Genomic DNA, 72,089 nt, shown 5'->3' with positions numbered 1-72,089 from the left:
CCGAGTGAAGCGCTCGGTATATTTTAAGGCGAAAGCCTTTATTTCCTCATTGTTGTCCTCAGCAAAAGTGTCACGCTTTTGCGGCGGCTCTGACTGGTCGAGGCGGGATGATGTCATAGAGGTCTCGACCAATAACAGAGCACCACCACATTATTCGCGAATTTGTGCCTTATATGGCCATATGCCAATCAATAATCAATTACTAATTATGACTAATTAATCCTTTACTAACTATTGATTGCTAATTACTAACTGATAAGTACTAAATGCTAATTGTTAATTACCAAAATATTTTTATTGACTAAATTGTCTACTAATTAGGGACCTCTGTGTGACCAAATATATAATTAATTAATTACTGCGTAATGTCGCGCACCCCGTAAAATCAACCACACAACAGTAAACGTAGAACAACTGCGAATATACAAAGAGCGCGATCTCGTCGCTGCCAAGCATAATTCACTGAATAAATGCACTCGCAGAATGTGAAAGAGTATTCGCTCGCTTCGTTGCAGCATTCATCGCTACATGCGCCACAGTCGCGTAGCAGAATGCAGCATTCAGGCTTTCGCCTTTCATCACTTTAGTCGCCAAAGTGTCCTCGAATTTTTTCTCTGGCCTGACAGGTGCAGGCAAAAATTCTTCTGGAGGCTCGACGAGACCTACATCTTACTGAGACACGAAAATGGCAGAATCAGCAGTGATGACCACAGTATTAGGCAATAATAAAAAAAACACTGCCAAAATTTGGGAGAAAAACACGAAAGAAGAGATACAACTTACACAATCTGTAATCACAATACGGAGCTACATTCCGAGCTAAGAGCGGCAGCTAAACAGCATTTACCATTTGTCATCTATAAATTGTTGAAGAGAGATAATACTCGGCAAACTTCGGTTCGTAACTCTAATCAGGCACAGTCTTTGATATATGCGTCACTTTTAGATATATCGCTGCGATAGCGCGAAATAAAAATGCAAGTGCGCAGATATTTTTTCATGGAAGGTTGTTTCTGTGTGACCGTCAAATTTAGCACAGGCGGCGATACGTATTACTTCTACTGCAACCCAAGACGAACGTTCATGCCAGTTTGCATGGTAGCACTCCAAATTAAAAAAGGAACATTAACTCAAGGTGAAAATGACTAACAAATTATAGTGTAGCATTTTAATGTTTTGAGACAAAAGAAGTCGTAGTCGAGACATCAAGACGATTGTGTATGCGAGTTCCTAACGAATGTTCCTGATTTCTGAGTTCCAGTGCGCATTTTCGTCGAAAATAGTACTCACGCGCCTTAGTTGTGATCTCTGTGGTAAAGGATCCAAAAAATAGATTGATATCGGTATATATGGTCTTGTTTTTAGGGCAAAATAATGCAACTTTTGTCTTAGACGTGTTCAAAATCAATAAATTTAAAATGCTCCAGTTATTTAACAAATCGAGTACCTATTTGTTTTCATATGCTATTCAGGTAAAGATGGGGCGATCTAGTCTCATCAGTGTAAATTATGATGTGGGTATGTGTGTGGATGTTATTTCTGCCATTAATGTATGTGTTAAATAATCAGCGTCCAAGAATTCTGCTTTTTGGAACACCGCACAGGACCATTTCCAGCTCAGATTTATTGTCATTAATTAGGACCATGCTGGCGGCGGGTGCGCACACAAGGAGCTCCATCAAATTACTAAGAAGCTATCGCGAAAATCATAATATTCTAGCTTTCCTGTAAGATGTATGTGGTTAATACGGTCAAATATCTTTGATAAGCCTATCAGTATGTAGGTAGACATGTGCCCTTCGCGCTCAAAAGCTTACGAAATTAATTCTTTCTGGAGGAGTATTGCACTTTCTATTAATAAACTTTTTTTATAAATTCGAATTTATAGGGTATGTCATTTCTGTTTCAAAAGATGCTCATCCTTTCATAAATTTGCTTTTCAATGCCCTTAGAGAAAGCACGAATAATCGATATTGGCCTTTAGTTGCACATGCAGCCTCCCTCTAAAAAAACAAAAAACAAACAAACAAACAAAACAAAACTTTAACGATCTTTAGTCTTTCGTGGAAATTACTTGTCAGGAATGCTAAATTGTTCAGATGTATTTAAATACTGCGTACATTATGAAGCACGTGATATATCGGAACTCTCAGCAATCTGTTGTTTGGTTAACGGTAGCAGCTTCTGTTGTTGTTTGGTTAACGGTGAGAAGAAAGCACTGCCGCATGTGCTGCATTTGATTAGGTTCATCGAATGCGGGTGTGGGGTGCTTGCGATAGAAATGGCCCTGATCGAATTGTACGTTTTGTTACGAGGACGCCGCGCAGTGTCAGCAGCGCGTTCGCGGAGCCGACAGATGCGCCGTAGGAGTGGCGTCCGCGCACTCATAAGCCCCCTCTACACCACCTGTAAGGATGTTTCGCTGCACACCTTCCCCGTCGGCGGAGAGGACGCGCACACGTGGATCGGCAGAATTCCACGACCACAAAGTTCGGAAACAACTGCATGTTTTTAAGCTTCTCAGAAGGTTGCGTGTTCTAATCGCGCTCTGGCCCCCACTGTCGGGAGTCGCAGGGGAGCGCGACATTAAAGGACCAGCGCAGCAGGTTTCTAGCACGGAATTGTTCATGCAATGCTTGCTTGTACAGCATGTGCTGTGTGATTTTATTCTCCTTCTTTGTCAGCCTAGACTCTATTTCAGCCGAATTTCAGCAAGCAGGAAGGCGCCGTATGTGAGCGCCGACCTTAACGATTCGTCGATGCGAAATATGTCGTCGCTGTGATAAGCTTGCTGGTTATTTTTAGCCAGAAACGCCATGAAGTCAAGCATTTAATCGGGCAGCAACGCGAAGATAACCGACAGCAACAGTTCAGTGGCTTCGTCTTATATAAAGGAAGCCTGGGTGAAACTGAGGCATACTAATAGCCCGCGGTACGATAGCACACGGGAACAGTGACTGCACACACCAGATAAACGATGCACAGTAACAAAGTGAGAATATACTTGATGAACGTTTCACCAAACAACAGTTATCACATCTAAATTGACTAAAAAATGACTTGTAAATGCACCAGATTTAAATGTAGTCAGGAAGCGAACCTAAAATTTTGGTCGCCAGGGAGAGTTGCAAAGTAGCCACCAACGGTAATCCTGGATTACGCGACAACGTTAATACCTCCCGTCTGCGGCGCTTCATGAAGATCCTCGTTCGCGAGCATGTACTTCGTTACTCGCTGCATCGCTAATCCCTTAATTGGCGCCCGCATTATACCTCATACATATTAACGCTAATCGTAAGCTACAATATCATCTGAAAGATCACCCGTCATAGGTAAAAACCCCCTTTAAGCAAGCCGTAGTTAAGTGCCTGCGTGGCTTAATAGTCGCGTGTCTTCTACGGGCGCCCAATGTTCTCGGTGGGTTCAATCACTATTCCACCCTGCATCTCAAAGGAGAAGCATCCCATGGAATCTCCTGTCACGTTGTGAGGTCTCGAGACGTCGTACAGTCCACCGACCAATCATTGTTCGGCCGTGTCACCTGCCAGCTATCACCTGCCGTAAGCATGCTGGTGACGTTTCTCTCACAACGCCAGGACGCCAAATTTTTCGTAGAAGAAGGCCTTTGACGCTATCGTACTTGAAGTCTCTCAGAAGCGGTGGAATCACTTCAACGTCTTAAGTCGTAAAAAAAAAAAAAGCACAGTTACAGACCTGTTTCACTGAATCGACTTCCGACTACCGCGGCCATTTAACGCGGAAAGCTGGGCGAGTTGGTGTTTAGATTCAACAAACATAGTTCTAGCGCATATCACAGTGAGGAAGGGAGAACACAGACACCACAAACACTAGACATCAACCGAGTTTATTGACAAGTAAGCACGTATTTATGTAAGCAAAATAAGCTCGTGTTTCAAAAGTCATCATCATCAGCCTGACTATACCCACTGCAGGGCGAAGGCCTCTCCCATATTTCTCCACTTAACCCGGTTCTGTGCTAGCTGCATGCACTTGACCCCTGCGAACTTCTTAACCTCATCCGCCCACCTAACTTTCTGCCACTCCCTGCTACGCTTTCCTTCCCTTGGAATCCAGTTTGTTGCCCTAAGCGACCATCGGTTATCCTCTCTTCGTCCTACACGTCCTGCTCATGCCCAGTTCTTCTTCTTAATTTCCACTAGAATGTCGGTAACTTGAGTTATTTCTCTGACCCACTCTGCACTCTTCCTATCCCTTAATGTTACCCTTACCATTTTTCGTTCCATAGCCCTCTGGGTTGTCCTCAACTTAACTAGAACTCTCTTGGTTAGCCTCCACGTTTCAGCCCCATAGGTGAGTACAGGTAAGATGCAACTGTTGAATACTTTCCTCTTGAGCGATACCAGTAAGCTGCTAGTCATAATCTGCGAGTGCTTGCCAAATGCGCTCCATCCCAATCTTATTCTTCTTGTTATTTCCTTTTCATGGTCCGGATCTGCGGTTACTACCTTTCCTAAGTAGACATATGCGCCAACTACTTCCAGTACTTCGCTGCCTAATGTAAACTGCTGTTCCTTCCCGAGGCTGTTGAACATTACCTTAGTCTTCTGCATATTGATTTTCAAGCCTACTTTTCTACTTTTCCTGTCTAGGTCATCAATCCTTATTTGCAGTTCATCCCCCGAGTTGCTTAGCAAGGCAATGTCATCAGCAAATCGCAGATTACTGACGTATTCTCCATCTACCCTTATCCCTAACTGCTCCCATTCTAAGTCTCTGAATACTTCCTCTAAGCAAGTTGTGGATAGTACTGGGGAGATTGTGTCTCCTTGCCTAACACCTTTCTTTATGGGAATTTTGTTACTTTCTTTATGCAGAACTATGGTTGCTGCGCAGCCACTATATATATCTTCCAGCACTTTCACACTTTCACGTACGGCTCGTCTACCCTCTGATTTTGCAATGCCTGCATCACCGCCGATGTTCCAACTGAGTCAAATACTTTTTCGCAATCAATGAATGCTATGTATAAGGGCTGGTTATATTCCGAGCATTTTTCTATCATCTGGTTGATGGTATGGATATGATCGATAGTAGAGTACCGTTTCCGAAAACCTGCTTGATCCTTTGCTTGATAGCAGTCTAAGGTTGTCCTGATTCTATTAGCGATTACCTTAGTAAATACCTTATACGTAACAGACAGTAAGCTGATTGGTCTGCAATTTTTAAAGTCCTTAGAGTCCCCTTTCTTATAAAGGAGGATAATGTTTTCATTCTTCCATGGTTCCGGTACCGTTGATGACACCAGGTACTGGGTATACAGGGTGGCCAGCTTTTCTAACACGATATTCCCCCGTCTTTCAGCAAATCTGTAGTTATCTGATCCTCTCCAGCTGATTTCCCCCTTTTTTTAGTTTCTAATGCTTTCTTGACCTTGTCCTTCGTCACTGGTGGAACGTCTGACTGTTTTTCCCTGCCGCTAATCTCGTTTAGGTTCTGACTACTTTGGCTACTGTAGAGATCTGTATAGAACTCCTCGGCTACTTTGACTATCTTGTCCATATTCGTGATGACGTTGCCCGCCTTGTCCCTTATCGCATACATCTGGTTTTTGCCTATGCCCAATTTCTTCTTTACCGCTTTTAGGCTTCCCTCGTTCTTTACAACATGCCTAATTTTCTCCATGTTATACTTTCTTATATCGGCCACCTTGCGCTTATTGATTAGCTTTGATATCTCGGCCAATTCAATCTGGTCTGTTGTATTGGAAGCTTTCATACTCTGGCGTTTCTTAATCAAATCTTTCATCTCCTTAGACAGCTTACCGGTATCCTCTCTAACTCTCGTACCGCCTACTTCTACCGCATATTCAGTAATGATATCTCTGAAATTATTATTCATTGCTTCTAGGGTAACGTCGCCATCCTCGATTAGAGCTGAATATCTATGCTGTAGCGAGATCCTGAATTCTTCTGCCCTCCCCTTCTAATCTGTTGCGTTCCGTCTTCAGATTTAGGCTAATTCGGGACCTCACCATCCTGTGGTCACTGCATCGCACTTTCCCGATTACCTCTACAACTTGCACAATGACGGGGGTTGAACACGTTTCAAAAGTGTCAAGGGTTAAACCGCATGAGCGACGGCCCCCACCCTCATCTCCAAACACTTCACTTCCTTATTCGTCAAAACAACGTTTGACTTGCTCTCGCACGACTGCCTCTCCACGTGCTGAAGGAATGCTTCAAGTATATCATGCTCTTTTTGATCCGTGTTTACAGATATAGCACGCGTCAGCATATGGGGGAGAACAATTGTTTTCCTTGTGTTTGCACCGTTTGAAATGCGCCGCCAAGGGTCCCAATCCTGATACTGCGTTTACAAACCCTTGTTAATGAACTGAGTTGATATCTAGCGTTTGTGATTTCTGTGTTCTCCCTTCGTCCCTGTGATATGAGCTAGAACTGTGTCTTTTGAATCCAAAGTACCATGGCCAATTCGCCGACCATGCTCATCCCCGTCAGCGCCACATTACAGGCATCGTACATCGCACAAGGAATATATGTGGTAAAGTATCCATTTGCTTCGTGTATTTCCCTAGCGGAACCCCTGAAGTTGAAATCAATGAACGTGGGAAGTCACACAAAAGATTTTTGCGTTGACTGCTATGAGAGCGCCGGCCCAAGGATCAAATTTAAGCAAGCTTCTGAAACCCATAGCTGGAAATATCGTTGCATGTGTACTAATGTCTGTTCTTTGAATGGCTGTGGCTAAGGTGGTTATTTTTATTTGCTGACATGCAGCAGCCCCGCAAACGGCGTGCCCTCGTCTGATCAGAAGGTTACATTTATACTAATTATTTTCAAACGTTTACCGCGCATTGTTCCTGTTCATTCTACTCGACTTCATTACGAACGCGATTCGGCAAGTGCGTTCGCATTACCGACCCGAAGTCACCCAGCGTAATACCTGGAGGGAAGCTGTCGCGGCGTGCGATATGCACCGGGAGACGGCAGGAAAGGGTGTGTCGCTCCGGTTATCGGGTCGATGCCGCATCCAGCGCCTTTCCTGCTTCTTTCCTGTGGCGACCTTGCGGTGATAAACGCTCACTTTTTCTTTTTTTTTTTTTTTGCGGCTGTGTATGTACGACTCCAATGCATAAGGTTTGTGAGCTACCAATGGAGTAAATGAGTGAATACGCGACATATGTCTGATTAGGTATTTAGAGCATGATAAGTGTAGCGTTTCATAGCGCATAATGTCCCTAGTCGCCAGTCGCGGTGTTCCTCATGCACTCGCTGAAACACTCTAATCATTGCTCGTAACAGTTTTCCTTTCCGCTACAAGACCACTGAATTTTGCAGCGAATGGTGCAAAAAGCAAGTGGTACCTGTGGGAAACAACCAGCACTCTGGCATGTTTGCTTGTATACGATCTCAAAAGACCAAGCATAGGTGCCATCGACGCGGAGCAAACCCTCGGAAGGTTTATAGACTTCTATGGACGTCTGTACAAAAAGGAACATTTAAAAAGTAAAACTTTCCCAGCACTGACAATCAGCAGCTGTCATCCTCGAAAACGCGTGTTCTTTCAGACGGAAATATGTTCGGCGCGTGCAGGAAAAAGGTGAAGCAGGCAAAGCGAAAACCAAAATTTTATTTAAGTAGTTTCATAGCTCATCATCAGTTTCCTGTGCTGTATGAAAGTGTAACTAGATAACCAGGACATTACAATAGTCGTAAGCGTGCAGTACTTACGACTATTGTTCCGAAATGCGAAACAATGCAGCTTCGACTGCGTGCGAAAAACTAATGTGCTCCAGTGCTTCTCACAACGCATCGCTTGTATGCAATCCAAAACAAAATTTTCTGGGTGTTTGCTATTTTTTTTTTTCATTTTCTCAATATTTTTAATGCGTTCTTGACGCAATTCATTAGCGGTTCATAAGATTTTCCGTTTCATACGCTCAAAATCCCGGGTAGTAAAACATCTCCTAAATAGTAATATTTTTGTCCTGGTTAATATACGTTCCTGGATAACCTGATTTCTAGATTACTACGTTCAAAATTTCGACAAATCGTGGTCGTATAATACGTTTTGCCATCTACCGGACAGGTGCCAACGAGCGCTCGCGACTTGAAAAACAATCAGCGGCGCCTGCCCACCACAGTTGCTTTTTTGCAGTGCCTGAATGCAAAGGGGCGAAGCATCAGAAAAAGTTGACGAGCCAACATACGAGGTGCCCTTTCCGAAGGAAATATGACTTGATGAGAAGAAACGCGGTGACTTTTTTGCGATGTTGTGGGGGAAAAGGCGCGAACCATTTGATGACTGCAACAATTTGGATGCATACGAGCGGGGCTGGGTTTGGGGGACGCAGCGTGAGAAAATAAACCGCAGAGACTGTAAGCCAGTGCAATGGCTTCGTCACATGTCCTTTGTGTGAAGGGGCGAAGCACTCGAAAGCACCCAAGGAAGTGATCTCAGCTTGTCACTGCCGTCTACGAACCGGATATGTTACTAAACTTCTTCCTCACTTAGGACAACTCAAATACAGACTGAATTTTGTGAGAGCTAAAGAAACGAGCTACTCATACTTGACATCACAAAATGCTAATCTGCAATTTTATGAAGTGAAAGTGCGAATTCGAAATGCCTTTGCACCTCATTTTGAAGTTAAAATTGTCAAAATCAGGTAGTTCTGATCACATGTTTTTCTGAATAACACGTTTTTACATGTTTTTTTTCTTCAAAAACGTATCAACGAGGATTTATACACGCTCACTAAGCAAACAAGCTTTATGTAATGGACTAGTACACCTTTTAAATGTTTCTTTTCTCAATGCATAGCTGACATGGACACTCTCCTGAGACAAGCGCTACAAGGTTTTTAAAGAGAAATTCTGGTGACCGTGCACTTAAGTCGAATAAAGTGTAATATATATGCACCGCATTCTTTGCCAGCACACGTCGATGTCTATTATAGCGCAATTTTTACATGGAAGCCTGCCTTCTAGTGTGGACTTTGAAGCAACGGCAGTACGAAGACCACTATGAAGCTGGTCGAAAAAGACTGATATCACGTACTGGATGGAGCAGGTGATTTTATGCAAATTGTAGCTGACAGGGCTTCTGCAAAAAGTTCGCTCGTGGGGCTATAGTGAGCTTATTACGCTTGATGACCTCATGACCTGAGTGAAATATCTGGGAAATGTGTTTCTAATTCATTTATATCACAGTTTTGGACGTCACAATAATGATTGTGGCTTAAAGTGCTGTTCGTTCATTAGACACTGCTGGCTGCTGAAAAAGAAGAAACGTCAAGTGCGTACTGCTTCCTGGTGTGAGTCATTTCATTTGACTGTCTGGTTTGCACAGTGATGGGTGAGGGCGTTGTAATAGATACGTACTGTACAGGAGCCTGGTGTATTATAGCGCGAAGAGTAGGAAAGGCGGCGAACTGTACGGAGGGCGAGATTTGCCTAAAGACTGCGCATTAATTATAGAAGCGCAGGAACATATGCCGGTCGAAACAAAGCTTAGAAAGATTAATAATGCCTAAACGGTCTATAACGACAAATGCGAGAGCTTCTTGGTTTTTAAAAACACGCCACAGGATTTAAGCCGGCATCCCAGATTTGAGCTATGTAATGACAACTGGTAAAATCTCGGTAGCATACACCCCTTTATACACGCGAGACTTCGTTACGCGCGTTATTTTTCGGCATGGCGTAGACGCCTACAGTACGTAAACACGTATAGGTGGCATCTGTCAATGTAACGCCTCTCAGAAGGCATATAAGAGAATGCATATGCAAAGCCTAACAGTCTTTCAGACTGCACACGTCATTCGGTTCTTTTTCGCAACTCGTAGACGAGAGCGCTAGACGCGCAGAGACTCGTGAATCGTGAAATCAGAGGATGAGAGTCGTGAAATCAGAGACCCTTCAAACCAAGGCGTCTACCAACTTGCATGGCGCCGCGGGTAATTCGAATAAGATCTTTTGAGCACTTTTTCGTCTTCTACACCTGTTCATTGTTAGGCTAGCAGGCCTAACGTAATTATGCATGACTTAAGGATAATCGATTGACCCCTGTGTAAAGTGCATACGATGAAATTCTGGACAGACGCACCTTCGAAGCCTGAAATAGTTTATGTGAACGCAGTTCTTTCGCATATCAAAAGGTTATACCATTACAATCAAACGCTGAAGATTCCCCCCCCTCCCCCCCCCCTCTCCCCCCAGGACCTTACTCCAGTGCGCTTTAGGGTTCTGCTACGAATTCTCAAAAACGTGCCTAATTTGTTTTATATGGCAGTTTTAACTACTCTGTGCGAACGTATAGCACGAGCTTTAAAAGCTATGCATTTGAAGATTACGTAGCCATCCGCATCAATACTTTCCTTATAAAGTTATAACCACGCTGCAGTGGTGCAGTAGTTGGGGCGCTTCACTGCTGTGCCCAAGGATGCGGGATCGAATCCCTGCCGCGGCGGCAGCTTTTCGATAGAGGCGGAAAGCAAGGCGCATGTGTGCGGTGCGATGTCAGTGCACGTGAAACAACCCAAGGTGGTCGAAATTTCCGGGGCCCTCCTCTACGGCGTCTCTCAAAACCTGAGTCGCTTTGGGACGTTGACCCCATAAGCCAAACCAAATCAAACCTTGCAATGTTTTACAACATTCTGCAGCTGCCTCACAATTATTATCAAAAACGCGCGCCATTGGTTTTTGTGTCATTCTTAAGTAATCATGGCAAGCGCGACACAAACTTTAAAAGCAGTATTTTGCTATGCACCAGACAGTCGGGTCATTCCTATCGATCTATTAAAAGCAGTACTTTAGAATATCCCAGAGCTGGCTCAAGGTAAAAGGGATGTCTAGAAAAGCTGGACATGCATAGAGCCCGCCAAGGCACAGATAGGCAACGTCGCACAGAATATTATAGCTAATGGTTGGTTGGTTTGTGGGGTTTAACGTCCCAAAGCAACTCAGGCTATGAGAGACACCGTAGTGGAGGACTTCGGAAATTTCGACCGCCTGGGGTTCTTTACCGTGCACTGACAGCGCACAGCACACGGGCACCTTACTTTTCGCCTCCATCGAAAAGCTGCCGCCGAGGCCGGGATTCGATCCCGCGTCCTTGGGAACAGTGGTCGATCGCCGTAACCACTGCGCCACCCCGGCAGGGTAATATTATAGCTGGGGAAGAGAATACGTTGCTGCTAGAACACCAAAAATTCGTGTCCATAAGGGTACAGCTGGGCGTCATTTATTTTACGGTACGGGGGTAAACCTTGTTTTTCGCACTGAGTCAGACATGAGTACTTTTCCTTTCTCCTTGATAATTTTATGTTTATATAGATGGTCCGAACTAGGCAGCGCACGGCTCTGGTTGTATACGAAGAGCCATAAACAACAGCTCTGTTTTCTTATGTGCAGAACATAAACTTAAAAAAGAAAAAGGCCTTTATGGCCGCAAGATATGCAGTAAGCGCGTTGGATATGCCTCCAAGAAGCCCAGAGTAAGGTGGCAGTGCTGCCAGGAGCCAGAGAATAAATTTTTATTTGAGCACCAAATCATGAACCTGTGTTGCTTCCTTCCTCTCTTATGACTGACCACGACAGTGGTTGTTATATAGGCGTAAAGCGGGAGGGGGAAGTTGGATATAAGCTTTAGGTGCGGAGTCTGAAGGAGATACTTATGGCAGGAGCTGGATTACATTGTGTTAGAGTTTGCTGCAAAACCTAAAAAGGCAAAAAAAAAAAAGAGACGTCAATTTAACATATTTCGCCCTACTTGGACATCAAATAAACCTATGAAGTAGCCGCCGACTATTTTAAATTCTACTATGTAAATATTAAAGGTCCAATCATCCACTGTTCATCAAAATATTTTCATGAAAGGTTGTTCTTCGCTCTGATCGAGTGACAAAAAAAGCAATGGGGAACGGTTTTGACAATAGCGAAAATGCTAAGAGCAAAAACTTACAAGCCGCTCCAGGAGATACCCGAGAGTATACTGATTATTGCAATAGAATTTTACAACATCTGAATAGAATTCCATTCATAAACAACTCCCATTGAAAAATGCTCTTATTGAGAATTTGTGGGCTTGCTTTTGGTTTGGTTCGGTTTACGAAGTGACTCAAGCTACGAGATGCAGCTCAATGGATGACCCCAGATATTTCGGCCAGATGGGCTTCTTTCACGGGCGCCTTGCTTTCCGCCTCCACCAAATTGTTACCACCACTATGGGATCGAACCCGCGCATTTGGGATCAGGAGTCGATCGCAGCAACCCCTGAACTACCTTGGTGTGGTATACTATTTTATAGTGAACTAGAAACGGGTTTAAGGCTTTGAACCGGTGTAATTTTTCTGATTAGGTTATCAGACCTCAGAATAAAATTTTAAAGCCGAATCTCGAAGACATTCCGCAGCCTTGCTACTAACAATGATCCTCATTCTGGCGTGGCTGACACAAGCTTTGTTTTCGTAAACTGAACCTTGGAATGTCAATAGTGCTCTTCGTGCACTTATGATGCCGCTTCTCATTTTCGACGGTGAACGATTTGGATTCTGCGTTTGGATAATAAGGGGTAGCGACTGCTGTACAGACAACTGTATTCTGCAGTGCGGAGTTACTAAGTGCTAAGTCACATACACACAACATAACTCACACACACACACACACACACACACACACACACACACACACACACACACACACACACACACACACACACACACACACACACACACACACACACACACACACACACACACACACACACACACACACACACACACACACACACACACACACACACACACACACACACACACACACACACACACACACACACACACACACACACACACACACACACGCGCGCGCGCACATACATACATACATACATACATACATACATACATACATACATACATACATACATACATACATACATACATACATACATACATACATACATACATACATACATACATACATACATACATACATACATACATACATACATACTACATACATACATACATACATACATACATACATACATACATACATACATACATACATACATACATACATACATACATACATACATACATACATACATACATACATACATACATACATACATACATACACATCCGTATTTTTATATAAAGGCTTAATAAAAGTTCCGTGGGTCCTCTTTCTTTCGGGAAAGCATCTTTTGTCTGGATACCCTTATAATAATTTTCCATGCAATCAATAGACATCAAAATTCCTATTTTGGGCCATTTTGCCTGAAGGGGCTTGAAGCTCCGGCAACTTGAAAAAAGCGAAACAGTTTCGGCTCGCAAAATTTCCTAAACTTGTGTAAAAATTAAACATTCTTCAAATTTGACTCTTCAAACTCGCTCAGGAGGGATAAATTCCGCGCATTATACAGCACTGCTTTAGTATTAACGTTGTAGGTGACACGGGGCGTGACACATTATTACTAGTAATGTGGCAAGTGGAAAATCTGACGGAATATGTTGTACTGGTGTGCTTTCGAACGCGTGACAGGCAATGAAGGCGTTGCACTAATTTCTGCTGAAGCCCCGGAGGAAGGCAGAATGCAAGGCATTGAAATTCTGTTGCCTTCTCAGAATTTCGTACCTGCTCTGAAGCTTGTCATTATGGACGAAGTCTGCACTCATGTTATTATAACTTGTGAGCCAACTTTCAGGCAGGCTAATCGTAGAAAGTGCTTTACTAGTGTTTTTCCACGATTACAGCGGGCGCCCCGCTTGCATGTTGAAAGTCGTTCACACAATTAATGACGCTTTTTTGCTGTTAGAGCGTACTAAAAAAGTGAATCTAAATTTTGGTCAAAGGCTGTTTCACCCTCATGCCTAGTGCTCGAACGTCTGTGTTTTCCAGGAACAAACGACGGCCAAAACCTAAACGCGTGCTGATCATAGCGAGTTTTTAGCGCAGAGTAGGAAAGGACACATGAAACGAACAGCAGGAGCGCTTGTGCTGTTCGTTTTTTCCTGTGTCCTGTCCTATACTCTGCGCTACGATCTCGCTATAATCATGCACCAACAAGCTTAAAAAGTCGCGATTTTGAGCTATATGTTGATGCCTTTCTCGTACTTAAACCACGCAACAGTTACCCTGATTTTGCTGTCCCACCAGAACATGCGTGATACCTTGCCCACTGTGCCAGCGGAGTGGTGGAGAAAGCCAAATAAGGAGGCTCTTGGTGGTATAAATGGATGACGAGAATTATCTTCGGCCGATATAGCACTGTACCCTTTTATGGTCTCAATAAATATGGTATATTTTCTTGGGTCGAATGTTTTTTTTTCTTTTTTTTTTTTTTCGCAAATGTGTTAGTGGTCTCGTAGGACGTATTTGGCTGGTAAAACCTCTGCCGATAGGTTGACAACTCGGGCTTTGCCATTGACATGGGAGGGTGAGATCGAAATCCGGCTGTCGAGAACCTTTGGACCCCTAGTTAGACACGCTGCCCCTAGGTCACGCGGGTACGTTTGTAAGGCTCGGATAAAATAAATATATAGCCTTTACATCTTTGTCGCTCCTGGCAACTTCGGCAGCATACATCACGCTCCTCATCCCAAGCGTGCCTCTGGCAGGAGGTTGCTGACAGATGACATGGCCCTGCCATCACCTGTTTTAAATTTTCTTGTTCATAAGCTTTTGTAGATTAAACGAATTTGTGACGTCAGCAGTGACGTATGCGACACATAGGTTAAACGTGTAACCCGTGTGATTACCAGGGGAATTCAGTCTGCTGGAAATGGATAGCGAGCCTGGCCCTTCGCGACAGTTGTCAGAAGATGAAATACGCTGCTTGGAGCCGCGTGAAAAACAGGGGGCAAGAAAACAGCGCCAATGTCATATACACACGCAAACTACAACTACTGTTTCGCACATATGCTAAGTTTAGCCGCGTTATACTCCCAAAGTTATTTCTGAAGCAGTGAATACTGCGATCAACAATCAGTCATTAATAGCCAAACAAAACGGAAAGCTGCTTTTTTTTTTTTTTTTTTTTTTGTATTGCAGTCATAATCTACTGGCAGGGACTTTTCAGTAAACACTAGAGGCCACCTTCGGCTTGAAGCTTTTTCTTTCCGTTTTCATGCAAAGTATGTATCAGTTTTCACTATATGCGAGGGTGTTTTTCCCAAATCAATGAAGGTAAATCGAAATTCTTTACCACGTGTCTGAGTTTTCTCAGTGGTAATGCAAGTGTCCGTAATAAATAAAAAAAGTAGTGAGGCCCTTTCAAGACGGCTCCCATCATTTAATCGTAAATCTTCATTTACAAGGTTCACTTGAAGTCGAAAGGGGGGAATTGGCAGGTTACTTCATGTTAGGGTGAGGACGGCGGACTCCGAAATGAAATTTAGCAGATCCACGGCCGTTCTCGAGGGAGAGCGCGCGCCCTTTAGAAGCGTGCTTCCCCTCGAGAGCGGCCGTGGCAGATCCTAGTAGATTGAGCTTGTAATAGTCAAACATAGATGGCAGCACCATTCCGTTGTGCACGTTTTGTAGGTCGGTAGAATCGTGGAGAGAATGACAGGAGGAGGAGAAGCGAAAGAAAATCTGAGGCCTGTTTTTTCGATCTGTTTCTAGATGGCGGGAGTGAAGGTGTTTCGCTAGGATGCCTCGATGCCTTTCGCCTTGTTTTGCAAGTTCACTAGGGTACATCGGTGCGCGGATAGGAATGGGAGCGTGCACATGGCGTGCACACCGAGGGACCTTTACGTTTCACTCAGGAAAGAAGTATGTTGCAAGATGCTGAGATGAATTTATTCATTGGCTTGATGTGAATCTCGAGGAAAAGGAATTATTGCCCCACAGAAAAAAACTTCGAAAGGAGCGACTCACAAATAATACTATATTTATGTGTTACACCAGCGGAAATTGTCGGTTCACATCTAAAGCTTTTTCACTGTGTGGCTCATTATGAACGCCTCAGCTATTTCGCTTTTTCATCTGCTACAGTTAAGGAGTGCAAATTTTAGGATCCGTATCATATCCCGAGCACAAATTAGAGCCGTTAAGTAACAAACGCTTTGCATGACATATGTTGCCTCTTAGACGGCAAAACTTTGTTTCGCTCAAATACAGTGAATTCTAATTAAGATGAATACACTAGACTTACCTGTGTACTGTGCCGCGTAAAACTTCAATAGCTATTGCATTGTGTGATTCACTGAGAAGCTCACAACTCTTGAATGTTTTCAAAAATATCAAATAAACTTATAGAAGGCGAATCACTGCAAACTGCATTTAGCGACCAGCATCTGTGCGCTAAAGAAAAGATTTACAATCAATTTACTGCGCTACGTTCTCAGCATGGAGAATTTTCCTTCAGCATACACCATTGCTAAATGAGTGTTTTCCGGCCTTCATTGTTTTCAAAAATTAGGTCACTTTCCAGCTTGATATCTTTTTTATCGTGTGCACTACCGATGCATATTTCACCTCAGAACAGCTGAAATGATTGCCAACGGCTGGAAGAGATCTTTAAAAGCCCTTGACACGAGCTCAATTCTTAATACATGCATCTATCCTGTATTACGACAGACTACTTTTCAGAGCTTTTAATTGGTGTTCTTTAGCCAACATTTTCCTCTTATGACAACGTTAGCGGACCCGCGGTAACTGCTAGAACGTCTTCCTGTTTTCTTTGCAGAGTTACATCGAGGGTTTGTCCATGTTCGATGGGAAGAAAAAAAAATAAACCTTATTATTACTTTATCTAAAAAGGATGTGGCTTTTAGTTCCCAAGCGAGAGTCAGTGCGCTTAACTTTATTTAGAGGCTTCGCGGGCGTTCCTCTGGGGGTTTCCTTTTCATATCTTGAGGTCGAAGCATTACGGTTGTTATGAATGAAGCCCACGGATTTTCTATGCGGGCCGTGCCCTTGAGTCTTGCGTTCTCCGTCCATGTCAATAAAGTGATTTCAATAATTACACGGATTTCCTCTGAGCACGTCATCCGCTGTTCGAGCAGCCATCGTAACCCTCAGCGGCATGCGAACGGATATTTCGGTCTGCCTGCATATTAATTAGGTAACAGTAATATCCGTGTCGGTATGATCGAATTTCGTCGAAGAATGCGAAATACAAAAAAAAAAAAATCTTTATTAAAAATTTGATGCACGGTAAGCCGCCTCAAAACTGGCCGGAATAATTGGAAGGCGCCTTCCGCCACGTTACAGCTCCCTTGAGTGAAGCGCCAGAATATCCACTTTTATAGGAACAGCCATAATAAACCTCGCATTCAGAGCGCTCATAATGTTGTCAGATCTTTGCCAAACCTTTTTACTATCACAGGAAAGTCATCATCTTCACCGCCTGTGGAACGTTGATCTAATAGTTTTGAATCAACAGCTGTACCAGGATCGTCAGTTATGAGCGTTCATAGATATATGATAATCATTATCATAAGCAGCCGCAACTTCACTACTTATACTGTAGGTCAAAGGCCTCCGACGTACCCCTTCAGTCAACCCTATCTTGAGCCAACTGCGCATGCGTTATCCACGCAAACTGCCTAATCTCACCTGTCCATCTATTTCTAAGACGCCCCTGCGGCGCTTGCTTTGTTTTCGAGGACACACCGTTTCGTTAAATTACCATCTTAAGTTGGTATCATATACCTTGCCAACTCTCATTTCCTGTTCTTGACTTATTTATATGATATCAGTCACTCGCGTTTGTTTCCTAGATCTTTTTAATAACTTCGTGTCTCATAACGTCAAATCTCTTCTTTTTCCCCTCCATAACCCGCTGCGTTTTTTTTTTGTTTTGTTTTTGTTTTGTTTTTCATTTTAAGTTCACCTCTTTTCATTGAGCTCCACATTTGTGCTCCCTGGATTCGACTAGTAAGATTAAGCATTTAAATAATTCCTGCTTGAGGGGCACTGGTAAGCCTCTATTTGTGCCTGCCAAATGCGCTTGGACTCATTATTATTCTGCTACCGATTTCATTCTCTTGATATGGACCAGCGGTTACTACCCTCCCTCGTAACGCTTCGTTGCCTATCGTAAACTGTTCTTCCCTTCGGAGACTAACATTCGTTTAGAAATATATTCATACTGAATTTCTGAACCATTGTTCTGGTTGCATCTGTTGGCCCTGGGTCATGCTTTGCACTCCAATTCGACCCCTGATCAAGGCAGTGTCAATAACAAAACGGAGATCGCTCAGGTACCCCGCATGAACGTTGAAACTCTATTCCTCACAGCAAATTTTTTTATCGGCCGAGAACACAAGGCCCTAGTATTGGAGCGGTTGTTTCTCTCTGCCTAACACCATTCCTGATTCGAAAATTACCCTTCTCCCTTCGGAGGAGAATAGCCGCTGTGCAGCCGTTATACATATTTCTCACTATTTTCCAAACGCTACGACCATGCTCGAAAAGGCGGAGCACTCATACTCTTATATTCTTTGAGCTGGTTTCCTTAACTCATGTTTAGGATCATTGCACCCGTGAAGGCAAGTGTAAGATAATTTGGCTAGTAATTATATATCGAAAATATTGAAGGCGTCTCATACAGCTAGTGTCGGTTTAGGACGTTACACCCCACAAACCAAACCGAAAATATTGAACTATAGTATAATTTTTTCAGAGAAATAATTTTCTTTTGCATAACTACGCAATTGCCCAACATGGGGTCATTCCACGCGAAACATCGCAAGCCCCAAAAGCGACCACTGTTGATTCTTTTGCAAAACAAAACTGAGTTTGTTGATATTTCGAATGGAGTTTCAGAAAGCGCTTTCTTCAGAAATAAAGTGGTCACGTAGGTGACCTTTGACATTTAAGCGAAGGCCCAGAATGTGGCTGCAATTATTTTTAAGGCAAGAGTAAAACAGGGTAGGAGGAAAAATGTTATTTTAGAATGTTTCACTTGCGTTGATATCTCATGTGACTGCATTATTGACACAATCTAAGATTTACGTGTTTTCTTAACGCAGCAAAAAAACAAAACAAAAAAAAAAGCGATGTATGGAAAAGTTTTTTCTTCGTTTTTACGTGAACTTCACGATTATTTAAGTCATGGCTTCTCCTAGCTCTTTTATTTGTTGGTGTATTTTTACTTGAAAATAATGTAAACCTGCGAAATTAGGGATGTTCTTCAAAATTTCTTCAAATTTTACCAAGAGTGACTTTTTCCTGGGTATCTAACTTAATATAAGAGTCAAGGTCCTCCAGTTAAAAATAAGAAAGATGTATAATTTTACACATACATTCAATAGCTTGTACTGGAGACGTTTTTATTGGAGGAAATATTTTGTCTTAGGGGAGAAATATTTTTAAAGTCCATGACCAGCCACATTGCCGAACTGTGCCTTCATTGCTGAACACGTACAGGGGCGCTCAGTTAAACAACAACAACAACAAACAACAATCAGTTTGCAGGAAAATACGAATTTATCCCCTAATTATTTAATATGGATGAAAACCTTTTTGACATAGTCAATACTACATTTTCTTAGGAGACAAAACGGAGCGTGCTTGTTGCACATTACAATGGAGTAATAATTTTTTTCGATTGCCGAACAGTGCCATCATTGGCTAACACGTACAGAGGTGCTCAGTTTTACAAAGAAACAATCAGTTTAGACTTTCTACCCTTTGACACTCAGCGACCGTGCACACGCCGCCGCCCATTTTTCTATTTCCAATGCGCACTTTGATGATATGTAAGCCAATGTTTTCTGCGGTTACTACATGTCCTAAGTAGACATATTCGCCTACTACTTCCAGTATTTCGCTGCCTAATGTAAACTGCTGTTCCTTCCCGAGGCTGTTGAACATTACTTTAGTCTTCTGCATATTGATTTTCAAGCCTACCTTTCTACTTTTCCTGTCTAGGTCATCAATCATTATTTGCAGTTCATCCCCTGAGTTGCTTAGCAAGGCAATGTCATCAGCAAATCGCAGATTACTGAGGTATTCTCCATCTACCCTTATCCCTAACTGCTCCCATTCCAAGTCTCTGAATACTTCCTCTAAACAAGCTGTGAATAGTACCGGGGAGATTGTGTCTCCTTGCCTAACACCTTTCTTTATGGGAATTTTGTTACTTTCTTTATGCAGAACTATGGTTGCTGTGCAGCCCCTATATATATATCTTCCAGCACTTTCACGTACGGCTCGTCTACCCCCTGATTTCGCAATGCCTGCATCACCGCCCAGGTTTCAACTGAGTCAAATGCTTTTTCGTAATCAATGAATGCTATGTATAAGGGCTGGTTATATTCCGAGCATTTTTCTATCACCTGATTGATGGTATGGATATGATCGATAGTAGAGTACCGTTTCCGAAACCCTGCTTGATCCTTTGCTTGATTGCAATCTAAGGTTGTCCTAATTCTATTAGCGATTACCTTAGTAAATACCTTATACGTAACAGACAGTAAGCTGATTGGTCTGTAATTTTTAAGGTCCTTAGAGTCCCCTTTCTTGTGAATGAGGATAATGTTTGCATTCTTCCATGGTTCCGGTACCGTCGATGACACCAGGCACTGCGTATACAGGGTGGCCAGTTTTTCTAGCACGATATCCCCCCCGTCCTTCAGCAAATCTGTAGTTATCTGATCCTCTCCAGCTGATTTCCCCCTTTTCATAGTTTCTAGGGCTTTCATGACTTCGTCCTTCGTCACTGGTGGAACGTCTGACTGTTTTTCTCTACCGCCAATCTCACTACGGTCCTGACTACTTTGGCTACTGTAGAGAGCTGTATAGAACTCCTCGGCTACTTTGACTATCTTTTCCATATTAGTGATGATCGCATACATCTGGTTTTTGCCTATGCCCAATTTCTTCTTTACCGCTTTAAGGCTTCCCCCGTTCTTTACAGCATGCTCAATTTTCTTCATGTTATACTTCCTTATATCGGCAACCTTGCCTACCTTTCTACCTGAGTAAAACCATCAAATTATCAATTTTCGTGGCTTGCATGCTCATCACATTTTACGACAATGTGTTTTTATGACTAAGTAAACCATGACTACTTCGAGGGCGTCGGATTACCAGACGCGATATATTGTGCCTGGACCTCATTATTTTGTAATTGCAGATGATAAGGAAATTGTGGGATGTACGGAAGCATAAAGGTCATGGGCACTCAGCGCTACTGTAATGTGCTTCTTTGAAGCGAACTGCCCTCAACTGCGCTCACGTCATGCTATCACGCACATTCGATGTCTCTCCCGCGCTTGGCAATTTTGGATAGTTTCTGTGAGCCTTAAGTCAACCGACTGGGAAGCTTCAGGTAAAACTTTCTTTTGGTTTGCTTAACTACATTTTCTACTTCAGTATACTATGCAGACGTTTCGGAGAGCAGTAATTGAGGCAGTAAAGGCAAAATCACCCTCAAGTAAACAACATTCATCATTTTTCTTACGAAGCTTCATCGCAATAAAATAACAAATATATGTGCTTGATATCCTGTTGTCATGATGTGGAGCATTATTAATTGGCAGAATGACATTTTTTCGAGACGTGAGGCCGTAGGTGCACTGAATAGAGTCTACGGCGGAGAGCAAGAGCATGCTTGGAGATACTATATCATTTCCGGATTAAATTACCAGAGGGTGTTTTGCATGATTGAAAAGTAATATCAACAGAAATAAAACAATATGAGTTCCAAGCTGCAAAATAGAAGAATAAAACTGGGTTAGAAATTTGCCTTGGCGATGACAGTCCAAAAAACGTTACAGCTCACAAACTTTAGATCGGCTACGCTAAAAACTTCGTGATGCAACAACATAATAGTCTAAAAACACTCGAGAAATTCATCTAAATTGAGACCATGAACAATTAGGTGGCCTGACACCAGCATTCATGATTCAAGGGCTGAAACGTTGAACGGCGATAGAGGAGAAAACAGAAAGCAATGGAAGCAAAAGTAAAAAAAAAAAAAAAGAAAAAGAAAAAGACATATCCAGTTTGCAGTTCAAAATCTTTTTCTGTGAGGGTACATAAACCTCTTGAAGACTGAGGGAGCGGTTGAAGAACAGCTGTGGCATAATGAATATGTGATTTATACAACCTCAGCGCCACGCAAATTATGCAGGGCTAACCAATAACAACGATGCTGTAGTAGTTTGCCTGTCTTCCCCGAGCCCCCATAATAGGGCTTGATTGGCTGACAAATATACATCATGCACTAGCTGTGTCGCGAAGCGACCCAGCATATACGTTTGGCTCGCAAGGAGGCAGAATGCATATTTCTGCTACAAAAATAGGCGGCGACACGAATGAGCTTTTCTGCAATGAAGTAACAGCTCAGCATTGCCTGCCGGCGCGACTATGTAGATTTTAATAATATTTTTTTCCCGACAGAAACAAATAAACAACACTACCAACCAAAACAGAATAAAAAAATTCTTTAAACACCACATCTCTTTTTTGCTTTTATTGAACGTACAAATACAAAAAAAATGCTTTATTGCTTTACTAATCAAGTCACTTAAAAGAAGAATTTCTTTAAAATAAGATAAAATAAGTTCAATTATTTTATCTGGTTCACTTTTTACTGAAAAAAAATTTGACTGCAGCTAGCGTTTCTGTTCTTCGAGCGAACTTAGAAAAGCTCTAACATGAGGAAATGTTTTCTCGAGAAAAATATTTTGCCTTAACCTGCCTTCTCATAATTTTCATAAGACAGAGAAATGCTGTACACTACACACTTATCCCAGTTCATTATCTTTTTTGATGGTCGATTCCGCATGTCGTGCTGATTTTTTTTTTTTTCTATCCCGGAAATTAACTTTTCTGCACATTGAGATTAGTTTTGGGGGCCTGAAAAGACAACTGGGGTTTCATGCTTTGCTGCTGTTTTCTTACGACGGCGCGATACGTTGTGGGCGTATGGTATAACAACCGGCCTCACCCTTTCTTTTTCCTTCGTTTTCCCATTTTCTGGCCTGGTTACCTCTCTAATAAACTTCTCTGCTATTGACCCAATCAAACGTTTGGGGAATCCACTTGCGGCCAGCCTGTGAACTGGCAGTTGTACACTTCTTTCCATTTCGGGAACACAGGATTTCTTAACACTGTCGGAGGGATGAGTACGCTGCACTTCTTTTTTCAAGCTTAGATTGTCATGTGTCATACCTCATTATTGACTTTTCACGTTTAGTTCTGTACATCCAGCATGTATGGTCCGGGTACAAGTGCATTTAGTTGTCGAGGAACCTGATACAGGAATTTTCTGGCATTTCAAGCGTATATTCAAGACCTGCGAACACCGTTCTAAATTTCTGTAACACAAGATCAATATCTAGCTACCTGGCCATACGGTATGGCAAACAAAGTAGAAAGTCGTCAACATACCGGAAACCCGCTACAAGCCCAAGGCTTCTAGCTCATTTCTCAGCGGACGGTCGCCCTTCGCAATGTACAGATTGGAAAGCAAATGCTCTATGCATGAACCTATGCAACTCCCGTCGCGTTGGCTGTACACATGCCATCATGCTCGACAAACATGGAAGCCATGTATACTCGCAGTAACTCCAAAATACCACATTTGCTAGTTCTACATTTTTAATCACGTATTCATCTATGCTCGCCTCCAGAGCTGAGAGTGCGGCTTTCTGTGGAATGTTATAAAACATGTCTTTAACATCGATGAATAGGCATCCTACCGGTTCATTGTGCATGAAAAAGGCTATAATTTCCTCCGATTCTGGCACCATGGACGGGTCATTGATGGGGAGAGCGGGTGTGTGCCTGAAGATATTTGGCTACATACCTTTGCCATGTACCCCGCTCCTCAAAAATCATTCGGAACGGCAACCCTTCCTTGTGAGTGTTCACGGTAAAGAATGGTCTCTGAGAAAGCTCACTACTTCTTTTCACCTCAATCCTTAGCTCCTCAAGACCCATACGTACACAACTCTTCGTTACCCCCAAGCGTACCTAGTGAAGGAGCTCCTCACGAGGTCCGTCGCCTCAAAGCTACTGTTGACGGCTTCCTGAGCTTTCCGGTAGTAGTCGTCTTTGTTCATGACCACAAATCTTGCCGTCTTATGCCAAAGTATAGCGCACCTACCTGAAGATGCTTTGCTTGTCTGAAATATTTCAAATGATCATTGTCGGCCTGGAATCATCAAGTAGCACGAATAATAGTAAAGGACTCGCTAGGTGTGGAGAGCGGGGGCAGGTAAGCAATGCTTACCCACTTCTCGAACAGACGAGCCTACGGTTGCGAGAAGGTAGATACAAAAAGCTTGCCTTTGTTCATGTTTAGGTGTGACCACAGAACGGCCATTGCGAGCGTTCTGCGTGGTTACGGACTATTTGACAGCATTGATCCGTGCAATACTCCGAATTTAACACTTCTACTGTGCCCTCGTGCACCCTGCTTTTACCCTCCTTCTCAACTAGAGGGAGGTCATCAGCAGAATAAGGACGGGCTAACCTCCCTGCCTTTCTTTTATTCTCCCTGCGTCTCTATATTTACGCTAAATGAACACTACACAAAATACCGGATCTATTTCGTGCTGAACTGCCACCGAAAACAAAGGCATAGATATCATCTATTAGCTTTGGGACACCAGTAATATTGATCGTCTTTTTTTTTTGTGATTCTGTTAAGCAAAATATTACAGTAACAATGATCCGTCTTATATGAAATGTTCCTGAGGAATAAAGGGCATTGCTTTAATGTTTATTATCGTCAATTTATTAGTACTTTTCTGACAAAGCTTATTGATCTGATTAGATGTGCGTATACTAAGGTAATATTCTAAAACGTGCCGCTGACCTGAGCCCTGTTAGGCCCAGTGCTAATGCTTCTCTAGTTCACATGATATTTTCTGCTTCTAATTGCTAACAACTCCGAGTCTATTTTCACCTTCAGTGCAGTTTCGGTGTTAGTAGGCTATAAAACTACAGCATCGGCTGTTTTTAACAACGCGCTTGAGCGTTTGCGGCTATTGCATTCATGGTTGGCGACGCATCGAACCTAAGCCCATAAGCGCAGCCATAATTAAAAAAAGGAATAAAAAAGGCGACAAAAAACCACTGCAGCGGACAGTGCACCCGGGCCTGATTTTTGTCGTGGAAAGAGCGTCATCAACATCGTTTCTGGGGTACCAAAGAGTGCTACTTTAGAAATTTCTCTTCTTCCTGTTTGCAGGCGTCCTACAAGGAGAGCTGTACTTGCGCCACGATTTCACGCTCTATGGTTTGCGTTGTCAAGGAGGCTAAACGAATACGGTAGAGGCTAGCACTGACTACTGATATCGAAATTAACTTGAGATCAGTGGCGACCAGTAGCCCCTCTAGCCAAGAAAAGGAGAGAGAGAGAGAGAAAGAGAGAGAGAACGCATTTGATGGTGCACTACAGCTACTCCTGTAGTCGGAAGACTTCAGCGTACCGGCAAGGAAACTGCAGTTATTATTGAATAGACGACTGCTATGCGAAAAGTGTGCGCGGATACGGTGGCGGTAGAAAAGGTGTTTTGTTTTTGTGTGCCAAACTGTAGTTTGTTCCGACCAAAGTCATCCATGGCTATAACATTGTCATCTTAATTGCTATCGTTACTGGTGAATATTTCTTGCTACCTAATCTTGCCTGGATATACATTCTATTTCGAATAAAGATATACTACTGGTATATTTTTATACCCTGTAATCGATGTTATGGCTGTATGAGTCAGTGTCCTATGCCTTCCCTCCTAGTCGTCCCTTCGCTGTTTCGCGTTTTGGGCTGGCAAGAATGTTTCTCGGACGTAGAAACCAGAAGCTTATTCCACACAGCGTGATGTTGCTCATGCTAGAGGTGACCTAAAATGCGACCAGTTTTTCTTACTGCTGCTTTTCATTATGTAAGCTACGTTTCACGAGGTTACACGCAGCAGTCGTTGTAAAAAGAACTGGTCTTCTGAAATCCTCCTCCTGCATTTCTCATTTCACTGTAGCGTCTACAAGCTTGTGTTTGAAATGAAGCCTATATTTTGTTTAAATTTTAGTCTGCGTTTATTAACCATTTAGTGCCCTCAGTTGCAGATTGCAGCTGGCACTTGAAGCATGAAGCACCCAAAGAACCACTATGGATATATAGTAACCTAGCTACCTTACAAACTGGTAGTAAGAAGGTAATTATGATCAGAACAGAGCACCAGGGAAAAAAAAAATCAAGAAATAGAGGTGAACGGACGAAGACAAGCGCGCCGGTGTGTTGCTCGGTTCAATATGTTCAACCATCTAGCGCAAACATTCGCGTTACTGAGGCAAATAATAGTTGTCGTAATTTTGCAAGCACCAATAAGGGCTTAAACGCCAATATGCTCACTCTTCGCTCTGCTCATCTAATCCCACAAGAACTCGTGGAAGTTTGAGATTAGTGTATGAGAGAATACCTCTCTCCTCTCTCTCTCTCTCTCTCTCTCTAGGGCCTCTTGGGGAGGGGAGGGGGGCGGGATTACCACTGGACGCGTCATATATCCGTCTAGAGTGGACGGGGACCCTTAGCGACGCTGCGGTCGGAGGATACCCAGGAAAGTGTCAGAATACCCCGTGGGCTGGTGGTTCGGACAATGATTTCACTCTTCCTTAACCTGATCGCATGGATGCCAGCAGCCAACCTTGTGGGGTTTCTCCGGAGTCAAAGATTGCATGCTGCGAGGACGATACCTGCTTAATATTTATGACGTACCGATCAAAAGGGCACATTGCTTACTACTATGACAGCACCAAACTTGTCTACGTCAGAGCTTGCACCCTTGCCTGATTTATTTAACGAGTAGATGCTTTTTTTTTCTTTTACAAGCTGACGAGGCAAGTGTCCGCTCCGAGGGTTGCCGTATAACCACAGGTGCACGTCCGAACACAACTAAACACAAATAAAACGCATGCCAGTGGCGTACCATGGGGAGAGAGTCATGACAGGCTTCATTTCTCCAGTACAGCGTGGCAGTTCGCTAGCCGCGTGGAGCAAAAAAAAAAAAAAAAAAAAACCATTGCACTAACTGCCTGGTCAAAGTCCGGGTACAGCACCCTGAGAAAGGCAAGGTTGCAGATGTGAAGCGGTGAAGTGAAGAGAACTTAACTAAAGCCGCGGGGGGTAAGGACGCGGCCAGGAGGTTGCCTGCTGTGTGAAGTGCTGCTGACCGCCTAATGCCGGCTGTCACGACTCGGGCAGTCGGACTCATTTCTCAGAATTCGAGCGCGGCTCTTGCGCGGCTGGGCGTCGCTAATGCGAGCGAAGAGGCTCCCTGTCACCGGATGCTGGAGGGCCCGAATGAAAGAAAAGTAAAGAACAGAATAAAGCATGACATTCACCCGGCCTTGTGTGGGAGGGCCTCAGTGCTCGGCGTTGACGCCTAGACATGGCTGCAGAATGACTGCAGCGATAAGCTTCTTCTTCGGAGCCGTGGATTCCACAACGGCTGCATTAAAAATGGACTTTGTCCCGATAACCGATTTTAATCTCCAAAAGAAAAAAAAGAATAAGTGAGGGGAGGGGTGGAGAATTCGCAAGGAGTCTATGAACGGCGTGTAAGGAAGCGAGTGTACGCCGTTGAACTCCGAAACCGGTTGTGTTCTGGTCAGAAGGCTGAGGAGTTTGTACTACGCTGGTCTGGCAACTATTTACACTAATGCATGTTTCTTTTTCACGACCAAAATGAATTTATGTTGAAAGTTTATCAGGTGTTCAAATTTCTGAGCCGAAGTCGGAAATTGATAAATTCACAGGCCAGTTGCAGAGTTTTACTCATGACGTGATTATAAACCCAATACCTTTCAATGCTGCAGAGGTATACCCTACTATATAAGCCTTAGCGCTACCAAACCAGCTGAACACAGTCGTCATATCCTATAACTTTGAAATGATATGGCTCATGTTCAGTCGCAAAAGGAAGTTTTCTGCGTCTTTCAGGTGATACAGAGAAAAACAAAATATGCGATTGCAACTTCTACGCACATTTGCACTTCTTATTTTATGCACTTCTATGCACAGTGAGCGGCAACTCTGATCATTGCGAAAAAACTCGGTAGTTAACCAGAGGCAAAGCAAGCGAATGCAATAAAAAAAGGTCATTCCTGTTTGCACTGATTAAGGAAAAGTTAAGAAGAGCCTCTGTTAGATCAGTCTTGGCAAGGGAACTAATTATTTATGCTTTGGCACGTCAAGAAACTAGTAGGACGACCACGTGCGACCACGTCTGAGTAAGAGCCATGATGCAATATAGTGTCACTGACACTACGGGGGGTTTGGCCCGCCGTGGTGGGGCAGTGGTTAAGTCCCTCGATTACTGTGCTCAAAGATGCGGTATCGAATCCCGGCTGCGGCGGCTGCTGTGTGATGTCGGTGCACGCTAAAGAACCCTAGGTGGTCGATATTTCAGGAGCCCTCCACTACGGCGTCTCTCATAGCCTGAGTCGCTTTGCGACATTAAACCCCACAAACCAAACTCATACGGGTGGTTTATTAATACTTCTCAATGCCTATCCGCCTACCCGCACTATATAAAAAATAAAAACAAAATAAAGAACGGAGTGTGAAAACCAAGGGATCGTTGTGAGCATGACAGGCAGTGTGCCTCGCCGGTACTGAAGGGATCAGCGCGCTATAACAATACCGATGGGAGATAAAGCCTTTGCCTTTATCCCCCATCTCTCTTTATCTGTGCCTTTGAGATAAAGGAGAGTGACCTGGTGAAATAACTGTGAAAAACTTTCAAGGAGAGGGATCAGCCCCAATCACCAGAGTGGTAGAGGAGTAGTGCCTCTACATTACAGAAACTGCACTGAGCGATTTTTATTTGCCGAGAATTTAAAAACGAATATCAGCGCAATTTTTATGACGTTCGCGTGACTTTTACTTGGGCGATGCATACATTCTGCGCCTACTTTGCTCTTTACTCTGCGGTGAAGAAAGTGAAGTTCTGCGGTGAAGTTCAGAAGAGAGCACCTAAATTCCCTGAATGGCTAAAGAGGCAACCGATTGTACTGCATCGATTATAAATGAATAGTTCAATCCATCCCCTGCCATTCCTTTATCTAACCTTTATTCGTGCGTGGCGGTGCTTTATAATAGCAAGCGCGCCGTGAAATAAACGCAGTGTTAGTTATAAAGGAGCCATTCACGAGTAAACATGCGAAAATATTCCTAGTGTTATCTGAACGCCCAAAGTCACTGAACCTAACCACACGCAGTGGTAGAGAAGGGGATAGAGATAGACGACAGCGCTCGAAGCCATGGGACAGCTCCGGCTAAGTTGTGTTTCTCACGTCATCGAATGCTTTTTGAGTGATGGCGTTACGCCCAGCGACCCTAATTAAAGCGACGGTGTCCCTTCGAGAGCGCACATGTTATGCGAAGTGTAAAAAAGAAATCGCATCGTACCCAGATAGCTATCATTCAGTGATGGAACGACGTGCCGCGTGTAGAAGCGTGGTTTGTTAATGAGTTCTGCTCGCGGCACTCGTGATGTCAAGGTAGGTTCTTCGTGACGCCTGTCGTGGAAAGCTGTTTGCTGCAAAGAACAAGAATACGAAAGGCGCCAGAAACTTGCACGTGGTTTGCAAATCGTATGCACTCTCGTCCGTTGGCTCCCACTGCGCATCTGGGCGCGCTCGCAGTTCTTGCCGGGTATCCCCCGGCTGCGCAACGCGTCCTGCATGCTAAATTTTGCCTCGCTCGGCGGGACAGTCCTCGAAAGCTGCAAACAAAGAAACGAAAAGAAAGTAGAGAAGCTGAATGCCGTGTCATTCGGACGCTTCCGTTGAGCATATTCGAACAGAGAGAGCAAGTCTAGAGGAGGCGTCGAAGGATGGACCTCTTCAAAGCATGGTATCACGAAAAAAAAAAAAAAAAAAGAATTGCGTGCAAGTTCCGCGAACGATAAACAGGCGACTACGTCTTGACGGCGTAGACGCAGATAACTTGTTTATATTTAGAATCATTCTCTAAAGAATTGCCGCAGCTCTGCTGTGATGACATTGCTCTTGCTTCTTGAGATATTTGCTGCATGTGATGCTGTTTCTCGCGTAACCCTTTGGCGATCAAGCGAGAATTCTCCAAGAGACAAAGCCAAAGTTTCCTTCTCCTCCTCCCTCTTCACCTCTCCTTTGCCATTTAAAGCCCCCTTTTCTTCACAGCGTGTAATAAGGTCGGCTTTCACGGTCGAGTTGCGTAATGGGTTGTGCTGTTTCTGCCCTATAGATGCTCTGCTTTATGGATGCCTTGCCTGCGGCAACTTCTGCTTACATGGTCTACAAAGATGCCCGGCTACCCGTTTTTCTCGTCAACGCCAAATGATGATGGTTCCACGTGCAGCTCGTTCGTCATTTACGGGGTCATTCTAGCTGGGCCTTTAATTTCTTTCATCGTTCACTCGCTCACCTCGGCCGACCGCCTTTCCCTCCCTGCGAATGGAAGACATCAACGCACTATGGTGGAAAGATGTGAGCGTAGTTTCAGCGCTTTCGTAATGTTTAACTTCTTCTTTGAAAATATTTATTTCCTTTTTCTTTTTTCTGGGAAGTCAGCCTGCAGAGAGGAGAAGATTCGTGGGAATTGTGGCGTCATGCAACAAAGGCTTGAAGGCTTGTCCTGTTTGCATGTGTGGAAAAGTGGTGGGTGCCATCCATGTTTAATCAGCAATCTCGCTCTTGTGAAGCAGCCTGCCTGTCTCACAGACTGTGGATTTCTATAGATGCCATTAAAAAGTGCCTTCCTTATTCACGCCTCACCGTTTTGTGGTCGAAGCATTTCTATTCAGCGGCAAGTTAGAGCACAACTTCAAGGTTGCAATCAATCAATGCAATCAACACCCGGATCAGGACTAAAACGACAAAAAAAAATGCAGCACTGACAAATGTTTTCTGTTTTAGGCAGAAACTGGCGAATTTAGTTAAAATGTATAGGTGGAAGTCGTTCTTTTGACATTCATCCTACTAGTAAGATATGCTCTGCCGTTAGGTTGATGTCATGACAGAAATGGAGAGAAAATAAAGAGATAAAATCTGAACTAGCATCTTGCCTGATCCTGGCGAAATAAAGTTAACTTAGGGCAGTCAGGACCACCTCAAGGTCTGAAATTCCTCGAAGCATTTCTTCCAACTGTGGCCCTGCAGACATCTATCTAATCAAACCTGGGCGTCTGTTGATAAGAGTGGGTTAGGTGATAGAGCCATTTTACCTAGGATTAACTTCTACTTACTGCGAGCCGGTCCCTTTACACAAAATCAGTAGCATGCCTCTGGCAATTTACAGGAGACATGGACACTGATTGGTCGGCGGGTCATGTGACACTGCGAGATCGCATAGCAAGGCAGAGGTGGCAGAAGCTGCGAACTCCGGCAGCGCTTTTGAAATAGGAGGGTGAGGTGGAAATCGAAGTAGGGACCCTTAGATTCCGGATCATACACCCTACTTCATAGCCTCCTTTATACTACAGTATAAAGGAGGCTATGGATACCTTTAGGCCAGCATAGGCACTTTCATATGGTTTGGTTAAAGAAGGACTTTTCGTCTATGGAGGGGGGTCTTTCACATAATGTGGTAGCTTAAAAGTGTATATTGCACGTGGTGGTGAAAAGATCGTATGCAAACAAAGAGTCTAGCGTTGCACTGAAAGGAACAATTTTTCGGGATGACTTGCGCCCGCAAAATAATTAAGCAACTTGGCTGCGGCGATAGAGGAGCAAACTTAATCGTCGGCCGTCGAAATTTGATTTTGCGTTGCACGGTCAGCGATTAATTCAAAGTGGGCGAAATAACAACTATGGATAAACCCGCCAAAGGTGACTAGAACAACCTGGAACAATGTCGAAACAGACGCGGGTGGCTGCAATCATCCGAGATACATCTCGGCGCATCTTGCGCGACAAAGAAAATGATGAAGCCGCATTTCGGCGACAACGAAAATAAACAAAAAAGCTCTAGACAGTCCTACGCAGTGCAAGCAGAGTGATAAGGCCTCATGCTCGCGGCTCTCAGCAGAAGCAAATAAACATTACAAAGGTTCCTGACCATATTCATGAGCCTTTGTGAGATAATAGAGGCACAAATTCTAGAACTTGTGATTAAGCGAGTAGCAAAGTGGATCTACAAGAACGAGCATCCCCCAGTAGAGCCGCAGATGAGAGCCATTATTTAATTAAAAAAAATAATAAAAAAGTAGAAAACCGTTTAAAAAATAAGACGAAATTTTCTGTAGTTTTGTGGAACACGTGATAATTTTCTGCAGTTCTGAAGTACTTGCTAGTAGTAACTTACATTCGCTGCAGGAATTTTCTGTTATAGCCTGTTGTTCTGTAATCCTTTTTTGTGTGTAACTCCAGAAAATTTCGATGTTAATACAGAAATTTCTGTTGTCACAACAAGTTAATATCAAAAACTGCTCAGAAATTCTATTGCGGGAGCATAAAATTTCCTGTAGTTTTTCCGATGGGGGTAACGACGTTGTGTCAATCCCTTAGGGCAAAATTCCACAACGCTCTATAAGCTCAAACGGTTTCTTTACTTATACGGCGAGCCTTTCATGGTTCTGCAACTCAAGCAAACGTAGGAGGAAGCTATTCAATTTTCGAACCACCTTAGCCACCCCTGTGCAAGGAGGCACTCAGAGCAATGATGAGACCCTTGTACGCGTTCGGTGTCAAGAATTGGTGCGTGATATTCGAGCTATATCCGTATAAATTAGAAATGAGGAAGTACACATCTATGACGTTTTTTTTTTCGAGGAACGCTCATATGGGGGTCATTTGTATTTTACACGAGCACGTATTATGTCAATTCACTGAATAGATTGGCCGAAGAACATTGTTGGTCTGACAGCTTTTGCACAGCAGCGGTTTTGCAGCGGCAGAAGAGTATGTTAGCTCTGCCTGTTCTGTCACTTGGAACTCGGCGTCGCCTCAGTTACCGCGGACGCCTTACTGCGCAAGCGCAGAGGCAGCTGTTTTGCAGGGAAGCATGCTTTCAGGTGAAGAAGTGGGGTAAGGAAGCATGGAAGTATCGCCGCGTCTACCTCGAGAAGAGAAGGCTCTCTGGAAGTCCTTACTATGCACTCCTTGCAAGACGTATTTAAAATCTGACCGAAGTGAGGCGAGCCGCTCCTAAGGCATCGTGACTGAGGTAAAGAGCTTTCTAAATGGGGCCGTTAAAGGCGGAGCTTAAAGGACAAATTTGAAAGTGCTACTTACTGCCAAGAGGATAGCTTAAGGGTGGCCCAACTTCCATCAGCCTAGTTTCAAACACGCGTCACAGGTCACCTTCGGTGCGTCCTTTATTTGACGTAGGTACAATGCTGCCTTCATGCTTCGCTACTCTGCTCCTTGACCGGAATGCATGCTTCACATCGCAATAACCCGCTTTGTGCATGCGCGGTAGGGCGTCTCTTGTGACTCGAGTGACGCAGAGTTGCCAGGTGACAGTGACAGAGCGAATGTTTGCTGCTACTCCTGAACGGCTATCTCATCATAAAGAAGTGAACGTTGCCAGACCAACAATGTTTTCCTGACAAGGCACCTAGAGCACGAAATAATACGCATAAAGTGCTAAACGAGCACACGTATCAACGTACTTTGTAATGAGGATGTTATAGATTTTCACTTTTGTTTTTATTTCGGCCGATATATTTCACACGTTAGCTGCAAATTCTCGACGCAAGGCGCTTGCAAGCGCCTGCTCGTCGCTCTGAGTGCATCCTTACACAAGAAGCGGATAAGGAGAATTCGGAAGTTCGATGGCTCCCTTTAGCTCTTCCTTAAGTTGAGGCAGCTTGGTGCCCTCGTCGTGTGAGGCAAATAAACCGCATAAGCTAAACAGGTTTCTAAATATTTTCATCAAATGTTCCCCATTTTTATTTCTTTTGCCGCTTTTCCTAACTTTCGAAGCACATTAGACGCACCCAAGTTAAACACAAACGGGGGAAGTTGTTTTGTAAGGCTAAGCTGGTTTGCATGCCTCCACTATAGAAGCCACGAGTTCAGTATTATGCAACTGATAAAATGCACCAACATTTTGTTGTACCAATTTTCCAGCACTGTTGAAATCAAATAACATTCAGTCAACAGATCTACCAGCTCGACTCGTCTGTTTCACTGCTAGCCTCTCACAAATGCTGACCCACCAACCAATGTATTTTTTTTTTTTATTACGGGCTCGAGCGTTTGACGGCATCTCTTGGCCCAACGCCGATAAACGGTGATGCAAGCTGAAGAGATTTGTTGGCAAGCCGTCGCAGAGCTACTACATTATTTCTGCTTTCCCCTCGGTGATAAAAAATGCGCCTCTGATTTCCATACGGAGGTCCTTCTTGCTCTTTAGAATAGGCTCTCTTATTCGATTGCATCGAATAACACCAAACGAGTACTTCTACAGAACTCCGATCAGCTCTTTTAAGTAGAGCTAGTTGTAAAGGCTGACTTTGAAGTTCTTAGTATTTGGTAGGCATTTGAATAATTCTATGATAACATTCCGTTCAGCACTGAAGTGAAGCATTGGCTTTTCTGTAGCGTGTGTGTACCAGCGCATACTTAAACCTGGTGAACGATTCTCAAAACTGCGCCCCCAGTTGATGTTTCGAAGCCCGGCTTGCGCGGTTAGCTCTTCATGTACAGGGTGTGGCCTCTCTATTCTTGGCCGGAATCGGTTTGCTCATCCTTGCTCTACGACTCCGCGATGTTGTCACCGCAGAACTTGGAAAAGCAGTTCGAATGAAACACCTCGTAGAACGCGCCTGGATCCTTAATATGGGCCGGTAATTCGCGCATGAGTGAAAGGAATTAACTGGTTGCACAGAACGTTTTCTTTCATTCTGCGCGTTAAAACTGAATGTTAGCTTGTTGAAAGGCAAAAATAGTGAGAAAAAGTTCCTGAGAGGCTCCAAATTATCCCTCACTTTAGGAGTCGAGCTACGAAAGTCTTGTTAAGAAGCCTTGGTTACTAATAGCGGCTGCTGCCAAAGGCGTGGCACATGGGCCTAGAAGAGGGGCCTTTCTTCTCCCGTAACTATATAACTTCCCGTTTCGAAACATTTTTTTTCCTAGTGTCTCTATCGGTTTCAGTTTTCCACTAAGGGTCGCCGAAAGTATTGGGATTCAAGGAGAAATCACCTGGCGTGAAAGGAATAGAAAATCTGATTGGAGCTCTGTAAGTCTGTGGAGTTAAATGTAAAAAATACAAAGGTTTTGTTTATTTGTATACATTACCGAGCTCAGATTACACACACACACGCACACACACACACACACACACACACACACACACACACACACACACACACACACACACACACACACACACACACACACACACACACACACACACACACACACACACACACACACACACACACACACACACACACACACACACACACACACACACACACACACACACACACACACACACACACACACACACACACACACACACACACACACACACACACACACACACACACACACACACACACACACACACACACACACACACACACACACACACACACACACACACACACACACACACACACACACACACACACACACACACACACACACACACACACACACACACACACACACACACACACACACACACACACACACACACACACACACACACACACACACACACACAAACACACACACAATATATATATATATATATATATATATATATATATATATATATATATATATTGTTACGAGGTTGCGTGACAAGCGATGGAACACGACGACACAACAGAAACAGAACGACGTGATGACATGACGATGAAATATGCTGTAATAGCCAGCGGGCCTGGCGCGAGCACTCCGCCCCGCGCCCCTTCCCGCTATATATATATATATATATATATATATATATATATATATATATATATATATATATATATATATATATATATATATATATATATATATATATATATATATATATATATATATATATATATATATATATATATACGTTAGTATGTCTCTGCTGTGAACAGTTGCTTCAAATTATATGCGTAACGTCTGTGCGTTCTTTCTTGACAAAGATTGGTTTAAACGTTGAAATAAATGCACTGTTATGTCTTGAAATTCATGGTGATTCATTTCAACATTTAATAATCAGCTGCCATCACCTGAACACCTATTTGCGGTTTACATATATATATATATATATATATATATATATATATATCAACCGCCGGAAAGATATGCGACACAAACTGGCTGGGTTATATCATTTAGAAGCGGTAGCATTGGCAGCAGTATGCTAAAAATATGTTACTATGACGGCTGCTCACTTCTGAGCGACAAAGTGATGTTTTCGGGCACGACTGAGCAGCAGACAGAATCATGCGGAGTATTTGCTGCCTTTTTCTTGTTGCTTGAGACGATTCATCTCGCTGCCCGTGCTGCGTCAGAAAGCAGTTTCAGCCAGACAGGTGGAAAGGCAGCGTATGAAACAAACAAAAACATGCGGAACCATCGTACCACGCTCGCACTCAGCCGTGTCGAGCATTATACGTTTTCGCAATGCGTCTACCGGTGCGGGCAGGAGCATCTACGTGACCCGGTTTTCGTAGCGCGTTGAGCGGCGCCACCAGCATCATGCTCTCCTCTTACTGTTGCCGATGGAAGATCTTCTTTGAGGGTCCAATAAGGAAACACGCTGAAGCAAAAAGAAATGTTAATGACAGTCACCTAAACTTATGAACGTAGTCATGTGACACATTTCTTAGTATATGGGAAGCCCACTGTTCTTAGTAGCTCTCTTCCTTGAGGGCAGATGTATTTCGTTGTTTTGAATAAAAAATGAAAAGAGAGAAATACTAACCCCCACTTGAAACTTTCTGTTTTATAATTGCAATAAAGAGCGGATAAGCTTTGGCAGTCCAGCGGTGAGCCTCCCAGGGAATGGTTGGCGACGTGTTTCGGAATATTTACGAAATGTACGAAATCTGCTGAAAGCAGAGGCAATAGCAAGGGAGGTGAAAGAAGCTTTATTTCTCGCACACTGGCAGCCAGCACGCACCGCAACTGCGAAGCATAATTAGTCTTTCGTTATCGCTCGCTATTTCGCAATGGCCGAGCTACAAGCACTTCGGAATTCGCTATGAGAAAAAGGAAGAAATAAAGAGAAAATATGATATAAAAAATAAAGCGACCATGTATACGTTCAACCGAAATGGAAGTTTTTGTAACATCTTTATTTTTTTTTTAACTGCTGCACGAGTTTAAGTTGAATTGGTGAAATAAATGTATGAAAAGGTCACGCAATATCTGCGACGTAACGGGACTGTGAACGTGGACATGACGTACTGATGCGGTTCTTGCGAACAGAAGAAACACATTGGGTCAGCACGTTCGTGGAATTTACTCTAAGCAGAAAACCTCCAGAGCGCATGTAATTATGAGAGCAAGATGTCCTGAAATCCCCGGAAGAGAATTCTATGGCCTGTTGCTATGAGGTACGCGCCCTAAAGGGCACAGTTTGCGAAGCGTTCAATTAAGACGTTCGGTGCGGCTTGCAATCAAACCGTCTTTTCTTCTAGGTACTTGAGTCGAAAGCTAACCTTTGGAACCGCATATTACCGGCACTTATGTTCACAAGTACTGAGTCATTGTAGAATCTGAAGCAGGTATTCGGTGGACAGACGTTTTATACACAGAGTAGAGCACCGAAATATGTCTTGTCGGGCTAATAAATTTAACAATACTTGCGGCATTTGTTAGCAGTTACATAACTTGCATTCGAGATAATGTTCTGAAATTGTGTTTTTCATGCTTTCGCTCTGGTGCATTATTACCACGTGAGAATTAAGTGTATAAAAATCATGATAATGAATTTGCAGTGAAATAAAACAAGTCCAGTTTTTTTGGACCTCGCTTACAATTGTGGGCGTTTCTCATAGCCGATGTCATTTTTAGATGTTAAACCTTATGTACCAAATACCTTTCATTGTCAGGTAACCATGGAATACTTTAGGATACTGTTATGAGTATGTTGATGGGAATGGTCGAAGCTTTTGAAGCGTTTATCCTTCATTTCATTACGACTGCCGTACAAGGCCAATGGGTTGCGTTTCTGACCACGAACAACATAAAATTGAGAGCCTCTCGATGGTGGACCTGTGGATGTGTTGACTGACGTGGTGCAATCGTACGATCCTACGAGCATCCTGCGGATATAAGGCGCTTGTCTATATTTCTGGGCATGTTTATGTAAGTTGGCTTGGCACATAACTGTATCGTTCAGGTCAAAATTGATATTGATCATTGGAGACAAGGATCTGAGTCAAGCCAAACGTAGGCGTCTTTTTAAACGCTGCTCGCTGATCAGAGTGGGAGCAGAACTATGCGCGAAACTATGTTATTCTTGTTGCTTTTTCAATAGCTATGACGATTCTGAAATCACTTATGAAAATTGGCTGAACCGAAGCAATCTTGTTTGTGAGTTTCGTAATCTTGCACACAAAGAAGCCCATTTGCCCTATCTACCCTATATAACGTTAAACAAAGGCCGTATTTGGAGAAGTAACTTTATTATTTTTTTTTTTCAATACATACTGATGAGCACTCTCGCCTTTGTCTTTTTCACAAAAAATACTACTCATTCCTCTCATGGAAAAATTATCAGAAAAATTGAAGTGCCGTCTTGTCGCACTTGCACCGTTCCTCCTTTTTACCAAGACAGCCACTGAATGGAAGCCCCACCCCGCTTGCATAGTCTGCATTTGGGACATGACGTTCAAAGTGCCTTGTAGTATATTCTTTGTTATTTTTGTTGGGTAGCAAATAATCTTATTATTTTAACCACTCCTTTTTGTTGCACTTACGGGCCTCGAAAGTATGTAAAGTAAATAAATAAAGGGTGGGAAGGTGCCGCCTTTCGTTTTGCAGGGTTAGCATCTTAAATATCTTGCCACTGCCACGTGAGGGGTATAACAGACTTTGTGAAATGCCCGAAGAAGGGCACCCAATTTCAGCAGCAATAAACATGTTGATCCCGTCAGTATGGCCTAGAGAGGAGACAGCATTGCAGTTTTCTTTTGTTTATTTGCTGTGTGGAACATGCACCGCTTTGCCGCTGCCTTTTCCCACCGATGCTTGGGCCGAGGAGGGTTGGGAAAGAAAACAACTCGTCTGAAACCGCCGCGGCGAAGGCTATGGCGATCGCTTCGGAGCACTTGACCTGCATTGGGTGGTTGTAAGAAATAAGTGGAAAACAGGCTTTCCCTACTCATTGAAGTAGGAAATTCAGCACCCGCGGTGAGCTCAAAAAAGGCATTGGAAATCATAATATTTTGCTAGCTTTAACTTAGGCATATACGTTTTTGTTTGCGGCGCTCAAAGTGTTGTTTATAACAACGGAAAATGAACTAACGAGTCCGCTGTAACTGTGCAAATGGCCCCTACATCCTTCATTCTGTAACCTTGATGCCAATGAAAACTCTTCTTTTCTTTGTTCAGAGCAATTATTGCTTATAAGCAAACAGGCACTTAGGGGCCGCCTATCTTTCGGCCCATTAAGGGAGAACGGAATTGGGGGCTTTTCCTGCGTTCGGATGCTCTGCACCCAAGTCCCGCATGAGCGCTGTTGCTTTGCTCAGCTGATAATGACGGCCGAATGGCGCTTTCGGGGGGGGGGGGGGGGGGGGAGGGGGGGTTGAATCGCTTTTCTATGGATTGCTTTCTCAACTCCGGAGTCTCAGTTGCATCCGCTCGGGGCGAAACACGAAGGAAATCCCCTCGCACCTCTTCCGCCTCCTGGGACGCAACGAAACGAACTGAGACTTGTCGACACTCATCGAAAGGGACGAAAGTTTCATCATCATCGCACGAATCTCCGGTGACTCCCCGACCGGACGGCAGCACCAAAGCGCGAGTCTCGCTTGTAGGCGCGGCTTTGTTACCTTCTCTGCGCCGGATGTGAACTGCTCAGTATCTTTCGGTACTTTTTTTGTTTTACACTATGTCACTTCCTGTTCTTTTTTTTTTTATCATTACAGCGACAGAAAAGTGAACGCTAGGTGCCCTTTTACTTGGAGCCGATGTGTAACTCACGTGCTTCCTCTCTGCATCTGTGACATTCTTAAACACGGGAAGTTCGGCGCCAACGCGGTGGTGGAAAAAAACGCTCCCATACCAAAGCGTCGGATGCGATCGACGAACACCTCGGCGCCACTTTGGACAGAGGAAAGATTATGGTGTTGTGCGATAGTAATATCGCTTTATTGTCTGAACTTACTGCAGTGACACAAAGATGTTTGAATTTCATGAGCTCAGAGAGTCGCTGGTAAATGAGTTTTAGAACTGAACTGCTCAAGTAAAGTGCTTCTAGATGCAGTGCGATCTTGAGTGCTGTTGGTTAACAAGTGATGCTAAGTATCTTTACAACATGAACCCTTCACAGCCTTCATTCTGGTCCGGAACCACGGCGTGTAAAATTGACGCCGTCAACGTTCATAACTTTTGAAGCTCTAAATTGTTGTTTGTGCGCTTGAAACATTCCCCTCCCCCTCCCCCATTTGACAAAAAAGCGTCGATGCGCTAACTGTAACAAGCACAATTTGGGCCTTATATAAAGGATAATGCGTTGTTATGAAAAATCTTCTTAATGAATGCGGTTGAATTGTACAACGTTTAACCAGCCGCCAAACTTCGACAACGTATTCTTCGAATAACTTAATGAGTTCTTGTGCGCCTATATAGGTACAGGCGCTGGGATATGCCTCTTACGAAATACTTTAACGCTTCATTTGTAAACTACAATAAAATTTGCTAAGCACTTTTCAAGCGCTCCTGAGCCTCCCATTAATATTGTAGTACTTCACAACCTTGCACCACTTGTGAGAGAACCTAAGAATATTCAAAACAATACACTATCAGTTCTGGACCTTTTCCTTTCCCTTTCCTTTTCGTTTTCCTGCTTTCCGCAGAAACCCACAAGTTATAGTTCTCGAATGCATGTGAGACTAAAAAATTGTGTAACAACGTTGGGCATTAATTTCATTTCACAAACTGAAAAAAAAGGAAAAGACTGTCTCTGTTTTCTCAGGTGACAGTGAAATTGATATATTGGAAGCCCTGGATAGCTCTTTTTCTGTATTTCATGACATGTGTGACTCGAACGAAAATATACTCTAGATGACGCATCAAGCATCTTCAAGCGCCTTGTTGTAGAACGTGTCTAATAGTTTCTACTTGTTAAGCAAAATGTGGTGTGAAAAGGCAATTCTTGGCTAACAAAATAAATTTTGAGATTTGAACGGAAGTCGAAAAGGCAAGAAACCAACACAAGTAACAAGTTTCTTGGTGTACGAGTATGTGATTAGCCGGCAAGATCAAAACAGTAAAATGCTACTTTCTAGGAATAGCTTGAAAACTTTCTCTTCTCATCCCCGAAGAAATTATGGCAACACTTAACTCTGGAAACGAAATTTTCACCCAAAATCTGCATCAAGGAAACCTTTATAACTGGCAATTCAGAAGTCGCAGACGCGCTCAACCGGTATTTTTATTGAGTGTTTGCGTATTGCGATTACACATGGCGATATCATTCCACATTTCCCAAGCTGTTAAGGCATTCTGCCAATTGGTGGCACCAGAACTGCTCAGGCAGGTGTTTCAGCACATTTGCTTAATCTAGACGAAAACATTTGCCTGGAGCTGCTAATATTCCCCAGCCATTTTTTTTTTTTCATGGTATGCCAAATGGTGCTCAAGGTATATCCTTAATATTTGAGAAAGCGCAGCTAAGCGCGGAACTTTCAACCGAATAGAAGTACGCAAATTACATCCCTATAATAAAAACAGAAAAGAAGCCCGTTGCCACACCATATATGCCAATTGTTTTGTTCTGCTATTGTGAGAAACACCTCGAGCACAATTTTCAAACGCATATCTATCTTTCTGAATGACAAATCGAAGGAAGACAGCATGGGTTCCTGTGAGAGTTTTCGACCGTAACTCTGCTGATAGAAACAGTTCACGATTTAGCAACAACTCTACAGAGGCAAATGCAAGCTGGCTTATCTTTCCTCGATTTCGAAAAAAAAAAAGCATTCCCTCCAAATTACTGCTGAAACTAAACTCCATTCAAGAGAACAACAACTTACTGAATTGACTGTTTATTCACTGTGTGGGCGTGACTTTATCTGCTGTGAAATACCGTCATATGCAGGGGCAGTCGCCCCGTCAAGCTTCTCTTCGAAGCAGCTTTTTAGCGGCTGCTCCTTTCCTTTCCTTGTAGTAAAGGAAAAATAAAGTATTATTATTATATTATTATATTATTATTATTATTAATTGGATTCAGTATGCACTGTCAAATCAAGCTTTTTTATCTAGACGACTGCATTCTCTATTATAAGATGGCCAAATGAAATGACCAGAGAGTTTTAAATATATCTGCAGTTAAAACTTGGTGCTCGAAGTCAAAGATTGCAATTACTCTCAAAAAGACTTCTTTAACGAAATAACATTAAAAACCGCTTGTTATCCGTCTCAGTTACAAGAACTTGAGAGTGACCATTACAATGGATCATAGGTGGAGCGAACGTGTAACGCACATTTACAATACAGCCATAAAGAAACTTTGCTTTTTATGTCTTGCGTTAGGAGACGCTTTACCTGGAGTAAAAAAATTTTGTTTAGAAAACTAATAGCCAAATAGATTCAGAGCACCATGCGATTGTGCGGGATCCCCACAGACGAAATACGTCATTATATCTGAGAAAGTTCATATAAGATCCGCTAGGTTAATGTTCACTGATACAGCTGGCACAGTTCTTCGTCATTTTTTTTTTAAGTAGCAGAGCTAGAAAGTCTTGCATAAAGCCGTTGCCTTGATGGACAAAAATTTTTCTGCTTACCTTATAAAAATCAGATCAGAATAGAGAAAATTTTCTACGTTGCGTTAGCTAACCACCACTCCACGTGCTCGTATCGCACCAAAAAACTTCGAGATATTTAATGCGGGACTAACGAATTTAAGAATTACCTATTCTCGTGCATGGTTCGTGAATGAACCCGCCGACACTGTTGATTGCCCAACGGTTTCCTCATTTCTGTGCGCGCTTGCGAATAAATCACAAGCTCATGTCGAGCCTCTCCCTGTAAAGTCAGCGCCGTGAACATCGCTTTGTGCTATTGGTCTGATTTTTTATCTCGAGAGCCTGGCATGTCGTTTGCTGTTTTTGCTTGGAATTTTCACTTCTGTCTATTACCTGATGGACAGTACCTGTAAAATATAAATAAATAAATAAATAAATAAATAAATAAATAAATAAATAAATAAATAAATAAATAAATAAATAAATAAATAAATAAATAAATAAATAAATAAATAAATAAATAAATAAATAAATAAATAAATAAATAAATAAATAAATAAATAAATAAATAAATAAATAAATAAATAAATAAATAAATAAATAAATAAATAAATAAATAAATAAATAAATAAATAAATAAATAAAACTTCATGGCACAGGGCTTTTTTGGCCATGCCAAAATCACTGGCTACGCTGCAAAATAGAGGATAAAAAGAGTTGAAAATAAAGCCAGGATTTAGGCTGAGTGAAAGTGGCCACAATAATGTAGCCAAGTTCGCAACGTGTTCTGACTCTGATGTAAAAATATGCACGTGAATCCAATTCCCCTGTGGCACGTTTTGAGACCTGCCCCTTACAAACTGGCTGCAAACGGTTTTGGTCTGCAACACTTTTAAATCTGCATACCCACAAAGTCAAATCTGCATTAACAATAAAAAACGTGCCGATAAGGTGTAAAAGACATAATCCTACCCACAGCACTAGGATTACGTTTCAGTAAAATATAAGAAAATGCAAAAAAAAATTAGTTTTAGCGCTGTCTTAATAAGACCATGCTTCATGTAGTTACAAGCACTTGTAAAAGCATAGATTTAGAAGTCGACCGGGCACCAAATATCTAAGCAAGGTTCGCCAAGGGGCATTGATCTAAACCAGCCTACACGTTAGCAGAAGAAAGAAGCTGCAATTCAGGAACTACGTCGGAAGTTTCGATTCTTGTGAGTGTGCCAAGCACAGTCATCTTTCCCAACAAGTGTACTGCAGCATTCACAAGGTAACCGTCAGATATAGAATCGTTAATGGGTCTGCAATGAAAAACAAAAGGTGCTCCTAATGCGAGGACGACGCACACTCCATACAAATAAGGCTCTGTTAGGAAAGCAGGAACTTGATAAGGACAGGGTAGATAGACTCGCGTGAGACGAAATTCAAAACTTCAACTTGAGTTAAGCGAGACGACCATGCGGCGTGACCACGTTTTTAAGATGCCTTTTGCATAGTTTAGGCTGAAGCAAACTGTCGCCCCCTTGACGCGACAACCCGGACATGAGATTGGACCGCAATCTTGAAACTGCCTGGCGTGTGGCTTGCAATGTAGGTTTTTTTTTTTTTTTTTTTTTTTTTTTTTTTTTTTCTGATGTGCGGCTTTAAAGTTTTCCTCCTTGCGATGCCTTAACTTGTTGACTGGGTTTTTCTGTGAATGACATTGTCGTTTTCGTTTCCTCGCGTATTTCTAGCATTTCCGCGTAGACCATGAGTGCCTTAGAGGTAGAAAGAAAAAATTATTTGGTAAAAACTGGCCAGGAATATGTGTATACATTCCGAAAAAGACCAGTTCCGGTTTCGTGTAAGTAGTAAATAAGCTTTGGCGCTAACATTTTCTCGTTAGGTAGAAGCAAATCTTTCAGACTTCCTAGGAAGCGTTCCACCAAAGGCACCAAAAATAAAGAATTGTCGCAAAGCATGACAACTGTAGTTTATCTTTGACCGCTTTCCCCAAGAAATCTATTTCGCGTAATTGTGTTTTGCAGAATGAGAAATGATAGTTGAAAAGGAGGACGTATGAACTAGGTATCTAGCCTGGAAAAAAATATTTACGGCGCGCAAAAAGTGAAGAACTATTTATGCGGATCATTCTGTACTGACAATCCAGCTTACTGGTCGGCATCTTTTTCATCATTTCGAAGAAGATAGGCCCCTGTATGTCAAACAGGTCTACAGTACATCGTTTTTTTTTTCTTTCTTTTTGGTAGCGCATGAGGGGAGCAGCTGGTAAATTATTTGAGAGAAAGGAAGCACAATATATTTGATTTATATTTTGAGCGCAGGTTTTAGGACTATAGTGCGACCTTGCTACACGTTCTCCGTGTCTTAACTGAGCGCACTCTGAGGAGTTTCTGCGTGTTTCCTGCTCGTTCGCTCTCCTTTGAAATGTCCTCGACAAACTGGAACCGAGTTAAAAATAGATTAAATATTTATGAGAAACGTTTTTGGAATCCTTGTGAGGAAAAGCACTGTATTTAGGGCTCGTGTAATACTGATTGCGTATATACAGAAATCAGCATGCTTGAAGAATACATTGACGTTCATGAAGTACGACTGATATTACGCAAAAGCACTTGTGCTGATTACCTCGTACTCTAGAAATATTCGTTTCAGATATGTTCACTTTAAATAGAGGCCAGAACGAAATTCCACAACCCTTCGGCAGGGTTTATTCGACTCTTCTAAGTGCTTTAAATAATCGAAAAAATCCCGCTCTTTGAAGTATGCGACAGCAATATTTATCCTTGGAGTCTAAAAACATGCTCAAAATTATCTGCGAATGCTTTAAGTGAATAGACGAAACGATTTTTATGCGCACGGCGTAGAAGCACAAACCCTCAGGCAATAACTCACCGCTCAAACATGTCACATGAAACGATAGCACAAGCTCAGGAAGTCATCACAAACTCCCTCGCAGGTGCAGAAATCAAGATATGTACTGAATTATAAACCACTCTCATCCTAACACGTAAAAGCAATTGAGGAGCCTTTGAGCCATTCCCAGCGATGTACATTATAATATAATCGAGATATGTGAAAAGAATTATTGGCAATTTTAAATAGTGTGACATATCCGGGGCTAGACTGTCACAATAAACCATTGGCGACGGCTCTCAGGCTGCGTGACCGGGTAGAACAAGCAGCTCTTAAGACAGAAGGCCTGATGCAAGGTCGGTAAACCTTGACATCGTAGTCCAGTTGGCCGAATGAATCAAACGAAAAAAAAAAAGATTGGTGGATAGGCGAAATGAAAATGTGATTCTGAACTTTACACTTTTGTGCTCAGAAACTTGAGAAATTTCAGGTGGCCGGAGCTAGACATGGCAGTTAATAGGCGTCAAATGGCAGACTGTTAAGGCAGCTTAAATTGTTTCGAATAGTCCAGGCACTTAGCAAACTTGCCGCTCCTTGAAATAAGCTCACATGAAAGTCATTCTTGTATATCAGCATAAAAACAAACATAGCCTCTATCAGCATTATAAATAAATGTTTGACGTGATCAGGGCAAGCGTGTCTTTTCAGATAAGGGACGGAATTTTATTATACAATTAAGCGCTAACGCCACTCTTGTCGAGCTAGAGCGATTCATTCATTTATTATGAAAGAGTGATTACGATGTCAAGTGGCCAGACACCAGACAAACTACTCACAAAGAAATGAACCTTGTCGGTCAGTGTGCTATCATGCTGCCAGTCTATTATGATGCACATCTCGGAGAGATTATTATACCTCCATAACAGGCCAGGTTAAGAGCACTGGCCGTTCTCACTTGGGATGCTAACTCGGGTTGGTTTAGCTGCCTGATCCGTTTAACTTCACGCATTCGGGCGCGCCACACGCGTTCAGGCATACACAGCCACGCCCGCCGCACATGCTGAGAGTAGGCGTTGTGCCGCAGGCGCGTAACCGTAGATAATGAGCTAGCGGGAAGGCCTTGGACGGAAACGGTCATCGCTGGCCCTCTCCGCAGCAAGGGGCACGGGAAAGGTGACCCCCATAACTGCAATCTTTTGGCTATCGCCTGCAGCAAATCGCCTGGTGCGTCCCTTGAGCATCTTCCCCGAATTGTCTCACCACGGCCAGATGGTGCTTTTCGGCGGTTTGCGAGCCGTTAAACTACTTTATTTTCATCGGATGCTAAGGCGTCAGCTTGCACATGTTTCATGCCTTATTTACATGAGTACCTAAGTCGCCAAGTTGACAGCGCACGTTTAGTGCTTCGATATTTTATGCGCTTCTCTTGCTCTTACAAGGTTCGAGGTCTCAGGATTCATCAGTCAAATTTTGTTTTCCGCTGGTAGAATGGTAGCATACCCTGGCGCATGACGATATCTCAGATGGCTCCTGAAAGTCTATTTTTGTACCCGCTCTGACGGCTTAGCGATTCCGATATTCGAGTGCCGAGTCCAAGGTTGTGAGGTCGAATCCCAGCCTCGGCGGTATAATTGCGATGGTTTCCAAATTCAGAAACGGTCTGGTGTTGCGCGATACCAGAGCACATTAACAATCCCAGGTGATGGATATCAACGCGCAGTCCTCCCAAACGGCCCCTTTCTTGTGCTTAAACAACCAACATATACTATTGGTCGAATCCATTCTTGTGTTCTCGAGAGGTTAGCTAAAACGGCCTTCGTGACTGTTATTTTTAGCTAATGTAACCTACCTGAAAATCCCATCGAAGCTAAGGTGATGCCTGTTGTGGCTCGATGCATTGAAAAGCGTACCTCCAAACGGCTTACACATTACTGATACCAAGATACGTTGCGCCTCCGGCATCGGAATTCATATGTACATTGCGTTGGTGGCCCCATCTGATTTGTTTGCGTTATAGCCACGCTGAAAACGTTCCAATTGAACCAAAATCCACCTAACAGGACAGGAGAGAAACGCGAAAGTTTTTTTTTTTTTTATCCGCATGAACAATACTGCTGTCCAGCAGTGGGAATTTGCATGCAAGTAAGGAAAACACTAGCTTACCACGTGCTTAAAAATTATGCAAATATTTTGGCCAGTATCAGCATGCTGCTTGGGATTTGGCTCTTTTTAGTAGGAAACTCTATTTTCGACTCAATGTTTTTCTTCTGATTTCTTGAACACATGTTAATGACCTCTTGATAAAAAATGACTTAAAATGATTATGCAATAAATGCAGTGTTTCATTTCAGCAACGGAAAACAAACCGTCCAGGGCATTTGGGATCTACGATTTATTTTACGTTTTTTTTTACAAACGCGATGGCTAGATGGCATCCTCGAGGCGCTATGTGATATTAGGAGGACAGTGGGAGACAGAAAAGCTTGGCCTGATATGGTCCATAGGGACACGAAGAGTCGGACACGACTGAACGACGGAACTGAACTGACCATGCTCAATTCGTGATAGGCACACACAGGGCACAAATCGACAGAACAGCCACTGGTCATATCTTTCTCAGTCGGCTTCAGCCACTTTATCAATAGAAACAAACTTAGGAAGATAATATCAACTAGCCACCTTAAGCATGCAAAGGCGCAACACTCTTTCCTTGTCGGCGGAGCTAATGGTCCCTTCGTTATAGCAGTCTTGCGGGTTCAACGCTCTCGATCCTTTCATATTCTTTGCCGCCGATCGTAAAGTATAGCGCTGGAGAACAAATGAAAGCAACCGCGCTCCAAGCAATCCTATATATGAGGTTCAGGCTGAGAAGGAGGACACTCGTGAGAAGATTTGGCTCATTTTGATTCGAACATTTTTTGTTTCTTAGAACGTGTCTAAGGAGGGGGAGGCCGAAGCTAAAGGCGTTGATACGCCTGACGGTGCCTCGGCCCCCCGCGCATATATTAAGCTCAAAAATCAATCAATAACATTCGGCAAGCGAAACTGCACCTAAGAATTGTGTTAACAAAGGTAAAAACAGCGCATAATTTTACACAAACCACACAGAAAGACAAACAGAATGGGCGCTGACTCCAACTATGTTTATTGAAAGCCACATGTGGCATGTATATAGCCAGAAGAAGGTGAACCCATGCGCATGTCTTACATGTTGAGACAGAAAAAAACAAACAAACAAACAGATAACACGCACTCAGAAGACATCGTCTCATAATCGCGTATTTTTTAGCAATATATGCTCACTTCCTCGTAAGGAGATAGAAGTGGTGCTGACACACATGCCCCCTCTATTTTTGACAAAAACGTCTTCTGCCAGTTTGCGAGCTAATCTATCTATAGAATTTCAGTCTCGCCAAGTCGTGGTTCACAGTTTTTTTTCTTTTATTTTTATTAATGCAAGAGCGGCAATGGGTGGGTAGGTTTTTGGACGAATCTGATGCGTTCCCTAACAACGTTTTATGTTCAGCAGCACGCTCGTTGACGCAGCGTTCAGTCTGACCGACGTACAGCTTGCAACCGTACACCTCGTACCGACGTATACCGTGCAAAATGTGGCTTTCAATAAACAAAGTTGGAATCAGCGCCCACCCTGTTCGTGTTTCTGTGTGGTTTGTGTTAACTTTAGAGCTGTTTTTGTCTTTGTTGCCACAATGTCACACCAACTAGCCCAGCAAGAGGTACTGTTGCACCTAAGAAACCGAAAAAAAAAAAAAAACAAGCACAACAGAAAATAAGGAATATCTTAGTACAATAGAAAGAAGTACGAACATAATGCACTTCACAATTACCGAGCACAACGTAAATATTCCATCAGGCAAAGAACATCGCGAAGGTATGACTGATGATGAGTGCTATATAGCACTCAGAGTTTCGGTTTGAAGTAGGATTTATACACAGGTTTTTTTAGCCGTCATGAAAAAACTGACGTTGACTTGTCTTTTTCAAAGATAAGATTTATGAATTTTATTGCCACTGCAGCATAACTGGAATTAAGTTTAGGTTTGGAACCTGACATTTTGAACAGATAAACTTCTCATTTCTTGACGAAATCGTTCATGAGCTGATGTATGCTATGCGATATTAATCCAGTGTGGTGCGCTTTTTTTGGCGTACCCTGCTTATTTAATATTTAGGTTTAATGAAATCCTCTTTAGTAGCTTTCTGGATTTAGGCAGGTCCTAATTAATAATTATGTTATCTCTTTCTTCCGTCTCAAAGAAAATAAAAAAAAAAGTCTAGATAAGCAGCTCGGTGTATTTTATACTTTGCGTTTTGGTATATACAAAAACAAAAGAGATAAACATTGGGAGAATACCCTGTCTACTGAAAATATGCTGAGAATGTTCAAGGGTAATAATTAAAGGAAAGCAAAGTTTTTGGTTTCACAAATGGACGCCCAAGCATAATGGTCGATATTTCCTGACAGAAGAACAGAAAACATAAGGCAAGTTCAAATCTACGATCAGTAGCTCTCCGAATCAGTAAAGGAATGAGACATGTTTATAGTCTATAAAAACCAAACCGTAGCTGTCTGATCTCAACTCAGGATCTAAATCCAAACTTCCCCTTGAATAGCGCTCTTGGTCATGCGGAGCAATAAAACTTCAAATCGATGACCGGAAAAAGCCACCATATGATAGTATGATGGAATACTGAACGCTCGGGAGGTTCCGCTGCCTTCTCTTTGCCAGTGAGGATTCCATAGTAGTTTCCATGGTTCAGATGTTCATTCATCCATTTGCTTCCTTTTCTCGTAGTACCGGGTTTTAGAAGGAAGTTTCGCGGAATGGAGCCTGCTTTCTTGTGAGGTATAACTGTAAATTAATGTCCCAAACATATCAAATAACAAAAATTCCATGATAGAAAAGTCTGCCATTGCAATTTATTCTTAGCCGAAGGCTCTCTTCGGTGAGTTGTAGCGCATGAGTAAAATAATTCGGAGGTACCATACTGTTTCTTTCGACAGTGTTGCGCTATGCGCCCAAATGAGGTTTTGTGATACATATGAACCACCCGGATAGAGGAGTTCATCTAAAGAGTCTAGAAGAATGTTGCAAAGAAAAAAGAAACAAAAAAAAAAGAAGATTCTTGAGTACCTTTCACGACGCGCGCAAGAGAGGCATCGAGACCCGATGAGGCTTTTTTGTTGACAAGTTTGATACTCGTTGAGTTAACAGCCAAACGCAACATATACGTTTTACGAGGTGTAACTTGTTAACACTTTCAACATGCAGAATGGAGAGTGATATTGCTTGTCATATATGGGTCGTGCAATGCCGCAGTTGAAGACAAATGCGCTGTAACCGCCTGTGCGCTAAAAGTAAAAGAAAGAAAAAAGAAACGCTGCAATAAAGATGTGTTTTAGCCCGAATCAAGTGGAGGTCAAACGAAATCCCCGGGATGCAACGATAGAAAGAATGCATTTTTCGCGGCGTATTATTTTACGTAGCATTGTTTCTGTAGCTGCGATCGTAATAGCCTCTTTCACGTTGAGAATAGTGGCGTATTGCCTGAGAGTAACGAACGCTTTACAGCTTCCAGGAAAGTATAATGGACAGTCCAGGTGTGACTGTGTTCTTCGGCCTGACCGTTGTTGATACTTAACCGAAACAGACATCAACGATGACGAACCGAATTTTTACTCTAAGCAAGGCGAGACGGTGAAAAAACTCACTGCACATGCTTACATCTGCCCAGCCATTTTCTTTCTCGGCCGCTGGCATAACAACCATCAAGCCATTGGGTGCCGGGGGGAGTGGACGACCAAGAAACCAGTTCCGAGGATCAACAACTCTCTCGTGAGGCTCCAAGCAACAAACTGCCCTCTCCAGAGTACTGTGCCGCCAGGAAAGGGTTCAGCCCTACACCACCCAACGACAGTAGGTCTGCCGTATATGTTTCTTCTTTGCTCAAGCGTAGTGCAGGGCCCGTAGGCGCGGACCAGCCCGCAAAAGACGCGGTGGTACGCGGGCAAGGTCAAGCGCCCCTCTCACGCTTTCGGATGCCCCCGTCCCGAGTGACACGGGGCCGACAGAGCGGTGCAAGGGACGCCCCAAAGAAAGCGTGCTCATTATTTTTACTTTGTAGTGAAGAATGGAGACAGAGTGGTGGGGAGGGAGATAAGGGGCAGATAGTGCGATGCACTTGGTTTTTTTTTTTTTTTTTTTGTATTGTTTGGGCTATGACTCCCCGATGAGGTTTTTGGCCGGTAGCAACGGCGCGGGGCTACGCTGCGCTTTTAGCCTCTGCTTTATGCCTGCCGCTGTTGGGGCTTCGAGGTGAGGATCAACGAAACTGTATAAAAGGACCGTTCTCAGCACACGACGACACAGATCGGGAAGGGCATCCAAACCGAACACGCCTCCATACTCTCCTTCAGTTCGCACGATCCCAGTGTCAACCAAGACAATGAAGGTAATTTGAGTTTTCTGAGGCACTTTCTTGTTAATAATGCTTATCTTCTAAATCCTTGAAAGACATTGGTTATGAACCAATCTCTTTCAACTATAATATCATATTGTCTCAGCATTGATTTTTTGTCTTGTAGTCAGTGATGCACATACAGTTTTTGTCTATATGAGAGCACGACGAACCCCATCAGTCTTTGATCATAACTATTGATCACTTCCACAGTTGGAATAATGTAGTAGAGGTGGCGCGCATATTAGGTACAAAGCAGACCTTTGTGTCTCCCGATTCTCATCCATATGCACGGGGTTTGAATAGCTGCTTAAAAAAAAAACAAACAAACCTCGGTGTACATTTCTTCCGGCTTGTACAATGCATTTTATTGACGATTTGTAACAGCTAGCTAGTGCGGTGTGCTGGCCAAGACTTCGTATATTACACTTTAGGCACGCTCGGGACTTGGGGTGGTGTTTATACTCGACGTTGTTGAATCGTAGACATTCGTGAGCTTGTGCAACATGCATTGAGGCCTGAGCGTGTATAACGCAGTGGTGATCTCCTTTAATTCTAGTGCACTTTCACCGTCTCCCGCCTTAAGTTCCTGCTTTCGGAGGTAGCAGTGGCGAGATTCGGCTTGAGCCAGTAACGATGCATGTGAAGAAGTTTTGAGAGTGCCATAATATAGTTGATATGACCAAGTGTAAGGAGGTACCCCACGTTGAACGCACCAGTTATAGCGCACCAAAAAGAAAAGAGGTAGAAACAGCTAATTTTCTTGGCTGTCATAAAACTGAGGTTTAGAAGCTTCATCTGCGGCATCTGCGGCTGTTTTCTGCCTTGCTACGTTCAGTTTTTAATGAGTGACTGTTTTGTGAACCGCAGCCAAACTACTTATTGAGCAGAATGTACCACTGAAGGCACCTTGTAATTGTTTACAAAATTAGCACAAGATGTTCATTATAAGTGACTGAGATTTTTACGACCAGAATTCATGTATGTTTGCTTTTATTTTTTATCGAACTCTGAGTTTCTGCCTCATGCAATTTTATTCTTCTGCGAAACAGTTCTTTGTTGCAGCCTTTCTCGCCGCCCTGGCTTGCGTCTCTGCTGAGGAAAAGGACGTTGAAGGCCGTGGCGGTCTCCTAGGAGGCCCCGCGGTACTTGGCGCCGGGTATGGCCCAGGCGTTGTTGGTGCTGTTAACCCGGGCCTTCTGGGAGCTGCCGCACCCGGTTACGTTGGTGGTGCTGGAGTCGTCGGTGGCCCTGGACTCGTCGGGGGCCCCGGAGTCATTGCCCCCGGTGTTGTGGCACCAGGAGTCGCAGCTCCTGGATTCGTGAACCCGGGACTGGTCGGAGGAGTCGGTTATGGCGTCGGAGGTGGCTACGGAGCGACGCACGGAGCCGCAGCTGGGGGCCACCAGGCTGGATTCCAGAAGGGAGCTGCAGGTCACGCTCAGGGATCCGGAGCGTACGCAGGGGGAGCAGCTCACAAGAACGTTCAGGCTTTCAACAACCAGCAGGGCTATAGCCACAACTCTGGCTTCGCCTCCAGCGACACCAAGACTTTCGGCGCCGGACAACAACAGGGCTCGACGGGATACGTTGGCGGAGCAGCTGGGCACCAGGCCGGATTCGGCAAGACCGCGCATGGAGCTGCCGGCGGCGTCGGTGGCGTCGGCTACGGCGTTCACGGCTAAAGGTAAGCTGTCTGGTGTAGGCTACACAAGATGAAAAAAAAAAAAAAGGGATCCCTGAACCGCAAGGCGGAAAACGGCGAATGAAGCTTTTCAGAACGTATTCTTGAGTTAAGATGATTATTACGTCGATTACTATGTAAGCTTAATGTTGACTTGAGGCAGCAGGTTGGAGAAATATTGCATTTTGACTTTGCTTTTGTGACGGATAGAACAGAAGCATGAAAATACCGAGCAAGTGAACGTTTTGGCAGTTTGCAGAACTCCCACATATTAGTTTTTATAAGATTTCCGATTGTTCTTTAATAGCAAACTTTTGAAAGTTCTTGCAGATTTCTGAGTAAAGGCATTGCATTAAATTGCAACATTATAATGGTGTGTGGTTGACCTTTACATGTTGTTACATTGCTACCTTTACATATAAGGTAGCTAAGCTCAAAGCTGCTTGATTTTTTTTTTATAATTTGACCTGGTCTAACTTTGTTGTGCATGTTTGTTTCCGCAGAAACTACGGACTGACCCTTCCCGATCTTGGCACCTATCATGTTTTCGCTCACTCTCGTCGATGGGCATTCAAATGTTACGTTGTGCAATAAATGTTGCAGCACCAAACCACACGACTCCCACGTTTTCTTTCATGCTCTTATTCGAGTGCATCTCAGAAAGGGCAGCATTCGCGAGAGTATTTGCTGTACTGCGCGGACCTCGAAGCTGTTAGTCTGGGTGGCGGCATAACTGCACAACACTCTGGCTGGTGGCAATATGAATGCCACGAGGCGAACAAACAAAATACTTATATTGACCATGTGAACCACCCAGCATTTACATGAGTCAAGTTTAAATAAGAGATAAGTAAAAAATACGGGGAGAGCTAATGCTATAAGTGCCCCCGGGCCACAATTATGGCTTCCAGAGTTATGCTAATTTTCTGCCCGAAACAAACGTAAAGGGCACCGACAATATAGCGACGGCTTCCCGTCGATGGGTTCGCCGTCGTTTTATGCGTTCCATTTGTGCTGCACTGGAGAGCAGTTCAACCGCAACACATAATAAGACAGTCGGGAGATAGTCGCACGTGGTAGAATAGATGTAGGAAGGCCTTCCCAGTACTTCATTACGGCTGTCAATTAATTAAGGGCTGTATATAACAGCTCATTTTCCCCGTTATATTAGGTTTAATTTCATTGTCATTCAAGAGTAGCATATATTATTACAGGGTTATATTTTTAACGTTTACAGTTTTTTCTTTTAGAACCGGAAGAGATATATACTTTCTTTAGCATGTGCGCAAATAGACAAGTAGACGCACCGTGCAATAAGCAAGGCGCACATTACTCGCGCTGCAAAACTAAATAGTTCAAAATGATTCCCTAAAACGTAATAATCTTTTTATTCTTGATTCTAGGGCCGGATTATATCGCGAAACTAAAGTGGTTTCAACATTAAAGGTGAGCCTGGTTTTTAAAATTTCGTAATCTGCATTGTGCTTCGAAATACTGAATCAGAAAATACGCGTTTGATTCTCGTTCAGTTGGCTGTTGCGCGTTTCGCATTTACATATTTACAAATGGGGTTGCTGGTATTGACACTGAATCAAATACACATGTGTGTTTTGCATTTAAATGACGTAGAATCGCTTAACGATTTTAGCAGTGATTCTAGGCGGGAAAGCCAACTCATCCAGCTTTGAAGTGCACATTGTTCTTGTTTAATATTAGTAACCACATATGCATATCACAAGAAAATTTAAAATCCGTACTCAATTTTGATGCTGGAGCCTTTTTTGGTGCTGTATTATTTCAATTTCACGATATAATCTTGCCCCTGAAACGAAATATCAAAAGTTTACCAATAAATTTTAGCTAATTATTCTTATAATTCGTGAGGTAGACGTCACCGCCATGAAAAGGTCGCTAAACCTCAGTCCTTTTCGTAGCTATACCTATTGTTTAAACCTTTAACAATTTATCAAAAAACTATTATATGTGCGCAAAATCACCTAGTATACTGTAGAAAACGTCAGTTTCGTGCGTGAGTAGCTCTAACATAAACGCGACCTCTTGCAACGAAGGGGTGTAGACCAGAGGGCCTAGTGTCGATAACATAGGAGTTTTTCCAACTCGTTGATAGCAAAACACTCGACCACGAGTCGCAAAACCCGTTCGCAGCGGTGCCACTGCAGATGGTCTCACTCAACGTTGTCGCAAAATCTATGCACGGTGTTTACCTGCGAGTAGAGCCTGTGCCAGCAAATTTCAAAAGCATTTCACTAATACCGACTCTACTTTAGAACGTGTGTACGCCCATTCTGACTGACACTGATTTAAGCAGGGCTGGGTTGCTGTAGATTGTAAATATCTCTTATCGATATTGCACAGGAGCAACAATGCATACAAATGTCAATTTTATTGGTAATGGGGGAAGGCGCTAAAATTCTGTTGAGAATGCAATTTTGATAGAAAATAAATGCGACCGATTCTTCGAAACTAATGCAGATGTAAATATCTTCCTTCGAGGGCATGTTTCAAGTAAGGAATAAACGTGAGCGCCTCTGAAATGCTTTTGCTGGCATAGATGTTCAGAGGTAAAGTTATATTTTAGCACTCGTAATCGCGCTTTGCTGCGTGAAGCTTGTAGATGCACAGAAAGAACAAAGACAGAGATGGACATCCTGTTGTGATGGAGAAAAAGTCCATGCTAGTTATGCAACCGCTCCTACAGAGAGGACGTTGGTGGAGGCATCCGAGAAGGGGTAGCTCGGATACAAAATAAGACGAGCAGGAAACTAGCAGAAGTGTGTACTAACTTCCTTTCAGTGGCTAGTATATTCATCAATAGTACGCCGGCGACTTGATGTTTTATGCCCCTGGCTTCATCATGAAAGCGGTAAGGAGACAAATTTATATCAGGCACTCTTACCTATATCGTCATAACATGACCATTTCGTCTAGCCCGTACCGCCATGAAAGATAAAAAATGAGGAAACTGCAATGCTTCGTTCTTTAAAAATGCGCACAGTGCGTCAGTTAATCAATCTAATTGTCTCTTCGGAATGTTATGAGCTATGGCTTTCCCTGAGAATACTATACGTCACTTGTTTATTGCACAGTTGAGAACTACGGGCTTCGTTGAGAACATTACATCATCTCATAAAGTTGCTTGCTTCTCAGTGATTTTGAAATGTGAGTAGTTCTGCCAACAGTTTCTTCTTCGTTCACAATTAAGGCTACAAATTTAATTACGGCTGAGTTCAATTACAACTACAGCATTTTGAAACCATTCAGCAGAGTATATTACCTTTAGTGAAGCATGTTCAGGCAAGGTGTTGTACATCGCACATATTGTTTGCGCCCTGTCACTCACTGCACACATGTGATGCATTTTACATTCAGGTTTCCATCGCGCTGATTGCTCTCATGGTCTGCTGCGCTTCTGCGGAGGAAGAAATTAAAGCCGAAAAGACGGAAGCTGTTGAAGGGCGCTCGGGGGTTCTCTTTAGCGGCCTAGGGGCACCTCTTGGCTCTGACTTTGGTGCGCTGGGCGCCAGGCCCATCGTAATTGAGGTCGGCCGTCCTACAAACATCGTACTAGAACCCGGGCTCACTATTGGAGGAGTAGGAGCTGAAGCTGGTGTCGGAATTGTGCGTCCTTTAAAGACGTTATCTGCCCCGCTGTTGGACGGTCTGGAAGGCGGTCTTGCCAATAGCAGGAGCTACGGCACCGGCTATGGTCTTCAAGGCAGCCTTGGTTGGGCCAGAACAGGAATCGATGGGGGTCTGGGAGGCGGCATTGGTGTAGCTAGAATTGTCCGGCCAGCGCTCGTGAGCCCAGTCCTTCTTAGCGCCGGTGTCTACCGACTTGGCTCCGGGGGTTTCAGCCCAGATGTTACTGGGGCGGGAATTCACGGTGAGGGCTACGGGTTAGGAGGCGGGCTAGGAAGAGCACTCGTGGGTGCTGCTACAGGTCCTGGAGTCCAATTTCAAAGTGGTAGTCTGGATGGGGATATCAGAGGTGGAATAGCCGACGGTGTTCATCGCTTCGGCTATGGATCATCGGTTACTGGTGTCCGATCAGGATTCCAGCACGGAAGCTCCGGGTACAACCAGGGATCTCAAGGCTCTTCTGTGGGAAAGGCTGTCAACAGTGTTCAACGTTACAACCACCAGAGCGGTTACAGCCACAGCTCCGGTTTCTCGGCTAGCCACAACAAATACTTTGGCTCGGGAGAGAATCTGGGGTCCTCGGGCTTCTCTTGAGGCGCTAAGGGTTACCAGAATGACTTTAATAAGAACACGCATGGATCGACCGGCGGCTATGGAGTCTACTAAGTTTAAGCGAGCTTTCCCAATTTCCTGTCAGATATACATATGCTTACAAGGTATCAGCAATCAGAAGCAGAATGTCAGCTGCGGGAGAATATATCTCGCCGCATAGACTGTAAAAAAAGTCAAGGGTAAAGCAAAAAAAAAAAGTAATGCAGTCAAGACAAGAAGCTGGGCTTACCGATTGCTAATAGAGCATGGGACCATACTCGCCCGTCGAATTTAAGAGATACCGCCCCCTCTGTTTCCGTATAAAGAAGGGAACAGTTTTGGAGATATATGGATTTATATCCATCGTATAAAACACTAAAATTGGTTAGAAAAACTTTATTTCTTGCTCGTTATTGTTATTATGAAAAACGCAGCGTTAGCAATTAGATATTTTTCTTAATGTGCATAGAATAGACACACAACATAAATTATATGCACCTGCCTCTTTCTAGGTAAAAAGGATGTCGACTGCCAGGCCCGTCACCTACTGGTGATGGACTGCTGCCACTGGCAAATACGTACCGCTTCACTGTCCATAAATTACCACTGCTTTAATCAATATTTACCTTATTGCTCCGTACTGTGAAGAATAAAGAGCAAGTTAGCAACACATCGTAAAAAATAAAGGAAACCGATAACTCGAAAGGAAGGGCTTATGCTATATTGTATATGATCCCTTTTCTCCATTTGTAAAAGCATTAAAAGAAGCCTCTTTCGTGCACAGATCAACATGCGAATCTGGTTCTTTTGATTGCGTGAAAGCGGCGAAACATGGTCAGGGAGGATACATAAGCCAATTAGTGTTCCGACGGGCATATGCTGCCGATTGAGTCATCGTGTCGTACCCGAAAAACAAAGAAGGCTGACTGCGATATTGCAGAGAAGATGAACAGAATGGGAAATACTTAACTGTTGCAGACAGGTGGCTAAGAACGCACGCATGTCGACTGATGGATGCTTGTGGCGTCGGGTGAAAATATAGTCAAGTGTACAATGGGTCATTAATCTCGGGTGTCTTAGGTGTAATATACCCTCAGTAAGCTTCACTTGCAGCAATAAACCGTGATTTTTATCAAAAGATAATTAAATCTACGAAACCAACTCCAAATTTCACTGCTGCGCTATAGCAGCTTTTATTTCATCAAGGGGGGAATCCTGTGCTAGGCCGAGGAACCTTGTAAGAGGTCAAAGAGCACATGCAAGTGGGGATGCGGAAGAAGCGGGAGGAGAGCATAAGTTATGAAGGGTAGCACTACGTAAAAATAACTGTGATGAAATGCGGACGCAGATGAATGAGAGTCTCGGGAGCGAGTGATGCTTGTCAGAAAATTATTTGCGAGATTTGAACTTTGCAGGCTTGTATCGATTGCGCACAATAATCTTTCATTATTTCTCGGCTTCATTGTAGGAGCTGATGTTTTCTATACCTTCTTTTTCATTGCCCTTGTTAGTTTTCGGCTAGATAAAAACAAAATGATGTGGGGTGCCTATTTATTTGACAGCGTTCCCTCCACAGCGATGTAATACTAACAAAGAAAGCAATTGTTAATATAACGTTTTGCTTGAAGCTTGTAAGGAGTTGCAATAACTGAAAACTTAGACAAAATTATTCAGTACCACCAATGTGGCAATATAAACTGTTTTCCTTTTTGAAGCGTAGTCCCCCTCATTAGCTTCAGCTTTCCTAGAGACGGCAGAAGGAAAGTGAGACTCAGGATATTTCAGGCGGAAAATTAAAGAGAAGCAACACAGGAATTTTTTATTGCCTGAGAAGATTTGACAGATTGCACATCACGTTCGTCTAAATTGGTCAATTTGTGTAACAGAAAATTGATTCAGTTAGGAACCTAAAGCGGGCACGCTGCTTTAAGGGACTATGCGAACGGTATAGAAACATAGTCTTGGGCCTCGAACCTCGAATGATCTTTCTCTGCGAAAGAAAAAAAAAAACGCACTGTGAGCGACTTATTCGATGCAGGACATCTGGCAAGGCGAATAAAGCCGATGGCCCAGACGACCAGCTGTCCTCATAGAGGGCCTCACATGTTCTTTTGTGCGAATATATCTTTAGGAATTCCGGGTAACCGAATTACTCAACTTCCGCAAAACTTTGACTCATGGGTGACGATGGAACGTCAGTGCGTACTCACACGTGCAATTTAAGACTATTTTGCGCTTTGGTTGTCGCTGCAACAGGTAAGTGAATTGCATTCAGATCAGAATAAGTGCACAAGCCGTGCATGTCATTTTGTACTCAGCCATATAATATGATATATGGTTCGGTACTTAATCAGATGCACACCATACGGCTTGGGCGCTTATTCTCGACAGTGGGAAACTCGAATTTTACTACCCTCAATAATTTGTTAAACGGACGGCAAACAAGCGTTATTTCAGCCTGCTGTCTCAAGAGTGCACCCTATATGTGCATGGTTCAGCGCGCCAGCAGCGAACCTGAACTAGTTCGAGGTCCTAACAAATAAAATGAAAAAGGGCTTTAGGTGCGTCAGTACGCCACTACATGAGCCTTTAGGTGAACTTGCGTGAAAATGGAGGTGCTTGTAAATTGCATGGTCGAAGGTTATGAGATACTGGACACGACCGGCTCCAACAAGGTTCTGAAACCCAGTTTGCAACACGTGAGCATGTCGCACAAGATTAGGCACGTAGCAGTAATTGAGCTGACTGTAGAGGGAAGGTACGACAGGTAATCAAGTGGCTGTGTAATTGATAAACATCCTATGATTCCAACTGGTCCAGTGTTGTGCTAATCAAGAGCACCCATTCTATAACGTTAGAGCATTTGCCTCAAACGTGTTCAAGCTCTTTGCATGCATGGTTCAGTATGCGACGCTTTTACGAAAACTTGTCATCGCACACTGCATTGGAAACAGCCAATATATTAAATACCACTGCACCATTCATCTACTTTATTGCCTCTCTCTTTATGCGTATCCAATTTTCCTCGTAATTACGAAGTAGTAGGCCAGAGACGTGTTCCAAAAGGCAACTGTTCCTTTCTCCTTATCCAGGTTTCGTTGTCCTCGCTCAGCGACGCAACTAACTGCTAGCAGGTTACTAATTAGAAGGCACACGCAGGCTACTAGTTACTACGTGAAGGAAATATAGCAGAAATAGCAGAATGAAAGGCGTTGATTAAAAAGCTACCGAGAATAATATCAGATAAATATTTTTGCTAAACCCATGGTTCCTATTCAGCAGAAGGTTGCGCCCTCATAGCGCGATAGCGAATTGCTATCTGCAAAGGACCTTGGGTGTGTCAAACACGTTATCCCTGTTTAGGACTAAAACCCCATATTGATTCATTCTTGGTACGGAGACGGTTACGCTAGCTTTCCGCGGAAGCCACACGGAATAAATCTTAAGGTTTGCGAGTTGCCACATTCAACAGGTAGACTGCGCTGATGTAAACTGTTGAGTAAAATTGCACGATTTTATGCTCCTCATAGCAATGACACAAAGGAAAAAAATTGTCTTTTGCACTTTGTGCTTTGCCACGGTTTTATGACGTCACACTAAGCATACGCAGGTTGTCCGAGGAAATGAGGGGGAGGGGGTTGTTAACGCTCTTTATAAACCACTGCACGTGTTCTTCGCCACGGCAGCTCAGTGGCTAAAGCTTGACTGCTGAGTTCGAATACGCACTGTCAAATCCCGGCCGTGGTGGCCGCAATTCCATGAAGGCCAAACGCAAGGCACTGATGCACTCTGCGATGTCAGCGCAGTTTAAGGAGCCCTAGATAGCCGAATTTTATACGGACCTGTAGCTTCGTGACGCCGTCCTTCTTACCCCATATCACTTTGAGAAGTTAAACCCAAAGCGCCACTGCCGATGTGCAAAATAGCACTGGGAGGGAGTTACCACGACTATAACGCCAGCCATGCCTTGGTAGATGGCGCAGTTTTCTTGGAGGTGTAATTCGAGTGAACAGTAGGTACAAAATTCTAGCAGTGGGCGGAAGCAAAAACGCAATCATCATCATCATCATCATCATCATCATCATCATCATCATCATCATCATCATCATCATCATCAGCCTGACTATACCCACTGCAGGGCAAAGGCCTCTCCCATATTTCTCCACTTAGCCCGGTTCTGTGCTAGCTGCATCCACTTGACCCCTGCGAACTTCTTAACCTCATCCGCCCACTTAACTTTCTCCCGCCCCCTGCTATGCTTTCCTTCCCTTGGAAACCAGTTTGTTACCCTAAGCGACCATCGGTTATCCTCTCTTCGCACTACATGTCCTGCCCATGCCCATTTCTTCTTCTTAATTTCCACTAGAATGTCGGTAACCTGAGTCATTTCTCTGACCCACTCTGCACGCTTCCTATCTCTTAATGTTACCCCTACCATTTTTCGTTCCATAGCCCTCTGGGTTGTCCTCAACTTAAGTAGAACTCTCTAGGTTAGCCTCCACGTTTCAGCCCCATAGGTAAGTACAGGTAAGATTTAACTGTTATATACTTTCCTCTTTAGCGATACCGGTAAACTGCTAGTCATAATCTGTGAGTGCTTGCCAAATGCGCTCCATCCCAATATTATTCTTGTTATTTCCTTTTCATGGTCCGGATCTGCGGTTACTACCTGTCCTAAGTAGACATATTCGCCTATTACTTCCAGTACTTCGCTACCTAATGTAAACTGCTGTTCCTTTCCGAGGCTGTTGAACATTACCTTAGTCTTCTGCATATTGATTTTCAAGTCTACCTTTCTACTTTTCCTGTCTAGGTCACCAATCATTATTTGCAGTTCATCCCCCGAGTTGCTTAGCAAGGCAATGTCATCAGCAAATCGCAGATTACTGAGGTATTCTCCATCTACCCTTATCCCTAACTGCTCCCATTCCAAGTCTCTGAATACTTCCTCTAAGCAAGCTGTGAATAGCACTGGCGAGATTGTGTCTCCTTGCCTAACACCTTTCTTTATGGGAATTTTGTTACTTTCTTTATGCAGAACTATGGTTGCTGTGCAGCCACTATATATATCTTCCAGCACTTTCACGTACGGCTCGTCTACCCCTAGATTTCGCAATGCCTGCATCACCACCGAGGTTTCAACTGAGTCAAATGCTTTTTCGTGATCAATGAAGGCTATGTATAAGGGCTGGTTATACATAGAGTATGAAAGCTTCCAATCCAACAGACCAGATTGAATTGGCCGAGATATCAAAGCTAATCAATAAGCGTAAGGTGGCCGGTATAGGGAAATATAACATGGAGAAAATTGAGCATGCTGTAAAGAACGGGGGAAGCCTTAAAACGGTAAAGAACAAATTGGGCATAGGCAAAAACCAGATGTATGCGATAAGGGACAAGGAGCGCAACATCATCACGAATATGGACAAGACAGTCAAAGTAGCCGAGGAGTTCTATACAGATCTCTACAGTAGCCAAAGTAGTCAGGACCGTAAGAAGATTGGCGGTAGGGAAAAACAGTCGGACGTTCCACGAGTTACGAAGGACGAGGTCAAGAAAGCATTAGAAACTATGAAAATGGGGAAATCAGCTGGAGAGGATCAGATAATTACAGATTTGCTGAAGGACGGGGGGATATCGTGTTAGAAAAGCTGGCCACCCTGTATACGCAGTGCCTGGTGTCATCGACGGTACCGGAACCATGGAAGAATGCAAACATTATCCTCATCCATAAGAAAGGGGACTCTAAGGACCTTAAAAATTACAGACCAATCAGCTTACTGTCTGTTACGTATAAGGTATTTACTAAGGTAATCGCTAATAGAATCAGGACAACTTTAGACTGCAATCAAGCAAAGGATCAAGCAGGTTTTCGGAAACCGTACTCTATTATCGATCATATCTATGCCATCAATCAGGTGATAGAAAAATGCTCTGAATATAAAAACGCAATACCGTACACTGATGTTTCCAGTCCTGTTGCCATGTTTAGGAAGGCGTAAACCTTAACGAACTCCATCTAAGGCGCCGCTACACACTCCAAGGAGATTATTGAGGCTGACAAAAGTTAGCGGAGGAGAAGAGCGAGGTAACTTCAACTGGGCCTTTTTTTATAAAATTTGCAGCTGTGACGTCCTAGAGAACTAATTATTCATCAAGGTCTACCTTAGATAGAGCTTTGGTGTCCCTTTGTAGGGATATCACTGATGAAATCAGCACTAAGAGCGGCTTTTCTCAGATTCTCTTCAACTGGCAGTAGCTGATGAGTGGTGTGTTGACCCATTATTAACGTTCCATGATTTCTCTAAAAAAATTGAAATTCAGACTTGCGGTATGGAACTTATATATATAAGTTCCATTTGCTAACAATATGCATCCTATATATATATATATATATATATATATATATATTGTTACGTGGAAGACTTACAGTCCCAAAGCTGTCCGCACAACTAACGTTGATGAGGGCACCGATTTCACAACACTCAGCGTCGTCGTCTTCTCGGAGTCTGTTGAACTTCTTCATCCTCATCACGAACAGCGAATGCAGCTATGTAACACTACCCCCCCCGCGGGAAAAGCACGGTCCCGGTGCGGTCTATGTTAGCGAAATAGAACGGTGATAATAGGGCTTGAGACGGGACACATGCGCTATTTCGGAAGTTGGAGCTGTGGACGGGGACTTCGGAACCAAAGATTCAACTTCGTAGGTGACGTCGTTCACGGGGCGCAAAACACGGTAAGGGCCAGTGTAACGGGGCAAAAGTTTTTCACACAAGCCCACTCGACGGCACGGGAGCCACAGCAAAACGAGAGATCCAGGAGTGTAGTGGACATCACGGTGGCGGCTGTCGTACCGTATCTTTTGGGAGTCTTGGGATGCAGAGAGCCTGGCATGAGCTATCCGGCGGGCATCATGAGCGCGGGTGACGGCATCACTGGTGTAAGTACTGGTGGCGTCTGCCGCGGGTAGAGAGGTGTCGAAGGGTAGTAACGGGTGTCGGCCAAGTAATAAATAAAATGGGGAGTATCCACCGGTAGAATGGACAGATGAATTGTAGGCGAATGTGACAAAGGGGAGATGAACGTCCCAATCTCGATGGTCGTCAGACACATACATGGCCAGCATGTCTGTGAGGGTACGGTTTAGACGTTCCGTGAGGCCGTTGGTCTGGGGGTGATATGCGGTGGTGAATTTGTGGCGGACGGAGCACGAACGGAGAATTTCGTCAACCACTCGTGACAGAAAACAGCGGCCACGATCAGTTAGTAGTTCACGAGGAGCACCATGATGAAGAATTACGTTTTCTAGAAGGAAGTCAGCGACGTCTGTGGCGCAGCTGGTCGGGATGGCTCGGGTAATAGTGTACAGAGTAGCGTAATCGGTGGCGACGGCGATCCATTTGTTCCCCGAGGTGGAAACTGGGAAGGGGCCAAGGAGGTCAACGCCTATACGGGAAAACGGGTCAGTTGGTATGGGTATCGGCTGCATATGACCTGAAGGCAAAACTGTGGGCTTCTTCCGACGCTGACACAGTTTACATGCGGCAATGTACTGCTGGACAGAGCGGTAGAGCCCCGGCCAGTAGAAACGTCGGCGCAGGCTGTCGTATGTGCGAGAGACACCCAAGTGGCCAGCCGTGGGAGCATCATGCAACTGTTCAAGGATGGTGGAACGGAGGCGTCGGGGAACGACGAGCAAAAGGTCTGTGCCATCTGGTCGCATATTACGTCGGTATAGGGTGTTCTCGTGGAGCACAAATAAGGCGAGAGATGGGTCAGGGCGGTCGGAGGTAAGACGGAGGATAATGGAATGCAGAGAAGGACCTAAGTGCTGTTCCTTGGCAATGTTAGCAAAGGCGGATACAGACAAGAGATATGCATCATCGTCAGAGTCTGTAGGACTAGGGGATTCGACGGGATGACGTGACAAACAGTCTGCATCTTGGTGAAGCCGGTCGGACTTGTAGACGACGGAAAAAGTGTATTCTTGTAATCGCAGCGCCCAGCACCCCAAACGGCCAGTAGGATCTTTGAGAGAGGAAAGCCAGCACAAGGCATGATGGTCGGTTATCACAGTAAAATGGCGGCTAAACAAATAAGGGCGGAATTTCGTAATAGCCCAGACAAGCGCCAGGCACTCTCGCTCTGTAATAGAATAATTTTGTTCGGGTGTGGAGAGGAGGCGGCTGGCATACGCAATCACCCTTGTACGGCCGTGTTGTCGCTGAGCGAGTATAGCTCCTATTCCATGGCCACTTGCGTCGGTACGGAGTTCAGTATTGGCGGAAGGGTTGAAGTCGGCCAAGACTGGTGGACTAGTTAGAGCAGCAATAAGCTCTGAGAAAGCTGCAACTTGTTCAGGCCCCCAATAAAATGAAACGTCTTTCTTAAGGAGTTGGGTGAGCGGACGGGCAAGGACTGCGAAGTTCGGGACGAATCGTCGTGAACATAACGATGTTAAAATAACCATCTCCTACATGTTTCGCACCCCAGTTATGTAACCCCCCTCACATAATACTCCAATCGGAGCCCGTGAGGTATTTGAATAAATAAATAAATAAATAAATAGGAACATAGGCCAATGAAGCTTCGGACATCGCTGGGTGAACGCGGAGTGGGAAAATCTCTGACGGCACGTATCTTGTCAGGGTCAGGCTGAACACCGGAAGCATTAACCAAGTGACCAAGCACTTTGATTTTCCGATGGCCGAAACTGCATTTCTTTGAGTTGAGTTGAAGGCCGGCGCGGCGGAATAGCTCGAGAATGGTAGAAAGGCGAGAGAGGTGGCTGTCAAAAGTGGACGAGAAAACAATGACGTCGTCTAAGTAACAAAGACAAGTCGTCCACTTGAAGCCGCGCAGCAACGAGTCCATCATCCGTTCGAAAGTTGCAGGGGCGTTACATAGGCCAAAAGGCATGACTTTGAATTGATAAAGGCCGTCAGGGGTGATGAACGCTGTTTTTTCACGGTCTCTTTCGTCGACAGAAACCTGCCAGCAGCCGGAACGAAGGTCGATGGATGAAAAGTAGCTGGCTCCGTGCAAACTATCAAGCGCGTCGTCGATGCGCGAAAGAGGGTATACATCTTTTATGGTTATCTTATTCAAATGACGGTAGTCAACGCAGAATCTCCAACTGTTATCCTTCTTCTTGACCAACACGACAGGGGATGCCCAGGAGCTACTGGAAGGCTCGATTATGTCGTTCGCTAACATCTTTTCGTCCTCCGTTTGAATGACGCGTCGCTGGGCAAGCGAAACACGATAGGGCCGCCTGTGAATAGGACTGGCGTCACCGGTGTCAATGCGGTGGGTGACAACTGTCGTTTGACCCAATGGGCGGGTACCGAAGTTGAAAAGGTCACTGTAGGTAAACGAAAGCTTGTGTAACTCAGCGGCGAATTCAGATTGCAGATCAGCTGCAATCATGCTGTTAAGCGGATCAGGGCGCGATGTGGACGACGAGGGGTGGTTGGCAGGGACGACAGTTGTATGATCTGTAGACAGAGCTGAAATGGCACAATCGGTAATCGGGGACAGCGCAGCTAACGAAATTCCCTCGGGCAGAACTTGAGTTGAAAAGCTGAAGTTAAGGACAGGAGAGTGGTGCGGTTCTGGGAGATGTGCACAATTAGATGAGGAAGGGTGACAAGCCGCTGCAGCATGACATCAGTAATGGGACAAGCGAGATAATCGCCATCCGGGATGGGTGGAAATGGCGACATAGGGATGTAAACGGCAGTTTCAGGAGGAAGGCGGCTAAACTGTGCTGATCGAAGACGGAGTGAGCAGGAGGGGTCTTCAGAGCAGAGCGGAAGGTCCAAGCGAAGTAGGCCGCTAGAGCAGTCAATAAGGGCAGAGTGGGCTGTTAAGAAGTCAATGCCAAGGATAACGTCGCGGGGGCATTCATGTAGGACGGTGAACAACACTGGGGCATGACGGTCAGCAATTGTAACTCGCGCCGTACACATGCCAACCACGGCAGCAGGGCTGCCATTGGCGACGCGAACTGTGGACGAGAAGGCTGGCGTAAGGCCTTTCTTGAGGCGCCCAACGGACAGTTGGGCACCTGTATCAATTAGAGCAGAAACGGGAACTCCATCCACAAGGACGTCGATAGGGTTATTTTGTAGGGCAGGGGTCAACATAGGTTTTTCGGTCCGGGTCATAAATGCAGCGTCACCTCCGGGAGCTGCATTGGCTAGTTTTCCGGTACGTGGCCAGAATAGGACGGTGGCGAACTGTGGCGAGAAAGAGGAGAACGCGAACGTCGTGCTTGCGGGGATGGTGAACGGCTGGCAGCACGGGCAGTGGACCCGGGGTCTGCACGGGTCTGGTCGGGGCGAGGTGGGGAATAGCGAAGGGCATAGTCTCCGCGGCGGTCGACGTAGGTGTACTGACGAGATGGCGTGTACCAGCGACTACGGCAGTGGCGGGAAATGTAGCCAACGCGAGAACAAGTAAAACAGATGGGGCGATTGTCGTGGGTACGCCATTCATTTGGGTTTCGATAACGATATCGGGGCTGAGAAACCGGTGTTGGTTGAGGCGGCAGCAATTACTGGAGGGGCAGGTCCTGAATCCGTGGTGTCGGTGGTGCTGGTAGAAGGGAGGCCCATATTCGCAACCTCTTGGCGAACAACGGCCTTAATAAGTGATATAGTAGCCAGGGTGTTGTCGGGTGTATGCGACAGCGAGGCCGCGGGAGTCATTGCCTCAAGCTCTTGGCGGACAATGCGTGTCAAAGTGCTGTCGTTAGCAGGCGGTCGAGGATTCGGGATATCAATACAGGAGGAGCTAGCAGCCGTGTTCGGCAGCCGGTCGAAACGGTGAGATATGCGCCTCTGTTTCGCCTGCTCGAAACGTTGGCACACCTGCAGCACAGAGTCCACGGTGGAGCAATCCCTGCACAACAGGAGGTTGAAGGCATCGTCTGCAATGCCTTTTACTATATGGCCGACTTTGTCCTCCTCAGGCATGTCTTGGTCGACTTTGCGGCATAGAGGCAGGACGTCTTGGATGTAAGTGAGATAAGACTCTGTAGACGTATGGGCGCGAGAGGCGAGCGCTTTTTTGGCGGCAATGTGGCGGCCAATAGGCTTTCCGAATAGGTCGTGGAGCTTCTGTTTGCAAATATCTCAAGATGTTAGCTCGTCTTCGTGGGTTTCAAACCACACCCGCGCGGTCCCAGCCAAGTAAAATATTACATTCGCGAGCATGAGTGTGGCATCCCACCTGTAGTACTTGCTCACGCGCTCGTATAGGGATAGCCAGTCGTGTACGTCGACGTCGTCGGTCCCACAGAAGGTTCCGGGGTAACGGGGGTGGGCCATTACAACAGTAGGAGCGTCGGCTGTAGAGGTAGAGGCGTCTGTAGTCATTGTGGTGGTTCCGATGTGGCGGCCGCTGCGGAGATCCAGCTTGTGACGGGGGATCGAATAGATTCACCTCCACCAAGAGATGTTACGTGGAAGACTTACAGTCCCAAAGCTGTCCGCACAACTAACGTTGATGAGGGCACCGATTTCACAACACTCAGCGTCGTCGTCTTCTCGGAGTCTGTTGAACTTCTTCATCCTCATCACGAACAGCGAATACAGCTAAGTAACAGTATATATATATATATATATATATATATATATATATATATATATATATATATATATATATATATATATATATATATATATATATATATATATATATATAAGTTCTATATTGCAAGTTTGAATTACAAATACGCCACATTAAAAAAAAAGCTAACCAATTGGGGGAGGGTCGAAATGGGCCATAGTTAGTACCAAGCGTGTTAGAGGGGCACCTAGCAAGGGCTTTGTGGGACGACGATTTGCTAACCAATGCTTGGAATATGTAATGATTTTATTGTACCAAGCACTTTAATACTCGAATAATTTACACACTAAAATTCTTTAAAATCTCAGATTTAAAAGGGAGTATTAAAGGCGCTTTGGTGTCTACTCTTATGGCGCAGCTTCGGCGCCCTCCTAACTTTTCAATGATTACACCACTTACTCCTCCCCCCCCCCCCTTCCCCCATTTCCGGTGAGTAAGTTTAAAAATAATCCTTCATATTTGCTTGACTTGTTTTACTGCCTTTAGTTCTCTTATACTCGTTTACAAAGTTGCGCAGATCCAACAGCAACGCCGCAAAGGTCAAGACAATAAATTTGGAAGTCTATCGAAATTGCCAGAGCTTGATGGCTACCTAAAAAAAAAATATAATTCACAAATTCCAAAGTTAAGGTCGTGAGAATTTCATGACGACGACTCGTTCCATTTTAAATGTGCATCTTTAAAATGTAGATCGATATGCCTGCTTCCGAAGAGCAAAATGATATCCGCAATGGGAGGAAATGAACCGCACTGGACTGGTGCACGCGCGAAATTCTTGCGCGTAATGTGTCTTAACTTGCTGACCCCATAGTAACGCTTCCATGTCCAAGGTCGTGACTGTCGTTCCCTTTCTCGGAAAACAGAGAAAGCCGTGTGTGACGTGAAACACTCGTCGAAAGGGTGAACACATTCTCAGCCGGGACGATCGTCTTCTTCCGGGAGCTCTAATAAATGGATAGGTAGATACGTGTGCCGAGTTTATTTGTTGCACCATAAGAACGCAACATTAATTTGCATGCATTGATGAGACACGACGTAGTCTCGCTAGGTTTCGTTTGGGTTTCTACATTACGTCACCCGAAGCAGGTTTATAGCCAATATAAAAGGCGAGACAGTGCTGCAAACGATTATCGTCGAGTCAACGCGGGCCAGCGCAACTATATACGCAGAAGCAAACAGATCGTCATCTAGAATGAAGGTAAGCATGTTGAGCATCGTGAGAAGTTAACTGAGATGTCATGCTTTTAAAATCTCCCCAATAACTCATTTTGTATAATCAGTTTTGTGTTTGTTAATCCATATGTGTTTCAGTTTGGAGACATGTACGGCGCCAGTCACCGGTGATGAAATATTATTCAGTGCGGCAGTACACGCAACAAAATCATAGACTGAACTTAAGAATTGTTTTCCAAATATAGCAGTGAGGTTGAAAAAATCGTTCTTAAACGTTACGGCTTAAATAAATCACGCTGACTGCTTTCTGTAGCCAATGCGTTTAGTTGCCTTTCAGTTCAATAGCTTCTCTAGAGTACATATGGACAAGAAAGTGAATTCGGCCGCTTGTTGGACTTTAATTCAGTGGGGAGCAAAGAAGCCTGCCACTAGCCATCATTTTACTGAAATAAAATAACACTTCCAGGTACATTTGTTGAAATTGGAGTCAGCTTTATTAGTCAAAAATATGCCTGGGTTATGGAGAAACGATAGATTTGGGATTAATTCAGCAACCTCGGGTTCTTTAGTTCGCATGGAAATTCAAGTATAAACAACATTTTTTTTAATGCCTTGACCAAAAATTGAGTTAGCAAGACCATAGCTTCCCATTTCTACATGTGCTAAGCGGCAGCCAGAGTCTAAACTGCTGAAAATTTCGTGGAGGGATGACACGTTCAAAGTTTCACTCGTATACACGTTCAAAGCGCTCGACAACAGCGTTAGTGCCATCATCGGTTTTTCTCGTACAGGTTTTCCTAATGCTCGAAAGCGGACACGGGTTCATGGTAGGAGCATAATTACTGGGACGATCATAGAGTTTCTTACTCTTACCTAGAGTGAAAGCTGTGCTGCCGTCTATGGGAGTTTACATGGAGTTTTCAGACGGCCAGTTCAGCCACCATGGGCGCTCAAAGAATCATGGGCAGGAGAGCTACCGAGTGCAGAACTACAACTTTTGGCCAAAACTAACGCAAAGATAAACGTTGTTCTACCGTAAATAATGTCCTAAGATTCAATATTGTGACTATAAATTGCAAAAAGAGAGAGAAACAGCATGTCAGTGTGATATTTATCCAATATAAGCGATGGCGCTTTCTCCTATTGGCTTAGTTTTGAGCAGCACAAATACCAATATTTCGCACTTAA

General features: G+C 43.9%; 1 protein-coding gene and 1 pseudogene across 2 annotated transcripts in view; both read left to right on the top strand.

Moving 5' to 3' along the window:
* The first annotated feature begins 14,793 nt into the window (after nt 1-14,793).
* On the top strand, nt 14,794-54,450 carry LOC146201562 (uncharacterized). The gene is made up of 5 exons (XM_084598505.1): nt 14,794-14,871; nt 15,725-15,785; nt 51,434-51,615; nt 53,209-53,843; nt 54,344-54,450. Exons 1-4 carry the CDS (start codon nt 14,794-14,796, stop codon nt 53,839-53,841), a joined length of 954 nt encoding a protein of 317 aa, XP_084454631.1. The 3' UTR covers nt 53,842-53,843; nt 54,344-54,450.
* Nucleotides 54,451-70,876: 16,426 nt separating this feature from the next.
* LOC146201561 (uncharacterized) overlaps nt 70,877-72,089 on the top strand; it is a 3,610-nt pseudogene continuing 2,397 nt past the window's right edge. The window contains exon 1 of the transcript XR_014701655.1: nt 70,877-70,926. The product of XR_014701655.1 is annotated as an uncharacterized LOC146201561 (transcript). The remainder of the gene's footprint in view (nt 70,927-72,089) is intronic.

This window comes from Amblyomma maculatum, chromosome 1 (genome assembly GCF_055883805.1).
Source record: "Amblyomma maculatum isolate TAMU_Amacu chromosome 1, ASM5588380v1, whole genome shotgun sequence".
NCBI lineage: Eukaryota > Metazoa > Arthropoda > Arachnida > Ixodida > Ixodidae > Amblyomma > Amblyomma maculatum.
This window is presented reverse-complemented; position numbering and strand designations above follow the sequence as displayed.

Excerpts from the sequence above, each read along its gene's own strand:
- LOC146201562 (XM_084598505.1), top strand. The coding sequence starts at position 14,794 with ATGGATAGCGAGCCTGGCCCTTCGCGACAGTTGTCAGAAGATGAAATA. Across the intron at positions 15,786-51,433 it reads ACGTTTCACTCAGGAAAGAA|CCATTTTCTTTCTCGGCCGC; the intron begins GTATGTTGCAAG and ends ACATCTGCCCAG. Across the intron at positions 51,616-53,208 it reads CCCTACACCACCCAACGACA|TTCTTTGTTGCAGCCTTTCT; the intron begins GTAGGTCTGCCG and ends TCTGCGAAACAG.